At 45.3% G+C, this 72,089-nt stretch overlaps 3 protein-coding genes across 3 annotated transcripts; 2 read left to right on the forward strand and 1 right to left on the reverse strand.

Moving 5' to 3' along the window:
- Positions 1-13,002: 13,002 nt before the first annotated feature.
- Positions 13,003-34,848, reverse strand: LOC136548173 (subtilisin-like protease SBT4.3). Its single transcript, XM_066539789.1, has 10 exons — positions 34,487-34,848; positions 33,902-34,400; positions 33,742-33,809; positions 32,962-33,177; positions 32,758-32,869; positions 32,441-32,654; positions 31,851-32,354; positions 30,434-30,557; positions 13,271-13,860; positions 13,003-13,037 (listed from the first exon to the last, which is right to left on the reverse strand). Exons 1-10 carry the CDS (start codon positions 34,807-34,809, stop codon positions 13,003-13,005), a joined length of 2,685 nt encoding a protein of 894 aa, XP_066395886.1. The 5' UTR covers positions 34,810-34,848.
- A 22,954-nt stretch (positions 34,849-57,802) lies between these two features.
- LOC136548174 (uncharacterized) lies at positions 57,803-58,366 on the forward strand. Its single transcript, XM_066539790.1, has one exon. The coding sequence runs from the start codon at positions 57,803-57,805 to the stop codon at positions 58,364-58,366; it is 564 nt and encodes a 187-aa protein (XP_066395887.1).
- A 6,342-nt stretch (positions 58,367-64,708) lies between these two features.
- Positions 64,709-65,152, forward strand: LOC136548175 (uncharacterized). The gene has a single exon (XM_066539792.1). It carries the CDS (start codon positions 64,709-64,711, stop codon positions 65,150-65,152), a length of 444 nt encoding a protein of 147 aa, XP_066395889.1.
- The last annotated feature ends 6,937 nt before the right edge of the window (positions 65,153-72,089 follow it).

The raw sequence follows: 72,089 nt of genomic DNA on the forward strand, positions 1-72,089 counted from the left end.
ATCATGTCGATCGAGCTGTGGACCTCTAGGACTTGCCAATAGGGTAGGTCCCAAAATATGGACCTCTTCTTCCACATGGGTGCATGACCATTAGCGTCTTTCGGAACAGGTTGGCTTCCATGTCCTTTTCCAAAGATGACTTTCACATCATTGACCATATCGAGTACATCCTCACCAGTTCGGTTGTGAGGCTTGGTCAGGTGGTCTGCCTTCCCTTTAAAATACTTGCCTTTCTTTCTTACGGGGAGATTTGCAGGAAGAAATCGACGATGGCCAAGGTACATGACCTTTCGACATTTTTTAAAGAATACACCTCTAATATCACCGAAGCAGTGTGTGCATGCATTATATCTCTTGTTTGACTATCCTGAAAGATTACTTAGAGCAGGCCAATCATTGATTGTTATGAACAACAATGCTCGCAGATCAAAGTGTTCCTATTTGTACTCATCCCACACACGTACACCTTCTTTATTCCACAAAATGAGAAGTTCGCCAATAAGTGGTCTCAGGTACACATCGATGTCATTGCCAGGTTGCTTCGGGCCTTAGATGAGCACAGGCATCATAATGAACTTCCGCTTCATGCATAACCAAGGAGGAATGTTGTAGATACTTAGAGTAACAGGCCAAGTGCTATGACTACTGTTCTGCTCTCCAAAAGGATTGATACCATCTGTACTTAAAGCAAACCTTAAGTTTCTTGCATCATTTGCAAACTCTGGGAATTCTCTGTCGATTGCTCTCCACTGGGACCCATCAGCAGGGTGTCTCAACATATTGTCTACCTTACGGTCTTCTTTGTGCCATCACAACAATTTTGCATGTTCTTTGTTTCTGAATAGACGTTTCAAGCATGGTATTATAGGAGCATACCACATAACCTTGGCAGGGATTTTCTTCCATGGACGTTCGCCCTCAACATCACCAGGGTCATCTCGCCTGATCTTATACTGCGACGCATGGCATACCGGGCATGCATCCAATTTCTCGTTCTCTTTGCCACGGTACAGGATGCAGTCATTAGGACATGCATGTATCTTCTCTATTTCTAGCCCCATAGGACAGACAACTTGTTTTGCTTCGTAGGTAGTGACGGGCAATTCATTGTACTTCGGAAGCATCTTCTTTTGGATTTTTAGTAACTCTCCAAATCCCTTGTTAGGTACACCATTCTTTGCCTTCCATTGCAGCAATTCTAGTGTGGTTCCCAACTTTTTCTGCCCTGCATCACAAGTTGGGTACAATAATTTCTTGTGATCTTCTAGCATCCGCTCGAACTTGATCTTCTCCTTTTCACTTTCACATTCTCTTTGTGCGTCACGAATGACCTAAGAAAGATCATCAGCCGGCTCATCTTCTACGGCTACCTCTTCTTCAGCTTCTCCCATTGCAGTATCATTGAAGCACACACCATCAGGAATAATATCATTGTCGTCCCATTGTTCTTCTTCACCTTCTTCCATTACAACACCGGTTTCTCCATGCTTTGTTCAACAAATATAGTTTGGTATGAAATCCGACTTGAACAAGTGTGAATGAAGAGTCCTTGAGCAAGGATATTCCACCGTATTCTTACATATGGCACATGGGCAGCACATGAAACCGTCGCGTTTGTTTGCCTCGGCCGCACGTAACAAAGAATGCATGCCGTCAATGAACTCTTGGGAGCGGCGATCAGCATTATACATCCAATGATGGCTCATCTACATTACATGACATAAATACCATATTAAAACCTAGATCATAATTAATTATTTATACAACATGCGTGCCACCACAAAAGATACAAATTTATGAAAGCATCGCTACAATGCAGACAATCCCAACTACCACTAAAAGAACTAAAGCTAAAATACATTTCAGGAGCACAAGAATTTTACGACCAATCTCAACTAAAACAGATAGATCTCCCGATTGTGCAACATCTTTGGGCTTCTTCGGCTGGATCACTGCCTCATTAGCCACCGTATCTGCCTGTTGTGTAAGATATTTTTGCACGAGTTCAACATACTCTTCCTCCCAGTAGAAGCCTGAACATCGTCCACTGCCATCCCACTGAAATTAAAACAAAAAATTAGAACTTTAATCACAACCATCATGAAAATAGGTATAAACTAACCATAATCATTAAATACGATAAAATAACTCACATTGCGATCCGGACACTTGTAGAAGATACGATCCTTATTGGGACCCTCCTTCTTCACTCGGTACTCCATCACAATCTTCGTCTCATCACCACACTTGCCGCATGGAATGAGAGGGAGGCCCGGCCTAAGTCGCTTTGGAAACCCATGAGAGGCCGAGGACCCGGAAGCAGTTGCCATCTACTCTCTATACTCATTTTTTAATACACTATAAATTTCTCCTTTTATAAACAAATAAAATTAAGAAACTATAAAATTATCTAGATCTCTATACTCATTTTTAATACATTATAGCTCAAAAACATGTTTTAATAAATAACCATCCGTACTAGTTGACCTTGCTTACGTGACCATCTCGGTGAGCATTTCTCCACCGGACGGCACCGTACTTGGTCAAGGAAGAGCTCTGATTCTATGAGGAAGGGAACACGGTCTTCCACGACCGTTGTCGCTCTCCCTCGTAGAATCAAAGCTCCTCCTTGATATCCGTTACCGCTCGGCAGAGAACATGCTCACCGAGATGAACACGGTCCGCAAGTTCAACTAGTACGGATTTTCTATATTTTTCTAACTATTTTCTAAGTTTATATTTATATATACTACGTTTAGGTACGGTGATTGACAGACTACTACGACGATATTGGGACATGTGAATAAATAACCATCCGTACTAGTTGACCTTGCTTACGTGATCATCTCGGCGAGCATTTCTCCACCGGACGGCACCGTACTTGGTCAAGGAAGAGCTCCGATTCTACGAGGAAGGGAACACGGTCTTCCATGACCGTTGTCGCTCTCCCTCGTAGAATCAAAGCTCCTCCTTGATGTCCGTTACCGCTCGGCAGAGAATATGCTCGCCGAGATGAACACGGTCCACAAGTTTAACTAGTACGGATTTTCTATAATTTTCTAACTATTTTCTAAGTTTATATTTATATATATACTATGTTTGGGTACGGTGATTGACAGACTACTGCGATGATATCAGGACATGTGAATAAATAATCATCCGTACTAGTTGAACTTGCTTACGTGATCATCTCGGCGAGCATTTCTCCACCGGACGGCACCGTACTTGGCCACGGAAGAGCTCCGATTCTACGAGGAAGGGAACACGGTCTTCCACGACCGTTGCCGCTCTCCCTCGTAGAATCAAAGCTCCTCCTTGACGTCCGTTACCGCTCGGCAGAGAACATGCTCGCCGAGCTGAACACGGTCCGCAAGTTCAACTAGTACGGATTTGCTATAATTTTCTAACTATTTTCTAAGTTTATATTTATATATACTTTAACCTTCTTTCATGTAAATATGCAAGCTTGAAGTGATTTTGAGCTCAAATTGCTTACAAATGAAAAAACCACAATAAAGAACCATAAATATATATAGTGAACAAAATGGCATAAGACAATGGTGAAAAATAAGAGTATGAGATTGGTAACCTTTACAACTGAAGAATCGACGGAGGAATCGAAGAATGGATGGAGGAACAATGGAGGGAGGGAGAAAGCAAGAACACTAGTGCAGTGAGCTTCAGAATGTGCTGAGCTTGGGCTCGGGGAGGAAGAAGGAGACGGCCGATATATAAAGGGAGAACATTTAGTCCCGGTTGGTGGCTCCAACCGGGACTAAATGTAACTTTCCAACCCTGGGCGCAGCCACGGCCCGGGAGTAGACCTTTACTCCCGGTTGGAGCCACCAACCAGGAGTAAAAGTATAACTTTAGTCCCGGTTGGTGGCTCCAACCGGGACTAAAGGTCCCTGCCACCTCTGTCTGGCGCAGTAGCCGTTGGGCAGGGACCTTTAGTCCCGGTTGGAGCCACCAACCGGGACTAAAGGTATTTCTAGTTCCGGGGGCAAAAAATTCCGGGACTAGAGCCCATTTTGGCTGAGGATCAAAGGTCTATTCTCTACTAGTGATTGTTGAAAAAATTCTTCTCGAATGTCTCCACTCTGAATCATGCTCCAAACCACAATATAGCATATGTCTTAGGAACCCAATATGAAGAGCTGCATCCAATATTTGTACTGGTACTATGGTCCCAGATTGCATGTCTTCCAAAAAAATGATATTTTATTTGACAAATTTCCATTTGATCTGTCACCCTGCATGAAACACAATACATTTTGTAAGTACAAGCATCGAAGGTTTAAAGTATGTCATTGTTAGCACATTTTTATATTTGAAAAGTGACCTTATTGATGCTTAAAGCAGCAAAATGCACATGCATATTTTCTAAATACACATATCAGGACTACAGAATAAACATGTCTGATAGTGCAATCTCCTTCTGCTTAGGCTCATATTGAGCAAAATCTTGTTACTTGCTTCCTTGCTTTATTCACTTTTTATCTCCATCATTCCAGACATGCAAGAATTGATCATCTCAAACAGCTAGAAATTTGATATATATGCTCATTATAAAGAGATAACGTACTAGAACAAGTCAGTAAAAAATAAAAAATACAAACAATTGTGATGCACACATATACTATGATTTTGCACCTGAATATTTTCCTATGCCTTAGATGAAAAAACTTTTGCAGGGAAGATACTGCAGTCTGGGGCTCCTTAGTCATGCACTACTAATACCACTAAAATAATAAAGAATATTGACCTGTATATTGAAGATACATCAGCATAAAAAAATTTATAAGCACTGAGATGAAATCTGGTTCCATTTGAATAAGAAAAAAAGACATATGTGAGTAAGAATTTTATTACCTTTAAGGTATTCCAGTGATCATGTGCAATGAAAAATGGATTGCTCATACATGATATATGGAATATAGTCTATTACTGATAGATCTGTATTGGATAGGGTCTTGTCCTAAAATGCTTATCTGCAAGAAATTTGTCAGTAAGCACTAGGACAGTTATCAAAACAACCTTACTGTTGTCCCATTGTAGGATTACATGTGACCCTGCATCTTTATGATCTCCTAACACATCTTGGTAGCAAAAGAAAATAAACAATATAAGTAAATCCCTCAATACTCAATGCCTACCAAAACTGCAAAAGATAAAGTTGCAATTATAGAATTCTTAGTACATTATGCTTTGCCTTACAGAGTTTCATTGTATCTCAGGATTAGCCCCTGGAAATAAAATAGTCATGATGCAAACAGTAAAACATCTATATATGGAGCAGAAGGACAGTTCACTTTGAAGATAGTCCAGAAAAATATCATCCAAGAACACATACTCAGGAAATTGCGTGGTACAGGACAGATCCTTACAGAGTTTCTTCCAAAATAAATAAGCCTGGCGCTGCTGGCTAGCACCATCAATCAAATCATATATTCATCTAAAAGAGTGTTCTTGGCACCATCTATATTCCACCAGGAGAACGTTTGAGAACTTGCAATTTCAGATTTCTAAAATCCAAGACCTAAAATAATTTAGATCAAAACAACATACCTGGTCATACATCCAAGCACTACAGCAGACACGTGCTTTGCCGAGTGCAATTGCACTCGGCAAAGAAGGCTTTGCACTCGGCAAAGAAGGCTTTGCACTCGGCAAAGAGCTGTCGGCATATCCCTTCACGGCAAAGGCTTCTTTGCCGAGTACCGCATGTCGGACACTCGGCAAAGGATTTCCCGAGTGCCACGACGGCACTCGGCAAAAAAATGTGTTTTTTATTTTTTAAAAAAAATGCTTTGCCGAGTGCCTGCATCTGGCACTCGGCAAAGCTTGTTTTCTTGTTTTTTTGGATTTTCTTTGCCGAGTGCTGTAGGTAGGCACTCGGCCAAGCAGTTTTATTTTTTTTAATTTTCTTTGCCGAGTGCCTTGACCATGGCACTCGGCAAAACTGGGAAGCTTAGTGTCCCAGATTCCCAGTTTTGCCGAGTGTCATGGTCATGACACTCGGCAAAGTGAAAAAAATCAATTTTTTTTTGGTTTTTAGTCTTCCATCATTGCAAACAATATATATATATATATATATATATATATATATATATATATATATATATATATATATATATATATATATATATATATATATAACACAACTATATATCACAATCCACCACAAACACAAACATAGCATACATGTATCATAGTCTCGACTCCCAAGTCCAAAGTCCAAACATACAAGCATAGTTCACAAAGTTCACAAATGCATTATATCACAACGGCTGTCATTTGAAGCTCACGGCGACGGTCCGGGTTGGGATGGCCCAAAGTGCGATCCCGGCGACCCTCCGAGGTGGTTCAATGCCACCCCCGATTGATGCTGCACAAAATAGAAGAGATTGCACGTGAGCGACAAGAGAAGAGATAAATATGCAAGATAAATATCCATCACCGCCACCACATCACCGCCATCACCAACACTTCACCACCACCACCACCACACCACCACCACCACCACATCACCACCATGACCACCACACCACCACCACCACCATGAGCATCACAACACCGTGACCACCACCACCAACACCACACCACCACCACCACCATGACCACCACACCACCACCACCACCACCACTAGGTTTCTCTAGGTTTCACTAGATTTCTCTAAGTTTCAGCATAGAAAGTAAAACTTCGTACTTATACTCACCGGGGTAGAATCAGGACGTTGTGGAGGTGGATCTGGAGCAAGCAGCGTCTGTGGGATCGCCCAACCTTGTTGCTAGCCAATTTGCTGCATGAACTTGATCATCTCGGCCATCTGCCGCTGATCTTGCTCCCGCTGGGCCTCCAAAGCTTGTAGCCTCTGTCACTCGGCCTGCAGTTCCTGCACCTGGGCTTGCAGCATTTGACCCCAATATTTCAATAATGCATAGGTAAGGTATGTAAAAGTCAAAGAACGACGAATGAAATAGGAATGCTTACCTGGAGTGCTGACATCGCGGTCGGCCGTTGGCGTATGGGCACGCTTGAGCTCATGCTCGCTGCTCGGAGCTGGTGGAGAGGAGGAGTAGAGGCCATCTTGAGGACGCCATCACCAATCCAGAACCACCCATGCTTCTTGCCTTGCCCCACCCCTCATCACGAGCTGAGGATCAAGGTGCTCCTCGGTTCTCAGATCGTAGCCCAACCCATGGACTGACCTTGCTGCCTCCGTGTACGAAGAGAGGCGGGTGTGGACGCTAGAGTTGGTGTACGCCTCAAGCAGGGCATCTGGGTCGTACTCGATGTCGGCCGTCGCCTTGCCCATGTGAGCCAGAGCATATGCCTTGAGTTGACCAACTGGCTGGCCACCGTGTGCATCCGACTACGAGAAAGACAACAGCATGTGGTTAGAAAATGATGCAGAATTGAGCATGGCTAGATTAGAGCAATGGCGGAGACTTACATATGCCTTTGCATATTTGCTGAGGCTGCGGCTGCCCTGATGGTGAGGTACACGTGGCATCTACAAACGCCTGTCGTAGGCCTCATCGTGCTTCTTCTGCCAGTCCCCATCCAACCAGGTGTCCACAATATATTCCCAGCAATCAGGGTGGGTCGCGCACCAGCTTGGAATCACCTACAGGACATCAAGTAGACGACATATCAGAAGATCAAATTAGGCATACTTAATCTCAAAAGAAATGAATATTCATGTTTTCTATTTACCTGTATGTACTGCTCCCTTGTCAGCGTCATCCGTCGTGCCTCCTCTTTGTTGACACGCCTAAGTAGGAACTTGGCGTTGCAGTCTATGTGGGCCTGGAGGCAGGACTCGTAGTGCAAGTCCGTGACACGCCTTTTACAGGAAGCGTAAGCCACCTGATACGCACTTTCCTCCTATCCCTCCTGGATTCTGAAGAAGTCTTGCATAAAGACACGGGGTATCCATTATTTTATTTCAAGAATGTCCAATGAATGCGAGGAATTAAGGAATGTAGTGCAAGAAAGACTTACCCACAACTCCCTAATCACCTGATCTACCTTGTTTCTGCAGTGGATGCCATTATGATCTGAAGCATCCTGCACGAGGGCATAGTGGTCGAACGTCCAGGCCGGCTCCCAATCTTGATCTCCTTTCCTAACCAGGCCAGGGAAGTGTTCCTTGCATAGAAGTCTCAGGATGCCATTCACATTGCATGCCGGGGCCACCTGGTCCACAAGCACCTAGTTCCTGCACAAGTGGTCCACAATAGTTATTAGTTGTTATTATGATTTTTCAACATATCAAATGAAGAACATATGAAGTTACTTACCTATTGCCCTCGGGTGCAATCAGTGGGCGCCTCTCAATAGGTATCGGTCGCTTCGGGAGCTTTGTGGGACCTCACTGGTAGGGCTTCGACGTACCAGAGGAAGTGGAACCCCCTACCGTCGCCGCCTCCTTGTCCTCCATCGCTGGAATCGCCTCCTCGTCCTCCGTCTGTGGACCCCCGTCCCTGTCCACCGTGTGCTGAAGGTCGTCGTCGTGCACAGAGTCACGTGAGGAGCTACGCCCGTGGTCAGTCAACGGCTCCCGCCCGGGCCTGCCTCTCGACCTCCTTGGCCTCTCTGACGCCTCCACCTCCTTAGCTGCTGCCATGTCCCTTCGGTTGGCGTAAACCGAGGGGCAGCTCCTAGTGGGCTCCATCACCTGCAATTAAAAAGAGTAAACCAGTAAGTACAGATAAACGAGATGTACTTAGTAAGAGATGCAAAATAAAGAAAATGTAATTACAAAATAACATAGTATTACATGTATTTCTAATATTCTTCATGATCAGGATTATCTGGACGATAGGTATCATCATCACTATCAAGATTGTCCAAATCCTCAACAGCCTCATCCTCATCATTGTCATTGCCTAGTCGTAGTCCGTCAAGCATTTCCAAGTCCTTCGGATCAAGCACCTCATTTGTAGCGTCCTCGTCAACAACCCATTCCTCGTCTGCTTCCATTTCGATCTCTCTGGTTAAGTCTATCTCAAGCATCCCTGGTAGCCCCTCTTCTTGTTGATAGAACTCTCTGTCATGCGTGTTTGGGTTCAAGTTGTAATCATTAGGTTTTGGGCGAGGTAATCTACCGTGTGGTGATACCTTGTGCACAATATACCAACCCTGAAGACGTGGGTCGGTTTTGCAAGCATATGGACAATAATAAACTTGTGTGGCTTGTTGAGCCACAATATAGACATCTTCTCCTAGATAGAAGGAATCCTATCGAGTTTTGATTATCCCAAGTTGATGGGACTTTCTCGATTCTACAAGATCAAACCACTAGCATTTGAATATGACAGGATTAAGTGCTTTGGAACCACGGTAGTCGAGCTCGTATATTTCTTCAACTGTCCCATAATACTCCTCCTGATCAGTGCCGGGCGTAAATACTTCGGTATTTGTGGTCCTTGGATTGGGACAACTCTGCTCGTACCTTGTTGTGTGGAAACGATATCCATTCACGTCAAAAGCGTTAAATGACAAGACCTTATAGTCAAAGCCATTGGCCACCTGTCATATTTCAGCACGTATAGACACATCCCTTTGGCACTGTAAGTTCAAGTAGGAGAGAAATGAAATCAGGCAACTTGGAACGTCAAACTTAGTAAGAGCTAAGTTGGCCGGTACCTTTTTTTGGAACCATGTAATGAAATTAGGCGAACCATGTTGAAGAAGGGTCTCTCATTCATGGTCAGAAGGTGGCCTTGAATGATGCCAGGATTCATCAAAAAATTCCCTGCACCGACAAGGAACAATGTTGTTGGATGTACAAAAGTTACGGAGTATGTAACAAGTTTGTTGAGAACTTACCCCAGATACGTTTCCACTTCGTCAAGGTTGGTCAACACGTAGAGCATGATCTTGCGCCACTCTTCATAGCTCAAGGTCTTTGTGGTCGCTCCACTTGCTCTCCTGCGTGGCCCTTTGAAAAGGCTAAGGGTCGATTCATTTTCGTCCTCGTTGTACCGAGCGGGTGGATTATGCACGCTAGGAAGGTTCTCATTATAGTATGTTGTTGTGAAGTTTGACACCTCCTCATGAATGAATGCCTCAGCAATGGAAGCCTCAATCCTGCCTTTATTTCCACATTTCTTGTGAATAGTCTTTAGACATCTCTCGATTGGATAGCACCAACGGTTCTGTATGGGCCCCCCCATTCGTGCCTCGGACGGGAGGTGCAAAATCAAATGCTGCATCGACAAGAAAAAGCTAGGTGGAAAGATCTTCTCTAACTTATAGAGCAACAGAGGTGTCGCTTTTTCCAACTCTTCAACCACTTTCACAGATACCTCCTTGGCACAAAGCTGGCGGAAGAAAAGGCTCAACTCTGCCAGCACCTTCCAGACATTCTCAGGGACGTAGCCTCAAACCATCGATGAAAGAAGCCGCTCAATCCATATGTGGTAGTCATGACTCTTCATCCCTAAGACTCGGCCAGTCTCTGGGTTCGCTCCCCTCCTCAGATTCACTGCATACCCATCCGGGAACTTTAACGTCTGCATCCATTGTATCACTTCCGTCCTGTGCTTCTTTTCTAAGACGTAATCGGCCTTAGGCCTTTTCCATGGCTTGCCATCTCTTGGAGGCAGCATCTCCAGCTTTGGTCTATCTCATAGCGTTGCTAGGTCCACTCTGGGCTTAGGGTTGTCCTTTGTCTTGTCAGGAATGTCCATGAATGTTGCCCAAAGTGCTTCGGCGATATTCTTCTTAGTGTGCATTACATCTATATTATGTGGAAGGAGAAGGTCATCAAAATAGGGAAGTCTCTCCAAGCCTGACTTATGAGTCCACATATGTTCGACACCATATCCCACAAAGCAATCTTTCTTTGGATTATCTTTCTTTCGACTATCTTTCTATGGATTGACCATGAGAGCATCTATCTGAGCATGAACCTGGGCACCAGTCATCTTCTGAGGTTTAGGATCGGTCACCTTGACACCTTTTGTGAAGTTCTTGGTGTCTTGTTTGAATGCATGGTTAAGAGGGAGGAACTGTCGATGCTTGTCGAATGATGAAAACTTGCCACCCTTCTTCAACCAAATGAACTCCAGAGTTGTCTTGCATACCGGGCATGGGAACTTCCTGTGGACACACTAGGCGCTGAATATCCCATATGCCAGGAAGTCATGCATGGAGTACTGGTACCAAACATACATTTTGAAGTTTTTCTTTGTAGCTCGGTCGTAAGTCCATACCCCTTCATTCCAAGCACTGATCAATTCATCATAAACAGGCTCCATGTACACACCCATTTTGTTTCCCGGGTGTCCAGGAATTATCAACGTCAAGAATATGTTTTGCCGTTGAAGGAGGACCCCGAGGGGGGGGGGGAGATTAAGGGGGATAGTGAACACGGGCCAACAAGTGTATGGGGCCGACATCATTCCATAAGGATTGAACCCATCCATTGCCAGCGCAACACGTACATTATGGGCCTCAAGATCTTTGTCACGATGCTTGCGATTAAAGCTTTTCCATGCTTCACCATCAGCTGGATGTACCATCTTGTCAGGATTGTATCGAATGCCATTCTTGTGCCATGTCATCTGTTTCGTGGACTCCTCGGTCATGAATAGCCGTTGGAGCCTCGGTATGATCGGAAGGTGACATAGGACTTTCATGGGGATCTCAAGCTGCTCCTTCTGGCCATCACCTTTGTCTACCTCCACATACCTAGAGGATTTACACTTTGGACAATACTTTGCATCCTTGTGATCTTTCCTAAATAGGATGCACCCCTTCGGACAACAATGTATCTGCTCATACAGCATCTTAAGTGCACGAAGGAGTCTCTGTGACTCGTAGAAGCTACTCGGCAGAATATGACCCTCCGGAAGCAGCCCACCAATAACTGCCAACATACCATCGAAGCAGGCTCGACTCATGTTGTACTGGGACTTCAACCCCATTAGGCGTCCAATGGCATCCAGTTGAGAAACCATTGCCTTCTCGTGTAGGAGCTTCTGTGCTGAAGACAACATTTGGTAGAACGCCTTTCCGGTTGGCTCTAGCTCCTCCTCCTCATCCTCCTTCTCCTCCTCCTCCTCCTCCTTCTCCTCCTCCTCCTCCTCCTCCGTAGGTCTTTCAGCGAACGTTGCTTCATGAAAGTCACATAACCATCTTGCTACCCCGCCATCAGCATCAAATGCCTCCAAGCATGGTCTCACCACCTCCTCTCTAGTACGATGGGCTTCACCATGGAACACCCACCGGGTATAGTTTGGCGTAAATCCATACTTGCAAAGATGTCCCCCCCATGATCTTCCTTGTTTTTCTTTTCATGTTTCTACATTCGCTACAGGGACAGAATGTGTCTCTCGCTCCATTAGCTGCCTTGCCAAATGCTTGGTTCAAGAAACCCTCGGTCTTGTCCATCCATTCAAGGGTGATTTTAGCCTGACTTGGGCGGCCCGTGTACATCCACTCACGGTTATCCATCCTCTAGCATATACATGAGCGAGTAATATAACCACCAATTGCATCTGAACGGCGTGCCTACTGTCTAATGGGTGAGGATAGGTCCTAATCCCACCCGCGGATGCGTAGATGAGGTTAGTTTACATGCTCTACTCCGATCTGAGACATAATTTCGGTAGCACCTCCCCGCTGTTCTCCCAATACACGGCCTTGAAGGGAGAGTGTGTATCTGGAGAACAATAGGGAGGTGGTGCTGAAACTCTGTCTCGGATCGAAGCAGAACATGGAAACTAACCCATCTATGCATCCGCGGGCTGTCCAAAAAAGTGGACAATCTGAAACAGATACAGTCTTAGATATGCGAAGATCCGCATACCTCCAACCGTATCTGTTTCGAACGGGAGACGCCTAACTGGGTTACACCGATCTACGACAACGATAAGGAAGAGAGGTTATTTATACCTAGGGTGGCGGTGGAGTCAGGCTAGCGGGGCAGTGGCGAGACGACGCTTTGCAGGCAGGACTGCAGCGCCGACGAAGATGATCGGGGTCGCCTACGTACTCCGGGTCCCCTCCGACGGGTCCTGCTCTGCAAAAGAAGAATTATAATACTATAAGTTAAAAATTTCAGCAGAACCTCCCCTATACGGGGAGGTTTCCAAAACCTACAAGAAAAAAGACGGCATGATGGCCGACAACATATATACGACACGAAGGCCCACACATCCACGTACGGCACGAAGGCCCACACATCCACATACGGCATGAAAGCCATCAATGACATACAAGGCACGAAGCCCGACAACCGGGGGGGCTTTATACCTTGGGTGGCGGTGGAGTCGGGCGACGCGGTGTTGGGGTCACCTTCGTCTCTAGCGAGGGCGGGGACGATGGCGGGGACGAACGGCGAGGGGCGTGGCCGACGGCCGAGGCTCCTCCTCCTCCCTTCTCCTTCTTCCTTCTCCCTTCTCCTCTCCTCCACCTCCCTTCTCTCCTCTACTCCCCTGCTCCTCCTCTCCTCCACTCCGTAGGGTTCAGGGGCGGGGGGGGGGGGGGGGGCAGCCGGGGCAGGGCACCACCGGCGGGTCCGCGGCTGGCGGCGGAGCGGGGTCAGCTGCGGCAGACGTTGGGCGGCGGCGGGGCGACACACCACCGGCCGGGGAGGGCAGAACCGGGCGCGGGCCAATCGCGGCGGAGGTCCGGCGGCGCCGGTGGTCCGCGGCGGCGGAGCGGGGCCGGGGCAGGGCTGGCTGCGGCGGAGGTCGGGCGGTGGCAGGGCGGCGCACCACCGACTAGGGAGGGGAGAACCGGGCGCGGGCCGGCCGCGGCAGAGGTCCGGCGGTGGCGGGGCGGGGCCGGGGCGCGCGGCTGGAGGGAGAGCGTAGGAGAGTGGGAGCTGGCCGGCCAGCCCGCTAGGGTTAAGTGGGGCAGCCCTTTACCAAGTGCCGAGACGCGGACACTCGGCAAAGAAATTCAGGGGTTCTTTTAATCCAAAAAATGAAAAAAATCTGAATATTCATTGCCGAGTGCTGCAAGCCTGACACTCTCCACAATGTCTGGGTTTTAGGCATCGTACGTCACAACTTGCTCGAAAACTTCTAAATTTTTTACCACAACCTCTACATGCGATGACACGACATCTCGACAAGTTTCGTGATTTTCGGACTTCGTTTGCATTTTATATAATTAAAAAACACTTTTTTAACAAGTTGGTGGTCATGTTTCGTGAAACAGATGTTCGAAATTTCACGAATGTCCCTGCACATGGCCTCAAAATACACTCAAAAACATGAATACCATTTTTTGAATCGCTAAATTCCAATATTTCATGCACCTGCAGTTCAAATTTACTTTTTCGAGAAAAATTCAAGTAAACATAAAAATTTAAAAAATATACCAAAAAGTCATAGAAAAGTTCTAAATTGGAACATGTGCTTCAAGATACTGTATAAATGCCACAAAAAAAATTTGAAAACAAAAAAAATACTTTGCCGAGTGTCGGAATTGGCACTCGGCAAAGGAACCTCTTTGCCGAGTGCCAGGCTTGCAGCACTCAGCAAAGACAGCATGTTTGCCGAGTGCTAATGTCCAGCACTCGGCAAAGGATGACGGAGGGGCCACCGGCGTCGCCTGAGGTATTTTGGCGAGGGTTATTCTTTGCCGAGTGCCTGACACTCGGTAAAGAGAACGTTTGCCGAGTGTCCCTATTTGCCGAGTGTTTGGCACTCGGCAAAGACGACCTTTGCCGAGTGTGGCACTCGGCAAACTGCCTCTTTGCCGAGTGTCCGTGTTTCGACACTCGGTAAAGCGCCGAGCACTCGGCAAAGAGCACGTCTCCCGTAGTGAAGCAAATGAATTCCTACTAAAACTCTGATATCATAGCCAATATTTAATAACGACTAACATGGTTCTCACAGATCACGATGAACCAAAACACAAATGTGAAGGAGAAGGTACAGACCAGAGATAAACCTAAGGAGGTAGGTATGTTGCAGGACCATAATGCGGAATCGAGTGGGAGAGCAATCAATACCTCAGATCCGGTGGTGGCCACTGTAATTCCAATCGTCCTCGCAGATGGATCTAAATCAGTTCGGCAACAGGCGATCGTGCCTGGAGATCATGTTGCAACCTCGAAAGGGGGGGGGGGGGGGGGGGGGGGGGGGGGGTCAAGAGTCGAACTGCAAGATCGAGGAGCTCGTGAGGAAACCGACGGCAGGAGGCCGCCGACCTAGAATGCAGGCGGAGGAGCTAGGTCTTTGATGGCTGAAATAAAATAGCATGGGAGGTTACTTAGACGTGGACGTGGGGAGGTAAGTTGTGTATCTGGCTATCCGCAACACATGTATTTTACGTTGGAAGGCATACGTTGCTACATGGGGGTTGGTGTTGTAGTCTTGCGAAATATATAGTGCAAACCATCTACAAGAGTACTAGGTGGAAATATGGTAATCAATTCGGAAACGTCATTTGGTCATTAAAAAACAAATTTCATATATCCATAGTGCATACAAGTATATACTCACATGCAAAAGTTGAGATGCAATCTCAAACTTGAAAAACACGGAAATGATATTTTTTAGGTATCTTTTTATTAGCACATATGCATAAGAAATTTGGTATTCCCGTATGATTTTTTCAAAAACGAGTTTGCATCTTAAATCTTAACTTTTGCATGTGAGTTGATATTTGCATGCACTATGAATGTGCCAAATTTTAGAATTTTTTGAACAACCGAAATATTCAAACTGGTTCCTATCCTATGGTTCCACTTAGTAGGTGATTTGCACTATATATTTTTTCTCAGCCTTTAGAGAGGCAACATGTATGCACGGCGTCTATATAGCTAAGTGTGTGATATCATTTACGGTCAAGCTAAGTGTGTGATATCATTTACGGTTAAGTGCAGTGTGCAGATTGACTATATATCTTGGAAACAAGAAATGGAATGGAGATATGCATACTCACCTCGCTTCCACCGCAGCATGTTGGGTGTCTTTTCAAGTTTGACGGTGAGTTCGCGGGCACTAGAGTGGATCATTCGCTTTGGGTTAAAATTTCCACGTTTTGCTGAAACCACATACGTCACGCTCCTGTGCTTGTGTCATGTGTTGTAGAACTTGCGCATTGTTGGCACCCATATATATTTTGATTTCTCGTCTCTTCACGGGTATGCTCTTATTTTTGGTTAATATTATTTCGATGATAGGTCACATATCTTACATGGTTTTAGTAATTTGTCAATCTCAATATATATGTTTAGTCTCTTAGAAATGCTCAGAGAGGTTACTCTTGTGTGGTCGTGCATCTACAAGGTTGAGTGCGCGCTCGCATATATGATCGACAGTAGATGTATCGCTGTCTCGGAAACAAGAAATGGAATGGTCGAATTTGGCAAGTCGTCCCACTAACTGGATATACTATGAAAATATGTTAGTTTTTTTCCCAAAAAAAAACTTAATGTGTTAGTTTTTTTCTCAAATTTGACTAAATCTATACAAAGATTGTCAATATTATGATGGTAAATAGATATACTATAAAAATATGTTTCGTAACTGATCTAGATATTTATTAATAATATATAAATATTAGTATCACTAGTAGAGAACAGACCTTTGATCCTCGGCCAAAATGGGCTCTAGTCCCGGAATTTTTTGCCCCCGGGACTAGAAATACCTTTAGTCCCGGTTGGTGGCTCCAACCGGGACTAAAGGTCCCTGCCCAACGGCTACTGCGCCAGACAGAGGTGGCAGGGACCTTTAGTCCCGGTTGGAGCCACCAACCGGGACTAAAGGTATACTTTTACTCCCGGTTTGTGGCTCCAACCGGGAGTAAAGGTCTACTCCCGGGTCGTGGCTGCGCCCGGGGTTGGAAAGTTACCTTTAGTCCCGATTGGATCTATCAACCGGGACTAAATGTTCTCCCTTTATAAATCGGCCGTCTCCTCCTTCCTCCCCGAGCCCGAGCTCAGCACATTTTGAAGCTCACTGCAGTAGTGTTCTTGCTTCCTCCCTCCCTCCATTGTTCCTCCATCCATTCTTCGATTCCTCCGTCGATTCTTCAGTTGTAAAGGTTACCAATCTCATACTCTCATTTTTTACCATTTTCTTATGCCATTTTATTCACTATATATATTTATGGTTCTTTATTGTGGTTTTTTTTCATTTGTAAGCAATTTGAGCTCAAAATCACTTTAAGCTTGCATATTTACATGAAAGAAGGTTAAAGTATATATAAATATAAAGTTAGAAAATAGTTAGAAAATTATAGCAAATCCTTACTAGTTGAACTTGCGGACCGTGTTCAGGTCGGCGAGGATGTTCTCTGCCGAGCGGTAACGGACGTCAAGGAGGAGCTTTGATTCTACGAGGGAGAGCGATAACGGTCGTGGAAGACCGTGTTCCCTTCCTCGTAGAATCGGAGCTCTTCCTTGACCAAGTACGGTGCCGTCCGGTGGAGAAATCCTCGCCGAGCTGATCACGTAAGCAAGGTCAACTAGTATGGATGGTTATTTATTCACACGTCCCGATATCGTCGTAGTAGTCTGTTATGTGTGTACATTCCCATTCTTCTGTTAATTTGCGGAAATATCATATGAATTACTTACCTGCCGCAGTAAAAGACGAGAACACAATGACCATTAAAAATATCATTGTTTAGAGATCTAGATAATTTTATAGTTTGTTAATTTTATTTGTTTATAAAAGAAGAAATTTATAGTGTATTAAAAAATGAGTATAGAGAGTAGATGGCAACTGCTTCCGGGTCCTCGGCCTCTCATGGGTTTCCAAAGCGACTTAGGCCGGGCCTTCCTCTCATTCCATGCGGCAAGTGTCGTGATGAGATGAAGATTGTGATGGAGTACCGAGTGAAGAAGGAGGGTCCCAACAAGGATCGTATCTTCTACAAGTGTCCGGATCGCAATGTGAGTTATTTTATCGTATTTAATGATTATGGTTAGTTTATACCTATTTTCATGATGGTTGTGATTAAAGTTCTAGTTTTTTGTTTTAATTTCAGTGGGATGGCAGTGGACGATGTTCAGGCTTCTACTGGGAGGAAGAGTATGTTGAACTCGTGCAAAAATATCTTGCACAACAGGCAGATACGGCGGCTAATGAGGCAGTGATCCAGCCGAAGAAGCCCAAAGATGTTGCACAATCGGGGGATCTATCTGTTTTAGTTGAGATTGGTCGCGAAATCCTTGTGCTCCTAAAATGCATTTTAGCTTTAGTTCTTTTAGTGGTAGTTGGGATTGTCTACATTGTAGCGATGCTTTCATAAATTTGTATCTTTTGTGGTGGCACGCATGTTGTATAAATAATTAATTATGATCTAGGTTTTAATATGATATTTATGTCATGTAATGCAGATGAGCCGTCATTGGATGTATAATGCTGATCGCCGCTCACAGGAGTTCATTGACGGCGTGCATTCTTTATTACGTGCGGCCGAGACAAACAAACGCGACGGTTTCATGTGCTGCCCATGTGCCATATGTAAGAATACGGTGGAATATCCTTGCTCAAGGACTCTTCATTCACACTTGTTCAAGTCGGGTTTCATGCCAAACTATATTTGTTGGACAAAGCACGGAGAAACCGGTGTTGTAATGGAAGAAGATGAAGAAGAACAATGGGACGACAATGATATTATTCCTGATGGTGCGTGCTTCAATGATACTGCAATGGGAGAAGCTGAAGAAGAGGTAGCCGCAGAAGATGAGCCGGCTGATGATCTTTGTCAGGTCATTCGTGATGCACAAAGAGAATGTGAAAGTGAAAAGGAGAAGATCAAGTTCGAGCGGATGCTAGAAGATCACAAGAAATTGTTGTACCCAACTTGTGATGCAGGGCAGAAAAAGTTGGGAACCACACTAGAATTGCTGCAATGGAAGGCAAAGAATGGTGTATCTGACAAGGGATTTGGAGAGTTACTAAAAATCCAAAAGAAGATGCTTCCGAAGTACAATGAATTGCCCGCCACTACCTACGAAGCAAAACAAGTTGTCTGTCCTATGGGGCTAGAAATAGAGAAGATACATGCATGTCCTAATGACTGCATCCTATACCGTGGCAAAGAGTACGAGAAATTGGATGCATGCCCGGTATGCCATGCGTCGCGGTATAAGATCAGGCGAGATGACCCTGGTGATGTTGAGGGCGAACGTCCACGTAAGAAAATCCCTGCCAAGGTTATGTGGTATGCTCCTATAATACCACGCTTGAAACGTCTGTTCAGAAACAAAGAACATGCAAAATTGTTACGATGGCACAAAGAAGACCGTAAGGTAGACAATATGTTGAGACACCCTGCTGATGGGTCCCAGTGGAGAGCAATCGATAGAGAATTCCCGGAGTTTGCAAATGACGCAAGAAACTTAAGGTTTGCTTTAAGTACAGATGGTATCAATCCTTTTGGAGAGCAGAACAGTAGTCATAGCACTTGGCCTGTTACTCTAAGTATCTACAACATTCCTCCTTGGTTATGCATGAAGCGGAAGTTCATTATGATGCCTGTGCTCATCCAAGGCCCGAAGCAACCTGGCAATGACATCGATGTGTACCTGAGACCACTTATTGATGAACTTCTCATTTTGTGGAATAAAGAAGGTGTACGTGTGTGGGATGAGTACAAACAGGAACACTTTGATCTGCGAGCATTGTTGTTCGTAACAATCAATGATTGGCCTGCTCTAAGTAATCTTTCAGGACAGTCAAACAAGGGATATAATGCATGCACACACTGCTTCGGTGATATTAGAGGTGTATTCTTGAAAAAATGTCGAAAGGTCGTGTACCTTGGCCATCGTCGATTTCTTCCTGCAAATCACCCCGTAAGAAAGAAAGGTAAGCATTTTAAAGGGAAAGCAGACCACCTGACCAAGCCTCGCAACCGAACCGGTGAGGATGTACTCGATATGGTCAATGATGTGAAAGTCGTCTTTGGAAAAGGACATGGAAGCCAACCTATTCCGAAAGACGCTAACGGTCACGCACCCATGTGGAAGAAAAAGTCCATATTTTGGGACCTACCCTATTGGCAAGTCCTGGAGGTCCGTAGCTCGATCGACGTGATGCACCTGACGAAGAATCTTTGTGTGAACCTGCTAGGCTTTATGGGTGTGTATGGAAAGCCTAAGGACACATTTGAAGCACGACAGGACCTGCGTTGTTTGAGAGAAAGAGACAACCTGCATCCAGAGAAGACAGATGATGGACGCCATTACTTACGTCCTGCTAGCTACACTCTAAGCAAAGAGGAGAAGGAAATCATGTTTGAATGCTTAAACAACATCAAGGTACCATCTGGATTCTCCTCGAATATAAAGGGTATTATAAATGTGACAGAGAAGAAATTCTGTAACTTAAAGTCCCATGACTGTCACGTTCTCATGACGCAATTACTTCCAGTTGCATTAAGAGGAATTCTACCTCCAAATGTACGTCTAGCCACCGTAAAGCTATGTGCATTCCTCAATGCAATTTCTCAGAAGGCAATTGATCCAACTGATCTAGCTAAACTACAGAATGATGTGGTTCAATGTCTCGTCAGCTTTGAGTTAGTGTTCCCTCCTTCCTTCTTTGATATTATGACACACCTCCTAGTTCACCTAGTCAAGGAGATTTTCACTCTCGGTCCTGTGTTCCTACACAACATGTTCCCCTTAGAGAGATTCATGGGAGTCCTAAAGAAATATGTTCACAACCGTGCTCGCCCAGAAGGAAGCATCGCCAAGGGCTTTGGAACAGAAGAGGTCATTGAGTTCTGTGTTGACTTTATTCCCGACCTTGACTCGATTGGTGTTCCTGAATCGAGACATGAGGGGAGACTAAGCGGAAAGGGGACACTAGGGAGGAAAACATATATTGGTACGGATGATGATTATTTCAATAAAGCGCACTACACAGTTCTACAGAACTCCTCTTTGGTAGATCCGTATATTGAGACACACAAGGATCTCTTACGATCCGAGTTTCCAGGGAAGACTGAAGCTTGGATTACGCATAAGCACATGGAAACTTTCGGCGGTTGGTTGCGAAAAAAATGTCAAGGTGATGAGAGCATCCATGAGCAACTGTATTTATTGGCTATGCAACCATCATGGCATATCGTCACATACAAAGGGTACGAGATAAATGGGAACATATTCTACACAGTAGCCCAAGATAAAAGGAGTACCAACCAAAACAGTGGTGTCCGCATAGATGCCACAGACCCGAATGGGAATAAGCAGACATATTATGGACGCATAGATGAAATATGGGAACTAGAATATGCACCTACTTTGAAGATCCCATTGTTCAAGTGCCAATGGGTCAAGGTGACCGGAGGCGGAGTAACAGTAGACAACAAGTATGGAATGACAACAGTAGACCTTAGTAATATTGGGTACAAAGACGAACCATTCGTCCTTGCCAAGGATGTGAATCAGGTGTTCTATGTCAATGATATGTCTACCAAACCAAAAAGAGGGAAAAACGATAATGACTCAACCAAAGAGCCAAAGCGCCACATAGTTCTTTCAGGGAAAAGAGTCATCGTGGGAATTGAGGACAAGTCGGACATGTCAGAAGAATATGAAAAGGATGACCGAATTCCGCCCTTCAAAGTGAACAAAGACCCTAGCATCTTGGTAAATGATGAGGACACTCCATGGTTACGAAGCGATCATAACCAAGGGACATACGTAAAGAAGAAGTTCACTGCTGTGCCCACTTGATGATATAGTGATTTAATATAGTGTGTGTTTGAGATATTATGTAATAATTGTGAATTCAGATGTTTATTATGTCATATTTCAAATTAAATCAATGTTTGATTTGGTGGGATTTCTCTCTCAAAAAGGTAAATTAGGATACTGAGTGATGAAAAATTAAAATATTAACGTTAAAATGATGTGAAAACAAATTTCCTGTCCAAAACCAATAATTTTAATAATTTTAATTAAACACTACATTTTTGCATTAACGAAATAATAAATATTAGTTACATTATGTTTTATAATTCTAACAAAAAATAAAAAAAGTTAGGTTATCGATTTTTCCTATGTGCAATAAACAAAAATAAAATTCATATTTTTAACAAAATAATTTTATGCCTTTTATTTAATTTACTATGTATTTAATAAAAACTATTGCATTTCTATTGTATTTAACAAGACTATTGCTTAAAACAGGCGGGAAACGAAACTGCAGGCCACCTTTACTCCCGGGTGGGAAGCCCACCCGGGAGTAAAGGTGGGCTGCAGTTTCGTGGCCCGCCAAAAAAAGCCTTTACTCCCGGTGCGTGTTACCAACCGGGAGTAAAGGTATACCTTTACTCCCGGTTGGTAACACGCCTCGGGAGTAAAGGCACCTTTACTCCCGGTTGGTAATACGCACCGGGAGTAAAGGGTTTTTACTCCCGGTTGGTGGCTGGCACCGGGAGTAATTCTCCTCTGCTATATAACCTCCAGCGCCTGGCAGATCGATCTGCTCGTCTTCTTCCTCGTCGAACACCGCCGCCCTCTTCTTCGACCTCGCGCCGCGTCCGTTCGCCTTCCGTGACACCGGCGCCGCCGTCTTCTTCCTCGTGCGGCCTCCACCGCGCGCGCCCGTGCCCCTCCTCCGCGCTTGCCCGTGGCCCTCCACCGCGCCCTCCTCCGCGCCCGAGGCCCTCCACCGCGCGTTGCCCCACCGCGCCGGCCCGAGGCCCTCCAGTACGTACACTGCCGAGCTTCGAGGTGATATATTCGTCGATCTCTTTGTACATTCGTCCGAGCCCTCCACTGCCGAGTAATAGATCACGTCGAAAACTACAACTTTGGTGTAAGCCATGTCAACGGTCGAGGTCGATTGAAAATTCCAAATTTTGAATCACAAAATCTATAGAAACTAAAAATGAATATTTGGAACTCTAAATGATTTTAAATAAAAACATATCTTAAGGCAAGTTTTGAATATTTGGAACTCTAAATGACAAGTATAATTAAGGATCACCAATGAAATTACTTTAGAAATTAATTAGATCGATGTAAATCCATGGCTTGTATAATAAACACGCTATATATTATTTGGAAACAACGCTACGAACCATCCGCTAATGATCCAGCCCATCAACCGCCATATATTCATCACTATATGATATGCCATTATTTCAAGATGCAGTTTCAATAGAAGAATTTTTTCTATCTTCATAGATCAATGTTTGTTAACGAAATTTTATCCAAATATATTCATGTAGGGTCTTTTTTTTTGAAGGATTTGTTGTAGGATATATAATGGTCAAATAGGAACTCAATTTTGATACCCAGTTTATAAACTAAGCGTTTTTTAGTTTATCAAAAATATCACATGTTTCTTCATTTGTGAACTTTGAATATACAGATATAATATATTAATGTTGCTAAAGTAATATGAGCATTACATATTTTTTTCCGGGAAGACTATCTTCAAACTTTATATCATAGCATCAGAGATCGCCTGTAGAAGAAGAAAATAAATTCTTATCATTTCGGAAATAGTAATGGTTATATGAGCAATAAGACACATATACTTACATTTCATAATGGCTTATACTTATATTATTAACATAGAATTTTCTCATATGATGAATGACTACATGGTTGATCACATGGTACATAGGATCACAACATCACGCACCGACACCGCCCCGGCCCGCCTCACGTCGTCGTCGTCGTCAGCACGCCGGCCCGCCTCACGTCATCGTCGTCAGCACACCGGCCACCGCGCCGACACGTATATATACGTCATTTGTATTCATATGCATTTCGTCCATGCGTTTCTATGTATACGGCGGAGCACCGCCGCCCTCGTTCACCCATGTGTACAGACATATATACGGCGGAGTGGAGCACCGCCACTCTTGTCACACCGCCCTTTCTCGTGCCCTAATTCGCCCTAGTACCGACGTAGTTCGTCCTAGTGTGGCGAATTGCGTCCGTGATCGAGGGGCAAGATTTAATAATGCATATTGTTTGTAGATTTTACGCATGTAATAAGCAAAGATTTGACGTACTATATATTGGTTTTGTTTTTTGAAGCTAGATGGCCGACCCGAGAAATATGGATGAGGAGGAGTTGATGATGAATTTGATCAACACTGGCACTCAAGTTGCCGGCGATGATGGTGCTAAAAATAACGTGCAAGAGGATGTAGATGACGGGAGTCAGTACTTAGCTCTTGAACAAAATGAGCAACAACATATTGGCCAAGTATATATTTTTTATTATTAGCTATATATATATATTATCATATGTCTTATGTGTGCTCATGACATTAAAAATAATGTTTATGTTTTGTAGCCCTCTGGATCGACATCAACAACTACAACGAAGAGTAAAAATGTTCGAGGTCCCAAAAAGCCATTGGAGGGTCGCTTCATCATCTCGGAGTTCAATGTGGATACAGGAGAACCGGGGGGGCCGAATAAAATGAAATTTGTGCACCACTGTGGTTACCTTGTACGGGACCGGCTCCCGATTAGTACCCGTGAATGGAAGAAGAAGACCAATGCTCCTCATATCAGTTTTGTCTCCGATCGTGACAAGGCGTTAATTTGGAATGATGTCTTGGTACATTTCACGCTCCAAACAGATGATTATGATGATATAATAGATGGTGATGAATTGAAGGAGCGAGTTAGGGATTGGGCAATGAAGAAGATGGCCACCCAGTTTCAGACTTGGAAGAAACACCTATACACGACGTATGTCAAGAAGAACATAGCACCAGATTTTACTGTCCCAGGCCCGATCTCAAAGCAGAGGCCCTATTGGGATGAGTTTGTACAGTACAAGACTTCAGAAGAGGGTGTGAGTCGGGTGATAAAGAACCAACGTAATGCCCAACAGAAGACATACCACCATACCTTGGGATCAGGTGGCTACCCGACTGCCATTAAGAAGTGGAACAAAATGGAAGCAGACCTTCTTGCCAAGGGTATCAGACCAGAATCACTCGAGTGGGGAGAACGTGCAAAGAATTGGTTTTTCGCTCATGGGGGAACACTAGACCAGGAGACAGGGAAGTGCGTTTATGGCGCAAGACTGCAAGAAGCAGCAGAAAGATTGTTTTATGCTCAGAGAGCTGCTGCTAGTGGTGCGTTCAGGCCCAACAGAGAGAAGGATGAGCTGACATACGCCATCGGGACTATTGAACATGGTGGCCGAACTAGAGGCAAAGGAAGTGTCTCGTGGGAGCATGGATTCCCTCAGGACAGACCTTCCTACAGAAGTCGCCAGAGAAAGAAGGAAGAAGAGGCACACCGGCTCCAGAGGTTGGAGGAAGCGGTGCGTGAAGCACAGGAGCGGGAAAAAAAACCTTGAAGCGAGAATGCAGGAGGAAATCAAAAGGCAAGTGCAAATAGCAGTGAGTGCAAGCAAGCAGGCATCAGAGCCAGGAATCAACATTAGCCAATCTGTTCAGTTGAAAAGCAGCTGCGCTTCCACGGAGATACCAAATCAAGGGGACACAGGACTGCGCTTCCCTGTGGATGACGTCACTGAACCTTGTACAACGTGTGAGCTACACATTCCGAAGGAGAATTCCACAATCAAGGTGGCTATCGGTCTTGTTAATCCTATCGACCGAACCAAGACACCAAGGATTCATGGGAATATAATCCAAGAAGGATATGCCACCATCTCGGTAGATAAAGCTGAAAAAGGTTTTAGTGATTTGCCTCTTGACATTCCTGGAGGTGATGGCGAGAAGACTCTAGGAGAAGCGGAGAAGACATTCATTCTATGGCGCAAGCGCTACATCATCATTCCAGGGATGTCGGCTCCACCTCCTTCTGAACTACCTCACCATAGGTACGTGCGGATGAAAACACTACATCATTAATTTGTATTGGCTTAAATAATTAACAATCTGCTCATAATAATATGTCATTCCTTTTTTTGTAGCAGATCCTCCCCCAACCTAAATCCAATTGTTCAATCGCCAGATCATCATAGTGCTCTGTACGATGACATTGTGTTGGAAGACGAGGCTGCATCCACACCCTCTCCAAGGAGGTCTCCAACGCCACAGCCGCCACCTCCAAGGAGGTCTCCAACGCCGCTGCCAACACCTCCAAGGAGGTCTCCAACGCCGCTGCCAACACCTCCAAGGAGGTCTCCAACGCCTCCCCCGCCCCCGCCTACCAAGAAGCCTAGCAAGAGGCCAGCCCCTCAAACGAAGAATCAGTCCCCGCCTGCAAAGAAAGCCACCGTGAAACCAAGGGCTATTCCCAAAATAATATCTGAAGAGAAGGAAGAAGGAACTGATGCATATAAAAAAGACATGTCTAGATTCTATGACAAACTTAAAATGAATCAAGAAGCAAGGAGAAACCCAGAGAAACCGTACTTCTTCGTAGCTCCGGATATTTTAAGAAAAAAGGTGACTTCTTACCAGCATCAACAGCGGGAATCTCGTAAGCCGTCCAAATCAACGTTATCAGACTATGACCGCACTCTCACCAAGTCAATTGAGGCGGCACAGAAAAAGAAGCGGGCAGGGAAAGGAGTTGCCCAACTCGGACAACAAGCGCACCAATCAATCCCCCCGCTAGTTGTTGGTAATGAATATGGTTCGAATTTAGGATTAATGCATCAGGCAAACATACCTCCGGATGTCGATTTGGATCACCTTGGTGAATTTCTTGATGAGACTGGTCTCGACCTTTACCAGATGTTTGGTGATGGAAACATTGAGAGTGCGGCGGAGGTTGATATTTGGAAGAAAAAATTTGTACTAGGCCAGATTCTATACAACCCTCAAGCCTTATCTGATCTGGGGACGCAAATGTACCTGCTAAACAAGTGGTACATGCAGGCGTCTACCAGTGGAGACATCTGCGTTGGTGTCAGAATTAGAGACGAACATTGGTTCCGTGGCGATGATGTTATGTATGTTGACTTTGCAGAATTTCATCAACTATGCCACCTTACCTCTCTGGACAAAGTTATCATTAGCTGCTATTGCCTGTAAGTAATAATTCTTTCGATCTATTATTAAACTCATCATATGTGTGTATATGCATATAAATTATCCTAACAAGTACTATATATATGCAGATTTACAATGACAGAGCTCAGAAAGGAAGGCTGCAATGAAATTGGTTTTGTTGATCCCCATATAGTATTCAAAGACCCAATTACTCCAATGACTAATTGGAAGTCTGAGTCAGAGAGTAACCTCATGAACTTCTTAGTGAACCAACGCCACAAGAAGGATATACTCTTTCCCTATAACTTCAAGTGAGTGTTAATCATGTCGATCATAGCCTTAATGGCTCATATGTTGATTCTAGTTAATTAATGAGTGTTATGCGTTATATCCTATAAACACATGCAGCAATCACTGAATATTGATGGACATCGATCTGGTGAAAAGTCACTTGATAATCTATGACTCGATGAGAAAACCACAACAAGACTACCAAGATATGATAGATATTATCCAGAGGTAATTTCGGGATCTCTAGCAACTATATATACACACAAACATGATGATTAACTATATCTGATGACGTGGCAAATTTTTTATTGGGCAGTGTTTGGAAAACCTTTATTGAGAAGCAACACATGGAAAAATGCAAAGCGCCACTGAATGTAATCCCATTGAAAGTAAGTCCCCTGAATCGCATCATCTTTATTAATTAAACATATAGCTTTCACCGGATCACCAGATTGGATGACAAATCTTTTTCTCGTAAAGTGGTGTCTGAGGCAGGAACAGGGGAACAACTACTGTGGTTACTATGTTTGTAAGTTTATCAAGATGCTCTCCCAAAGAACTCCTACAGAGAGACTCAAAGTACGTTAAAAATACACTATATATTCATTTAATTATTATTATTGATTGTGTTACTATGTCTTTATATATATATATGTACATATATTAATTTATTTTCCTTTAATTCAAACCTGTAGACTCGATGGTTGGAGGAAAAGGTCATACGGCAAGACCAAATCAAAGCAATTCAAGAGTCTATAGCCGGATTTTTTAATGAGCAGGTCATCGATTCCAAGGGCGAGTTCTACTTCGACCCAACACTGCCATTGAAGCCAAGCTAGAGGATGAGAAGAAACTTGTTATGTCACAACAACTATAATGCAATCTTTTGTAATATATGCACATGAAATAATATAATGTAAAATACACATATGCATGCATGCATGTAAATATATATATGATGCATGCATATATATATATATATATATATATATATATATATATATATATATATATATATATATATATATATATATATATATATATATATTTCTATGCTTGAATTGTGTGATTTAATACGTTCATTGTGCTTGAACCGAAACATACTATACGCGCGTATAAATATATAATTAGCAGCGTACAATACGACTTCGAAAACCTATTTTGAAAAGAAAACAAAAAAATGAAAAGAAAAGAAAAAAGAAAAAAACCTTTAGTCCCGGTTCGTATTACCAACCGGGACTAAAGGTGCCGGCCATCGTGGCATGTCAGGAGGCACCTTTAGTCCCGGTTGGTGTTACCCACCGGGACTAAAGGTCCTCCTTTAGTCCCGGTTCCTGACCCGGGACTAAAGGACCCCCCCTTTAGTCCCGGATGCTTGCTCCCGGGTGGGGAACCGGGACTAGAGGGGGTTCCCCACCGGGAGTAAAGCTCGGTTCTCTACCAGTGTATCTTTTAGTATAAAATCTAAATTTGTCTTAGAACAAAACTAAAACTTCAAGTTTTTTTACAGGGCTAGTAGTTTGCTAGTTTTCTATTTCCTTGAAAACTATTAATTATACGAGAAGGATCGTTACAACTTTGGCGTATATTTCAATTAGAGCTTGCAGTATACTCGTTATCCGGAAAAAAGTTGTGAAACAAGATAGTCTTGGGAGGTTGCAAATTTAGCTACCAGGCATGCAAGCGAGCCACTCTGCAGACGTCTACACGCCGCCGCCTGGAGTGTAGACAATAATTTGCAGGCTATGCGGGCGTCCGCTACCTGGAGTGTGCTGGCCGCAAACGCCCACTAGTCCTAGTGGCCAAAACCTGCAAAGCCTAGCAGGACCCGCAAGGACTTTTTTTTTTCCTGAATGAGAGAGACACTAATGCGCTGACTCTACTCACATTTAAATATCACCGAATCATATAAAAAGCAAATTAATGCTAAAATATAATCACACTGCAGGAATAAGTACAAAATGACTGTATTATTACATCTGGAAGCCATAATACAGAGAAATTTTAATTGCAATGAATCTTTAATTGAAATAATATGTGACATTCACACCGGAACATCTCCCGTTGCTTTTCCAATCACAACCGTCAAAAGATTGCCAGCAGAACTGAAAGCTCCAGGCCTTCTGGACAACATGATTAAAAAATACGACACAATTCGTACTGAACATAAATTAAATAACTCTACTTGCTCAATTGTATGCAAAAGGATTTTTGGAACATCATGTTTGAAAGATTGCACAACTAGCAAGGAACGGTTCTGTTCCATAAATAAGGAATGGTTGTGTTGCATAAAGAGGCTTGTGGAATGAAATGAACATGAAAGTTGCATATTCTTCGGGGCATCCATTCTCTCCGCAAGATGAACACAACTGAACATTATAGAGACAACATATATATTAGTCAATCATATGTGCTGCAGGTTTGATGATCTTCCCCGGGATCTTTAGGACAAGTAGAGCTAACTGCTGCATGCTTGATGATGATGTGCCAATCTAATGCATGGTGCTACCATCTTTTTACATGGAAAACTCAGTACACTGTAGGTTATCTAAGTGCAGTGCAAAAATATCAAATATATAGCCCAGCCACAAAGCAATGGAACAAGTAGAGCTGTGAATCGGGCCCAGTCAATCATATGTGCTACAGGTTTGATGATCTTCCCCGGGATCTTTAGGACAAGTAGAGCTAACTGCTGCATGCTTGATGATGATGTGCCAATCTAATGCATGGTGCTACCATCTTTTTACAAGGAAAAACACAGTACACTGTAGGTTGTCTAAGTGCAGTGCAAAAATATCAAATATATAGCCCAGCCACAAAGCAATGGAACAATCACCATTTGTTGTTCTGTATAGACATGAATCGGGCCAATTCGGAATCTCGATGTCTGTCCCTAACCTGGGCTTCAGTCATGGCAAAGTGAATGCTCTGTGATGCAGCTATTGGTACACCAGCACCTGCAGTGTGCTCAGAAGCGTATGAAACAGCAAGCAGACATGCGGCGATCTGAGTGCCAGTTTGAGGTTGGTGATTCAGTATATCTAAAACTGCAACCTTATGTTCAACCGTCAGTGGCTTCTCGCTCTTCAAACAAGGTGTCATTCGGCTTCTTCAGGTCTTTCACCATTACTTAGAAGATCGGCTCTGTTGCTTATCGCTTGTTGCTGCCACCATATTCCTCTATACATCCGGTGTTCCATGTCTCACAATTGAAGAAGGTTGTCTCTCCTTCGCACTCGGTGAGTCCATCTTTACCTGACATAACTGATGAGTTGCAGGTCCCAATTGTAGTTCTGAACAGACGTCTTCACCGTCTTCCTAATAAGATTGTACCCCAGCTGTTGATCCACCGGTCCAACTCTCCCCCAACTCTTGCCACCTGGGAAGATGAAATCACCGTCAAGCAACAGTTTCCTCGTGCACCAGCTTGGGGTCAACTGGTTCTCAAGGACGGAGGGATGTTACCAGATATGCTTCTACTCCACCAACTCTGTCCGTGACGGCCCAAGCCTAGGCGTCTGAAGGAACGCGTGCCTCGCTTGAAGCGACCCAACCCAAAATATGTAGGCCCAAAATGGAAGTAGAGAGAGAGGCCCAATGCGGCTATGTAACGATCTTCTTAAGCTACTCCTGTAACGTAAACAACCTGTCTTGGATGCTAAGAAACAAACCCGAACCGACTAAGCGTTAGGCGCAGGTGGCGAGATTTGTTGTCGTGTATCCAATTCCTACCACCATAGCTATCAAATTCCTAGTTCCAATATCTAGATCGGTAACTCATATCCTTTGGCCTACTCAATGCGACACCTGGGGCACCCATCTGGATTCTGATGAACCTTAGAGTGTGCAAAGACTACCACACCATCAGCAAGCTCATATCGAAGCTATACGATGCTGAAATCGTTGTGAGGGATCGGATTCGGTTTCACCACTTCAAGGATGGATAATGTTCTTGCAAAGACTAATGGTGATCCTTGAGCCATGATCTCCTGTGATGCTATCTGGAGAGATCCTGCTGATGTTGTATTAGAGTGTGCTCACGTGTTGTGGGCGTCTGCGTTGTACTGTGTAATTTTAAAAAAAAAGAAGAGCCTCTGCTGGCATCCAAGAGGGAGGTGAGTGCCATTTTAAGTGCTGATGGTTACAGTGACACTCATCTTAAAGGCGGGAGAAAAGTGAGTCGTGGTTGTTTAGCAAGTTGTGAATTAGATGGTTTTGTTCACCATGTGACTGATTATGGAAGCTCATTTGAGCGTTTTTCTTTGATCTAACATAGTAACTCGAAGTCAATGTATTCCAGTGGAGCAATTCTTCACATGCACTGCAATTTGAAATCTTCTCAATCCAATATTTGTCGTATTAATGGCACATCTGGGATTGACGATTTTTTCCAACGACAAATATAACGAGTAGTCCCTAACAATGAGCATCTTAAAGAGCCTTTCTAAATCTCACTTTCTAAATCCACGTTTGGAGAGTCATTTGCATAAAAATAGCTATCTATATTTTTTACTCTCCAATAGTTTTTCTATATCTCATGCACAGTCTTCTATTTTTGGCTAGCAAAAAATCCGAAATACAAGGTGGCTATATTTTGATAACTAGTCTCTTGGAGATGCTCACTCAACATCCACTGTATGCACAATAATCGGACTTCTAACCTGGCGCACACCGTCAGACCACATGACAGCAGCCGACACGAACTCGTTCGCATCCGGCAGGGCGCCGGAGACCGTCACGGTGAACGACAACCTTTGAAGCAGGCTGCTGAACGCCAGCCTCCTCGGCGCGACGGCGACCCTGACGTATGGCCCCAAGCCGGCGATCTTGGCGGTGTACAGGGAGCGCGGCGCCCCGACGTTGGTGACGGTGCGCGGGAAGCGGACGGTGAAGTTCTTACCCGGCTTGGCGTGGTGCGCCATCGTCGGGTAGTTGAGGTCGGCGGCGGTAGCCTTTTTGCCGCCATTTGACGCGGCCGGGCAGGCCGTGGCGTTGGATCCAGTGACGGCCCGGAGCTGCGTGGAGTTGTACCCCTCCGCGCACAGCATGCGCACGTAGTCGTCCTCGCGCGCGTCGTAGACGAGGCCGGGGTCGCGCGCCCGCGACGGGTTGAGCTGCCCCGCGCCGTAGACGAGCTCGCCGCCGCCCGGGTTGCGCGACGGGTCCATCGGCGTAGCTTCGTTCACGTGAGGCGTTGCGACCGGTTAGTTCTCTTGGAAGGATCACTATGCATTGTTGAGTCGATCGTTGCAAGTTAGTTACCTGTGGTGATGAGAGCTGACATGATCATCGCCGGCGACCAGTCGGTGTGGAAGGACTTGACGTACGCTGCGACGCCGGTGGCGTGGGGGCACGCCATGGACGTGCCTGAGATGATGCTGTACGGCGCGAACCGGTCGTCCTTGAGGTTGCCGGACACCGGCGACAGCGGCGTCCATGCTGCTAGGATGTCGATCCCCGGCGCAGACAGGTCAGGCTGCAGGTTTTAGTGGTAAATAAGACAGCACGTGTGGCCTACACATCAGTATTACTCTTTCTTTGACTGTGAATTACTGCTTCTACTAGTCGATATTAACAACCTTGAGAATCCCTGGACTGATCAAGTTTGGCCCTCTAGATGAGAAGGAGGCGACGGTGGGCGCCTTGGAGTCGAATGCCGTTTCGGTGCTGCGTATCGTGCCCACAGGGTTGCTGCAGAACATGACACAGCAAAGCATTGATCAGCATAGCAAATGCCACATAATCTTGTTCTTGTTGTCTGAGGGAATCGAGCTCAGTCGCACCGTGTCTTGTTGACGTAGGCCATGATTTCGGTGAATTGGTCCTTACTAATCGTCAGGGCAGGGAGGGGCAGCAGGAAGGCGATGTCGGGTGAGCCGCTGACGATGACTGCACCGGCGGCGCCAGCGAGGAGAGGGCCCGTGCCGTCACTTCCACTCGCGCAGAGAAGGATCTTCCCCGTGTATGATTGTCCGGCCAGTGACTCCGGTTCACAGGAGCTGCAATGCAGAGTTCATGGTAAAATATGAATTAGCGAACCATTGTCCATTAACAGAAGAGTAATGCTAAACAACACTCGAGTGGTTCCGCCCCTCTCAATACTCATTTTTTTCCCCTCTCATTCTTCTCCATCTCCAGCCTCTTCCCCTCTTTTTCTCCAACTCCCGCGAGCTTAGAAGGGGCTTGTGAGAGGCAGGCCAGGCAGGCAGTGGGGATAGTGTGAGGTCGGCGGTTATGGTTCCGGCAGCGTAGGAGGCGGCCGGATCAGATCAGGGTGGTGCGCCCATGGCCATGACGGCAGCAAGGGGGGGGGGGGGGGGGGGGGGGGGGGGGGGGGGGGAGGAGGCTGCCGTTGGCATAATAGGGTCTTGTCAGAACTCCGTGGCTGCAGCGGCGGAGCTCCGGTGAGACCCTACCGTGCCGCGGCGGAGCCTCGGGAGAAGGAAGACCACATGAAGAACAAAATTCGAGTGTTCTCGAGCCACAAAAACACCTTAGTGTTCTAAGACGGACCCAGAAGAAAGACTGCTTCGTACAAGTAGTTTTTGGGATTAGTTACATACCCGTTGATGTTCGTCGGGAGGACGAGCGGGGCTTCCTTTAGTTCCGGGAAGATGTTAACGGAGGCTCCCTGTGCCAAAAGAACATGAACATCATAAAGAATTTCTTGTCACGCAACGACTTCCCAAGGATCAGATCAGTGCATGGTCTACATAAGCTCACCACAATGGTGCTGCCCTTCCCGAGGACCAGTTTGCCGACGAGCCGGCGATCGGTGCTGCTCGCGGCAACGGACAGGATCCACGGCGCGACATTGTAGACGCGGCCTCCGTCGAGCGCGGAGTTGCCGGCCGACGCGGAGGTGAGCACCCCGCGCCTCATGGCGTGGAACGCCCCGATGGCCGCCGCGTCCTCGAAGTAGGGCACCGGGAGCTTGCCCCCTATGGAGAAGGAGATGAGGTCGACGCCGTCGGCGACGGCGTCGTCGAACGCGGCCAGGATGTCCTCGCTGCCGCATGAGTCGTCCCAGCACACCTTGTAGACCGCGAGCCTGGCGCCCGGCACCGCGCCGCGCGCCGAGCCGGCGGCCAGGCCGCCGAGGTCGACGTTCTCCACCACACGCCCGGCCACCGTCGACGCCGTGTGGGTGCCGTGGCCGGCGGTGTCCACGGGCAACAGGCCCGTGTAGCCTTGCCTGTACGCGCGGGCGCCAATGATCTTGCTGTCAACGTGTCAAGTGTCATTGTGTCAAGCAACCAGCAGTGGAACAATAAGAGCACGGCGCGGTGAAGATAAACGCGAACGTACTTGTTGCAGGTGAAATTGTGGCAGGCGCCCTTCCACCGGCTCGGCGGCGGGCCGAAGCCCTCGTCGGAGAAGGACGGGGAGTTCGGCCACACGCCGGTGTCGATCATGCCGACGATGACCTCCGCCTCCGTGGGCAGGCTCCGGCGCGCCGTCTCGGGGAAGCCGAGGAAGTCCCATGATCTCGTGGTCTGGAGTTGGTACGTCCGGCTTGGGAAGACGGACACGACACCATCCGTAGTGGACAGCTTCTGCTTCTCCTCCTTGGTCAGCCTGGCCGCGAATCCACTGATGCTCCTCGTGTAGCTGTAGATGATCCTGTCCATTGCATCGCTGCAGCATGGCGTGTACAAAGTCAGTTGTTATTTTTTTTTTCTGCACTAGTGCCTTGTTGTCTGGACTCTGGAGCCGTTTGATTTTGATTTATATATAAAGAAATTTATTTCAGAGAACATGAAATGTTTCTATGTTTACATCTTTTAGAAAATTAAAGAGTAATGTCGGATTTACCCTCTGAAGTTGTCGCTATTTTAAAAACACTCTCGAACCTGAAAACAAGACGATTTACCGACTTCACTTTTAGAACCGGATAAAATAATCCACTGGTTTCTTAGATGATTTTGCTGACGTGGCGGTGGGTCTACATTTCAGAAGGTATCTCCCTTTATGTTATTTAAAAAAATCATAACATTCTTATATAAGTTGGATAAATGCAAACTTTATGCGATTTACAATTTTATACTTGAAATATTTGAGGGACTCAAATATTCATTTTAAGTTGTCAAATTTTGAACAATATTTTTTTTGTTTTTTTTCAAACGGCCTAGATATTAACATAGTTTTTGCAAATGTTGTAGATATCGTTGCTATCTACAACTTTTTTGTTAACTTTTTTATTTGTCTTAGATAATTTAGAGGCTCCAATATTTATTTTTAAGTTATCTAATTTTAAAATTTATTTTTAAAAAAAAGATTTACAAACGATCTTGGATGTGTACATGATCTATAACAAAATTATAGTTCTTAACGTGATATACATCTTTGTTGTTGCAACTTTTTTAATCTAAGATCGTCTAGAGTCTTAAATATTTATTTTTTATGTTCTTAGATTTTAAAATTTAATACTTTTTAAAATGTTCAAACGACCTTGGATGTTGACATGATACATAACAAAGTTATAGTTATAAATGCAATCTACAATTTTGTAGTTAATAATACATTTTTACATGATATCTTTTTGAGGCTCAAATATTTATTTTAATTTCTCACATTTTATTTTTTTTTCTAATTTTTGAAACGGCCTCGGACATTGGAATAGATCTCAATGTGTTTTATACTATCTGGTTGAAAACCTTTTTATTTGAGATCATTTATTTATCCGAATATTTGTTTTCGAATGATCTCTGATGGAGACATGCTTTATACCAATTTTGTAGTGCCTGAAGGGGTCTAGAACTTTCTAGTTATTTTTTTTTAATTTGAGAACATTTAGGACTCTAAATATATTCAATAAAACATGGCATCGTTAAATGTATGTGGGGTCCACATGCCACTTCACTCGAAACCACCATCTTTTTTGAAACGACTCAGAACCACCATCAAAACTACTCTGAACTATTTTAGCGAGGGGGGAGTATATCTGGTTTTGAAAGTTAAAGGTGGTAAGTTGTCTAGTAGGAGTATTTGAGCTGAGGATGTTTTTTAAATTTTAGTTCAAGGGCAAAAACCAGGTTTTAAAAAACATGGCTTCTCAGACAGGGAGCTTATCACTGAAAATGAATCGCCTGACCTGCCATCATCGAGGACCTGGTTGAGCAGCCCGTGATGAGCAGCTTTTGCTGCAGAGAAACCACCAGCCAACTCTGTCGACGGCTCATGCTGGTGCCCCATGTACACGATGTACACCTGCACACGTACATACATGTACACCTCAGCTCGCTCTATGCACAGTCACGTACTGTACGCACGAGTTCTCAGGAAGTCAGGGACTGACCTGCTGCGACGACAGTTCATCGCCATCGCTGCCGAGCTCTGAAGTATGCAAGCTGCCGAGGAAGAAGAAGAAGCAGACGGCAACAGCGGAAAGGGCGAGCGCCTTGAACACGGTGCCCATATTCCAGGTTTGCCAGCGCATGCACTTGGATCCTGGATTGGATGTGCACGCGCGCTGGCCAATTTGTATGGCAGATGCGTAGAACCAGTCGTGCGGTTCCTTGGATATTTAATAAATCCACTTATACAACTGGATATAATGGATCGAGATCTGCATATTCACCTCGATTCCACCGCACAATGTTTGGTGTCTTGTCACATTGTCTGCGTCTGACGGTGAGTTCGGGGACACTAGAGTGGATCGTTCGCTTTGGTTTAGAATTTCCACCTAAAATGGCAAGGCCAAACAAATCTAGCTGTCACCATTTTTCTTATGACGAAACTATAGTTGGCTATGCAGCCCGAGCCCATCGGCCCGGCCCAAGGCCCGTTTTTTTGGCCCGGCCCGGAGGAGCAGGCCGTGCCTGGGCCTTACTCTAGGCACGTGGGCCGGCCCGGCCGGGCCTGTAAAATGGCCAAAGGCCCGGTGAGGAAAATGGCCAAAGGCCCAACAACAGCCCAGCTGGCCACCCTCCTCTCTTAACCCAACCGCCTACCCTCTCCCTCCCCCGCCGCAGCACTCTGCTCTCTCTCGCCCAGTCGCTCGCCTCGCCTCCTCCCCGCTCTCGCTCGCTCCCTCTCTTCTTCGCGACTCGCCGGCGGGGTGCGCCGCCGTGGGCTCCACTCCTCCTGCCGCCACCTCCCACCTCCACTCCAACCGGCCGCCGCACTCTGTACCGCTCACGGTTGTGGGCGCGAGTCGGCGTCGTGACTCGCTCGCCATGTCGCCTCCCCGCCCCACTCTCTGTCCTGCATGACTCACCTCCCTACCGGCCACCGCACTCTCCCGACTCGCCTCCGCGGCCCCCAGCGGCGAGCCACCGACGGTGGCTACCGCCTCCTCACCGCCCTGCACTGTCGCCAATGGTGGCCACCTCCTCCTCACCGCCACGCGCTGCTCCTCCTCCCCATGCCTCCTCTGCGCGGATCCGGCCTCCTCATCGCTCATCCTCCGCGGATCCAGCCAAGTCGAGGTGCGGAGAGGTCGGGGATGGAGAGGTCGTGTCGTCCACGGCCTTCGCAACGAGCCAATGACGGCAGCCTGGCCTCCCCCCCTCTCTCTATCGGTGTAGTGGGCCTTGGGCCGGCCCAACACGCTGGATTAGCCGTGCTTCTCATGCCGGTCCGGCATGAAAAACGGCCCAGCAGGCCGTGCCTGGGCCGTCGGCCAGGCACGAAGCCCATGGCGGCACAGCCCGCAGGGCACGTCGTGCCTTGTCGGCCCGACTCCCATCGGGCTGTGCCGGCCCGTTGCTGTGCCGCGCCGGGCCAGGCCGGCCCGTTGGACATCTATAGACGAAACTATTAGTCTCACCATTTTTCTTCTAGGTTAGCTGATGTGGTCGGTGTTCTAAGCAATGTGTAGCCAAGCTATACAATAATATTTTTTTATTAGTCTCATCCAATCTTCTCTATATGTTTTTCTTTATTTCTCATGGGCCTTCACTTTTCTATATTTTCTCCCCTCCTGTCACCTCGTGCTATCACATTGTGTATTGGGTCATCACACCGTACAAATGCATGCCCATACTACCATGCATCAGCAAAAGCTGTAGTTTCTCCTTCCCAAAAAGAATGTAAATCTCGAAAAATCTTAAATTTGACTAAGTTTGGAAAGAATATTATCAATATTTAGATGTTCAATTAAATTTATTTATAAAAATATATCACATGATTAATTTCATGATACTTATTGCGCATCATAAACATCAATAATTTTTTATAAGCATTCACCTCGACTCATACAACTCCATATCTATACTATAAAAGAGCGAAGAAATTGAAAAATAGTTCACTGGTAGAGAACCGAGCTTTACTCCCGGTGGGGAACCCCCTCTAGTCCCGGTTCCCCACCCGGGAGCAAGCATCCGGGACTAAAGGGGGGTCCTTTAGTCCCGGGTCAGGAATCGGGACTAAAGGAGGACCTTTAGTCCCGGTGGGTAACACCAACCGGGACTAAAGGTGCCTCCTGACATGCCACGATGGCCGGCACCTTTAGTCCCGGTTGGTAATACGAACCGGGACTAAAGGTTTTTTTCTTTTTTCTTTTCTTTTCATTTTTTTTGTTTTCTTTTCAAAATAGGTTTTCGAAGTCGTATTGTACGCTGCTAATTATACATTTATACGCGCATATAGTATGTTTCGGTTCAAGCACAATGAACGTATTAAATCACACAATTCAAGCATAGAAATATATATATATATATATATATATATATATATATATATATATATATATATATATATATATATATATATATGCATGCATCATATATATATTTACATGCATGCATGCATATGTGTATTTTACATTATATTATTTCATGTGCATATATTACAAAAGATTGCATTATAGTTGTTGTGACATAACAAGTTTCTTCTCATCCTCTAGCTTGGCTTCAATGGCAGTGTTGGGTCGAAGTAGAACTCGCCCTTGGAATCGATGACCTGTGACCTGCTCATTAAAAAATCCGGCTATAGACTCTTGAATTGCTTTGATTTGGTCTTGCCGTATGACCTTTTCCTCCAACCATCGAGTCTACAGGTTTGAATTAAAGGAAAATAAATTAATATATGTACATATATATATATATAAAGACATAGTAACACAATCAATAATAATAATTAAATGAATATATAGTGTATTTTTAACGTACTTTGAGTCTCTCTGTAGGAGTTCTTTGGGAGAGCACCTTGATAAACTTGCAAACATAGTAACCACAGTAGTTGTTCCCCTGTTCCTGCCTCAGACACCACTTTACGAGAAAAAGATTTGTCATCCAATCTGGTGATTCGGTGAAAGCTATATGTTTAATTAATAAAGATGATGCGATTCAGGGGACTTACTTTCAATGGGATTACATTCAGTGGCGCTTTGCATTTTTCCATGTGTTGCTTCTCAATAAAGGTTTTCCAAACACTGCCCAATAAAAAATTTGCCACGTCATCAGATATAGTTAATCATCATGTTTGTGTGTATATATAGTTGCTAGAGATCCCGAAATTACCTCTGGATAATATCTATCAAATCTTGGTAGTCTTGTTGTGGTTTTCTCATCGAGTCATAGATTATCAAGTGACTTTTCACCAGATCGATGTCCATCAATATCCAGTGATTGCTGCATGTGTTTATAGGATATAACGCATAACACTCATTAATTAACTAGAATCAACATATGAGCCATTAAGGCTATGATCGACATGATTAACACTCACTTGAAGTTATAGGGAAAGAGTATATCCTTCTTGTGGCGTTGGTTCACTAAGAAGTTCATGAGGTTACTCTCTGACTCAGACTTCCAATTAGTCATTGGAGTAATTGGGTCTTTGAATACTATATGGGGATCAACAAAACCAATTTCATTGCAGCCTTCCTTTCTGAGCTCTGTCATTGTAAATCTGCATATATATAGTACTTGTTAGGATAATTTATATGCATATACACACATATGATGAGTTTAATAATAGATCGAAAGAATTATTACTTACAGGCAATAGCAGCTAATGATAACTTTGTCCAGAGAGGTAAGGTGGCATAGTTGATGAAATTCTGCAAAGTCAACATACATAACATCATCGCCACAGAACCAATGTTCGTCTCTAATTCTGACACCAACGCAGAAGTCTCCACTGGTAGACGCCTGCATGTACCACTTGTTTAGCAGGTACATTTACGTCCCCAGATCAGATAAGGCTTGAGGGTTGTATAGACTCTGGCCTAGTACAAATTTTTTCTTCCAAATATCAACCTCCGCCGCACTCTCAATGTTTCCATCACCAAACATCTGGTAAAGGTCGAGACCAGTCTCATCAAGAAATTCACCAAGGTGATCCAAATCGACATCCGGAGGTATGTTTGCCTGATGCATTAATCCTAAATTCGAACCATATTCATTACCAACAACTAGCGGGGGGATTGATTGGTGCGCTTGTTGTCCGAGTTGGGCAACTCCTTTCCCTGCCCGCTTCTTTTTCTGTGCCGCCTCAATTGACTTGGTGAGAGTGCGGTCATAGTCTGATAACGTTGATTTGGACGGCTTACGAGATTCCCGCTGTTGATGCTGGTAAGAAGTCACCTTTTTTCTTAAAATATCCGGAGCTACGAAGAAGTACGGTTTCTCTGGGTTTCTCCTTGCTTCTTGATTCATTTTAAGTTTGTCATAGAATCTAGACATGTCTTTTTTATATGCATCAGTTCCTTCTTCCTTCTCTTCAGATATTATTTTGGGAATAGCCCTTGGTTTCACGGTGGCTTTCTTTGCAGGCGGGGACTGGTTCTTCGTTTGAGGGGCTGGCCTCTTGCTAGGCTTCTTGGTAGGCGGGGGCGGGGGAGGCGTTGGAGACCTCCTTGGAGGTGTTGGCAGCGGCGTTGGAGACCTCCTTGGAGGTGTTGGCAGCGGCGTTGGAGACCTCCTTGGAGGTGGCGGCTGCGGCGTTGGAGACCTCCTTGGAGAGGGTGTGGATGCAGCCTCGTCTTCCAACACAATGTCATCGTACAGAGCACTATGATGATCTGGCGATTGAACAATTGGATTTAGGTTGGGGGAGGATCTGCTACAAAAAAAGGAATGACATATTATTATGAGCAGATTGTTAATTATTTAAGCCAATACAAATTAATGATGTAGTGTTTTCATCCGCACGTACCTATGGTGAGGTAGTTCAGAAGGAGGTGGAGCCGACATCCCTGGAATGATGATGTAGCGCTTGCGCCATAGAATGAATGTCTTCTCCGCTTCTCCTAGAGTCTTCTCGCCATCACCTCCAGGAATGTCAAGAGGCAAATCACTAAAACCTTTTTCAGCTTTATCTACCGAGATGGTGGCATATCCTTCTTGGATTATATTCCCATGAATCCTTGGTGTCTTGGTTCGGTCGATAGGATTAACAAGACCGATAGCCACCTTGATTGTGGAATTCTCCTTCGGAATGTGTAGCTCACACGTTGTACAAGGTTCAGTGACGTCATCCACAGGGAAGCGCAGTCCTGTGTCCCCTTGATTTGGTATCTCCGTGGAAGCGCAGCTGCTTTTCAACTGAACAGATTGGCTAATGTTGATTCCTGGCTCTGATGCCTGCTTGCTTGCACTCACTGCTATTTGCACTTGCCTTTTGATTTCCTCCTGCATTCTCGCTTCAAGGTTTTTTTCCCGCTCCTGTGCTTCACGCACCGCTTCCTCCAACCTCTGGAGCCGGTGTGCCTCTTCTTCCTTCTTTCTCTGGCGACTTCTGTAGGAAGGTCTGTCCTGAGGGAATCCATGCTCCCACGAGACACTTCCTTTGCCTCTAGTTCGGCCACCATGTTCAATAGTCCCGATGGCGTATGTCAGCTCATCCTTCTCTCTGTTGGGCCTGAACGCACCACTAGCAGTAGCTCTCTAAGCATAAAACAATCTTTCTGCTGCTTCTTGCAGTCTTGCGCCATAAACGCACTTCCCTGTCTCCTGGTCTAGTGTTCCCCCATGAGCGAAAAACCAATTCTTTGCACGTTCTCCCCACTCGAGTGATTCTGGTCTGATACCCTTGGCAAGAAGGTCTGCTTCCATTTTGTTCCACTTCTTAATGGCAGTCGGGTAGCCACCTGATCCCAAGGTATGGTGGTATGTCTTCTGTTGGGCATTACGTTGGTTCTTTATCACCCGACTCACACCCTCTTCTGAAGTCTTGTACTGTACAAACTCATCCCAATAGGGCCTCTGCTTTGAGATCGGGCCTGGGACAGTAAAATCTGGTGCTATGTTCTTCTTGACATACGTCGTGTATAGGTGTTTCTTCCAAGTCTGAAACTGGGTGGCCATCTTCTTCATTGCCCAATCCCTAACTCGCTCCTTCAATTCATCACCATCTATTATATCATCATAATCATCTGTTTGGAGCGTGAAATGTACCAAGACATCATTCCAAATTAACGCCTTGTCACGATCGGAGACAAAACTGATATGAGGAGCATTGGTCTTCTTCTTCCATTCACGGGTACTAATCGGGAGCCGGTCCCGTACAAGGTAACCACAGTGGTGCACAAATTTCATTTTATTCGGCCCCCCCGGTTCTCCTGTATCCACATTGAACTCCGAGATGATGAAGCGACCCTCCAATGGCTTTTTGGGACCTCGAACATTTTTACTCTTCATTGTAGTTGTTGATGTCGATCCAGAGGGCTACAAAACATAAACATTATTTTTAATGTCATGAGCACACATAAGACATATGATAATATATATATATAGCTAATAATAAAAAATATATACTTGGCCAATATGTTGTTGCTCATTTTGTTCAAGAGCTAAGTACTGACTCCCGTCATCTACATCCTCTTGCACGTTATTTTTAGCACCATCATCGCCGGCAACTTGAGTGCCAGTGTTGATCAAATTCATCATCAACTCCTCCTCATCCATATTTCTCGGGTCGGCCATCTAGCTTCAAAAAACAAAACCAATATATAGTACGTCAAATCTTTGCTTATTACATGCGTAAAATCTACAAACAATATGCATTATTAAATCTTGCCCCTCGATCACGGACGCAATTCGCCACACTAGGACGAACTACGTCGGTACTAGGGCGAATTAGGGCACGAGAAAGGGCGGTGTGACAAGAGTGGCGGTGCTCCACTCCGCCGTATATATGTCTGTACACATGGGTGAACGAGGGCGGCGGTGCTCCGCCGTATACATAGAAACGCATGGACGAAATGCATATGAATACAAATGACGTATATATACGTGTCGGCGCGGTGGCCGGTGTGCTGACGACGATGACGTGAGGCGGGCCGGCGTGCTGACGACGACGACGACGTGAGGCGGGCCGGGGCGGTGTCGGTGCGTGATGTTGTGATCCTATGTACCATGTGATCAACCATGTAGTCATTCATCATATGAGAAAATTCTATGTTAATAATATAAGTATAAGTCATTATGAAATGTAAGTATATGTGTCTTATTGCTCATATAACCATTACTATTTCCAAAATGATAAGAATTTATTTTCTTCTTCTACAGGCGATCTCTGATGCTATGATATAAAGTTTGAAGATAGTCTTCCCGGAAAAAAATATGTAATGCTCATATTACTTTAGCAACATTAATATATTATATATGTATATTCAAAGTTCACAAATGAAGAAACATGTGATATTTTTGATAAACTAAAAAACGCTTAGTTTATAAACTGGGTATCAAAATTGAGTTCCTATTTGACCATTATATATCCTACAACAAATCCTTCAAAAAAAAAAGACCCTACATGAATATATTTGGATAAAATTTCGTTAACAAACATTGATCTATGAAGATAGAAAAAATTCTTCTATTGAAACTGCATCTTGAAATAATGGCATATCATATAGTGATGAATATATGGCGGTTGATGGGCTGGATCATTAGCGGATGGTTTGTAGCGTTGTTTCCAAATAATATATAGCGTGTTTATTATACAAGCCATGGATTTATATCGATCTAATTAATTTCTAAAGTAATTTCATTGGTGATCCTTAATTATACATGTCATTTAGAGTTCCAAATATTCAAAACTTGCCTTAAGATATGTTTTTATTTAAAATCATTTAGAGTTCCAAATATTCATTTTTAGTTTCTAGATTTTGTGATTCAAAATTTGGAATTTTCAATCGACCTCGACCGTTGACACATGGCTTACACCAAAGTTGTAGTTTTCGACGTGATCTATAACTCGGCAGTGGAGGGCTCGGACGAATGTACAAAGAGATCGACGAATATATCACCTCGAAGCTCGGCAGTGTACGTACTGGAGGGCCTCGGGCCGGCGCGGTGGGGCAACGCGCGGTGGAGGGCCTCGGGCGCGGAGGAGGGCGCGGTGGAGGGCCACGGGCAAGCGCGGAGGAGGGGCACGGGCGCGCGCGGTGGAGGCCGCACGAGGAAGAAGACGGCGGCGCCGGTGTCACGGAAGGCGAACGGACGCGGCGCGAGGTCGAAGAAGAGGGCGGCGGTGTTCGACGAGGAAGAAGACGAGCAGATCGATCTGCCAGGCGCTGGAGGTTATATAGCAGAGGAGAATTACTCCCGGTGCCAGCCACCAACCGGGAGTAAAAACCCTTTACTCCCGGTGCGTATTACCAACCGGGAGTAAAGGTGCCTTTACTCCCGGTGCGTGTTACCAACCGGGAGTAAAGGTATACCTTTACTCCCGGTTGGTAACACGCACCGGGAGTAAAGGCTTTTTTTGGCGGGCCACGAAACTGCAGCCCACCTTTACTCCCGGGTGGGCTTCCCACCCGGGAGTAAAGGTGGCCTGCAGTTTCGTTTCCCGCCTGTTTTAAGCAATAGTCTTGTTAAATACAATAGAAATGCAATAGTTTTTATTAAATACATAGTAAATTAAATAAAAGGCATAAAATTATTTTGTTAAAAATATGAATTTTATTTTTGTTTATTGCACATAGGAAAAATCGATAACCTAACTTTTTTTATTTTTTGTTAGAATTATAAAACATAATGTAACTAATATTTATTATTTCGTTAATGCAAAAATGTAGTGTTTAATTAAAATTATTAAAATTATTGGTTTTGGACAGGAAATTTGTTTTCACATCATTTTAATGTTAATATTTTAATTTTTCATCACTCAGTATCCTAATTTACCTTTTTGAGAGAGAAATCCCACCAAATCAAACATTGATTTAATTTGAAACATGACATAATAAACATCTGAATTCACAATTATTACATAATATCTCAAACACACACTATATTAAATCACTATATCATCAAGTGGGCACAGCAGTGAACTTCTTCTTTACGTATGTCCCTTGGTTATGATCGCTTCGTAACCATGGAGTGTCCTCATCATTTACCAAGATGCTAGGGTCTTTGTTCACTTTGAAGGGCGGAATTCGGTCATCCTTTTCATATTCTTCTGACATGTCCGACTTGTCCTCAATTCCCACGATGACTCTTTTCCCTGAAAGAACTATGTGGCGCTTTGGCTCTTTGGTTGAGTCATTATCGTTTTTCCCTCTTTTTGGTTTGGTAGACATATCATTGACATAGAACACCTGATTCACATCCTTGGCAAGGACGAATGGTTCGTCTTTGTACCCAATATTACTAAGGTCTACTGTTGTCATTCCATACTCGTTGTCTACTGTTACTCCGCCTCCGGTCACCTTGACCCATTGGCACTTGAACAATGGGATCTTCAAAGTAGGTGCATATTCTAGTTCCCATATTTCATCTATGCGTCCATAATATGTCTGCTTATTCCCATTCGGGTCTGTGGCATCTATGCGGACACCACTATTTTGGTTGGTACTCCTTTTATCTTGGGCTACTGTGTAGAATATGTTCCCATTTATCTCGTACCCTTTGTATGTGACGATATGCCATGATGGTTGCATAGCCAATAAATACAGTTGCTCATGGATGCTCTCATCACCTTGACATTTTTTTCGCAACCAACCGCCGAAAGTTTCCATGTGCTTATGCGTAATCCAAGCTTCAGTCTTCCCTGGAAACTCGGATCGTAAGAGATCCTTGTGTGTCTCAATATACGGATCTACCAAAGAGGAGTTCTGTAGAACTGTGTAGTGCGCTTTATTGAAATAATCATCATCCGTACCAATATATGTTTTCCTCCCTAGTGTCCCCTTTCCGCTTAGTCTCCCCTCATGTCTCGATTCAGGAACACCAATCGAGTCAAGGTCGGGAATAAAGTCAACACAGAACTCAATGACCTCTTCTGTTCCATAGCCCTTGGCGATGCTTCCTTCTGGGCGAGCACGGTTGTGAACATATTTCTTTAGGACTCCCATGAATCTCTCTAAGGGGAACATGTTGTGTAGGAACACAGGACCGAGAGTGAAAATCTCCTTGACTAGGTGAACTAGGAGGTGTGTCATAATATCAAAGAAGGAAGGAGGGAACACTAACTCAAAGCTGACGAGACATTGAACCACATCATTCTGTAGTTTAGCTAGATCAGTTGGATCAATTGCCTTCTGAGAAATTGCATTGAGGAATGCACATAGCTTTACGGTGGCTAGACGTACATTTGGAGGTAGAATTCCTCTTAATGCAACTGGAAGTAATTGCGTCATGAGAACGTGACAGTCATGGGACTTTAAGTTACAGAATTTCTTCTCTGTCACATTTATAATACCCTTTATATTCGAGGAGAATCCAGATGGTACCTTGATGTTGTTTAAGCATTCAAACATGATTTCCTTCTCCTCTTTGCTTAGAGTGTAGCTAGCAGGACGTAAGTAATGGCGTCCATCATCTATCTTCTCTGGATGCAGGTTGTCTCTTTCTCTCAAACAACGCAGGTCCTGTCGTGCTTCAAATGTGTCCTTAGGCTTTCCATACACACCCATAAAGCCTAGCAGGTTCACACAAAGATTCTTCGTCAGGTGCATCACGTCGATCGAGCTATGGACCTCCAGGACTTGCCAATAGGGTAGGTCCCAAAATATGGACTTTTTTCTTCCACATGGGTGCGTGACCGTTAGCGTCTTTCGGAATAGGTTGGCTTCCATGTCCTTTTCCAAAGACGACTTTCACATCATTGACCATATCGAGTACATCCTCACCGGTTCGGTTGCGAGGCTTGGTCAGGTGGTCTGCTTTCCCTTTAAAATGCTTACCTTTCTTTCTTACGGGGTGATTTGTAGGAAGAAATCGACGATGGCCAAGGTACACGACCTTTCGACATTTTTTCAAGAATACACCTCTAATATCACCGAAGCAGTGTGTGCATGCATTATATCCCTTGTTTGACTGTCCTGAAAGATTACTTAGAGCAGGCCAATCATTGATTGTTACGAACAACAATGCTCGCAGATCAAAGTGTTCCTGTTTGTACTCATCCCACACACGTACACCTTCTTTATTCCACAAAATGAGAAGTTCATCAATAAGTGGTCTCAGGTACACATCGATGTCATTGCCAGGTTGCTTCGGGCCTTGGATGAGCACATGCATCATAATGAACTTCCGCTTCATGCATAACCAAGGAGGAATGTTGTAGATACTTAGAGTAACAGGCCAAGTGCTATGACTACTGTTCTGCTCTCCAAAAGGATTGATACCATCTGTACTTAAAGCAAACCTTAAGTTTCTTGCGTCATTTGCAAACTCCAGGAATTCTCTATCGATTGCTCTCCACTGGGACCCATCAGCAGGGTGTCTTAACATATTGTCTACCTTACGGTCTTCTTTGTGCCATCGTAACAATTTTGCATGTTCTTTGTTTCTGAACAGACGTTTCAAGCGTGGTATTATAGGAGCATACCACATAACCTTGGCAGGGATTTTCTTACGTGGACGTTCGCCCTCAACATCACCAGGGTCATCTCGCCTGATCTTATACCGCGACGCATGGCATACCGGGCATGCATCCAATTTCTCGTACTCTTTGCCACGGTATAGGATGCAGTCATTAGGACATGCATGTATCTTCTCTATTTCTAGCCCCATAGGTCAGACAACTTGTTTTGCTTCGTAGGTAGTGGCGGGCAATTCATTGTACTTCGGAAGCATCTTCTTTTGGATTTTTAGTAACTCTCCAAATCCCTTGTCAGATACACCATTCTTTGCCTTCCATTGCAGCAATTCTAGTGTGGTTCCCAACTTTTTCTGCCCTGCATCACAAGTTGGGTACAACAATTTCTTGTGATCTTCTAGCATCCGCTCGAACTTGATCTTCTCCTTTTCACTTTCACATTCTCTTTGTGCATCACGAATGACCTGACAAAGATCATCAGCCGGCTCATCTTCTGCGGCTACCTCTTCTTCAGCTTCTCCCATTGCAGTATCATTGAAGCACGCACCATCAGGAATAATATCATTGTCGTCCCATTGTTCTTCTTCATCTTCTTCCATTACAACACCGGTTTCTCCGTGCTTTGTCCAACAAATATAGTTTGGCATGAAACGCGACGTGAACAAGTGTGAATGAAGAGTCCTGAGCAAGGATATTCCACCGTATTCTTACATATGGCACATGGGCAGCACATGAAACCGTCGCGTTTGTTTGTCTCGGCCGCACGTAATAAAGAATGCACGCCGTCAATGAACTCTTGTGAGCGGCGATCAGCATTATACATCCAATGACGGCTCATCTGCATTACATGACATAAATATCATATTAAAACCTAGATCATAATTAATTATTTATACAACATGCGTGCCACCACAAAAGATACAAATTTATGAAAGCATCGCTACAATGTAGACAATCCCAACTACCACTAAAAGAACTAAAGCTAAAATATATTTCAGGAGCACAAGGATTTCGCGACCAATCTCAACTAAAACAGACAGATCCCCCGATTGTGCAACATCTTTGGGCTTCTTCGGCTGGATCACTGCCTCATTAGCCGCCGTATCTGCCTGTTGTGCAAGATATTTTTGCACGAGTTCAACATACTCTTCCTCCCAGTAGAAGCCTGAACATCGTCCACTGCCATCCCACTGAAATTAAAACAAAAAACTAGAACTTTAATCACAACCATCATGAAAATAGGTATAAACTAACCATAATCATTAAATACGATAAAATAACTCACATTGCGATCCGGACACTTGTAGAAGATACGATCCTTGTTGGGACCCTCCTTCTTCACTCGGTACTCCATCACAATCTTCATCTCATCACGACACTTGCCGCATGGAATGAGAGGAAGGCCCGGCCTAAGTCGCTTTGGAAACCCATGAGAGGCCGAGGACCCGGAAGCAGTTGCCATCTACTCTCTATACTCATTTTTTAATACACTATAAATTTCTTCTTTTATAAACAAATAAAATTAACAAACTATAAAATTATCTAGATCTCTAAACAATGAAATTTTTAATGGTCATTGTGTTCTCGTCTTTTACTGCGGCAGGTAAGTAATTCATATGATATTTCCGCAAATTAACAGAAGAATGGGAATGTACACACATAACAGACTACTACGACGATATCGGGACGTGTGAATAAATAACCATCCGTACTAGTTGACCTTGCTTACGTGATCATCTCGGCGAGCATTTCTCCACCGGACAGCACCGTACTTGGTCAAGGAAGAGCTCCGATTCTATGAGGAAGGGAACACGGTCTCCCACGACCGTTGTCGCTCTCCCTCATAGAATCAAAGCTCCTCCTTGATGTCCGTTACCGCTCGACAGAGAATATGCTTGCCGAGCTGAACACAGTCCGCAAGTTCAACTAGTACGGATTTTCTATAATTTTCTAACTATTTTCTAAGTTTTTATTTATATATACTACGTTTAGGTACGGTGATTGACAGACTACTACGACAATATCGGGACATGTGAATAAATAACCATCCGTACTAGTTGACCTTGCTTACGTGATTAGCTCGGCGAGGATTTCTCCACCGGACGGCACCGTACTTGGTCAAGGAAGAGCTCCGATTCTACGAGGAAGGGAACACGGTCTTCCACGACCGTTATCGCTCTCCCTCGTAGAATCAAAGCTCCTCCTTGACGTCCGTTACCGCTCGGCAGAGAACATCCTCGCCGACCTGAACACGGTCCGCAAGTTCAACTAGTAAGGATTTGCTATAATTTTCTAACTATTTTCTAACTTTAAATTTATATATACTTTAACCTTCTTTCATGTAAATATGCAAGCTTAAAGTGATTTTGAGCTCAAATTGCTTACAAATGAAAAAAAACCACAATAAAGAACCATAAATATATATAGTGAATAAAATGGCATAAGAAAATGGTAAAAAATGAGAGTATGAGATTGGTAACCTTTACAACTGAAGAATCGACGGAGGAATCGAAGAATGGATGGAGGAACAATGGAGGGAGGGAGGAAGCAAGAACACTACTGCAGTGAGCTTCAAAATGTGCTGAGCTCAGGCTCGGGGAGGAAGGAGGAGACGGCTGATTTATAAAGGGAGAACATTTAGTCCCGGTTGATAGATCCAACCGGGACTAAAGATAACTTTCCAACCCCGGGCGCAGCCACGGCCCGGGAGTAGACCTTTACTCCCGGTTGGAGCCACCAACCGGGAGTAAAAGTATACCTTTAGTCCCGGTTGGTGGCTCCAACCGGGACTAAAGGTCCCTGCCACCTCTGTCTGGCGCAGTAGCCGTTGGGCAGGGGCCTTTAGTCCCGGTTGGAGCCACCAACCGGGAGTAAAGGTATTTCTAGTCCCGGGGGCAAAAAATTCCGGGACTAGAGCCCATTTTGGCCGAGGATCAAAGGTCTGTTCTCTACTAGTGGTTGTTACCCAAAAAAATCATACCCACCTTCTATTACAACCGTTGGATGGTAAGTTCTCTTTAAATCCAATGGCGTATATTAACTTGATGGTGGGCCGCGCCATCTGTAATCTCACATCTTATAGGTGAAATCTTACGTGTTCCTACCGTTGAATTCTTACGTCCCTTCTCTCACAGTGGTTTTTTTTTTCACGCGTCTGTCAGCATACCCGCCCTCCCACACCCATCGGCAACCACTTCTCCTTTCCTTTTTCTTCCGCCGCCGCTTGCTTCGGCGATGCTGATTTATTTGTTTCTCTTTCCCAGCGCCGCCAATCCTCCTCCCCTCTCCTCTCCATCGCACGCTGGGGGACGCTGGACGCCTGCAGTCACTCGGTGGCAGAAGACCGGCGGATGCGCTCCTCAACACTACGTGCGGTGTTGCACCAGCCAGCGTGAGTTCCATCTATTTCTTTCTTCTCTCTTTTCGGCTCCAATGCTCCCCATTTCATTCATCTATTGGTTTCGTCTCCCTTCAGATCCAGATCGTCACCAGCTCAAGCTTGAAGATAGCGCTGGTGAGGCAATGCATGTGAGGTAGGTACATAATCCTGATTGACTGCCCCGTGTTCCTCCATCTTTTGCTTTCTAACATCTTCTACTGTTGTGGTTCGTGTTACGGATGTTTACGGATACAAGTTGATATCCTTTACTGTATTTTATAAGTTCGCTCTCCGCGGTGGCGGAGGAGGCCAAGACGGCGGCGTAGCAACACCCCCGCAGCAAAGAAAGTTGCGGAGGGACGGGCGCCGGCCTGAGTAGACTTATTTTAAATCTTTTTGCATGTTTTTCTTTTGCTTAGCCTTGCAGGGCAGGAACGCCTTTTTTTGTTAGAAACTTTGATAGCATTAGTTGCATGTATGTTGACCGGCTTTCTGTTTGCAGGAAACGAAATGTCTCTTTTCTGGACTTGAGAATCTGAGAGGATATTGTGCAGTTTAATTCCACACATTGATACCAGGGTTCCTGAGTCGAGATCTACAGAGGAAACTGTCCTTAGTGGATAGCGGTAACCGTCAGTGACTTGTACAAAATTTAATTTTTCCCATCAGATCTTTTCTGTGTGCCAAACCACTATTAATTTTCCGGGGTTCTAATGGCTATATAGTCTAATCTGTGTCCTACTATATGATACCTTAGGTAAGTAGGAGACCATTAAATAGTAGGCACACATGGTAGAATGTTTCAGATTAAACAAAAAAAAATATTGGAACACATATGCTTTTAATGAGAAAACAAGTAATGCATTAAATTTCATAATTAATATATCATTGATCATGCTGAGATTGATGTTGTCTTTATACAGGGCAACAAAATAAAAGAGGTGTAATTAAAATAAATTATCGATGTTGCTATCTTTAGGATCTTTCATCTTAAATAAATTCTGACATTACAAGAGAGCTTTTCATATGCAGATACTGTCCCCAAATTGTAAGTCTGCGAATAAGAGGATACAAAGGTAAGCAGCGTCAAAAATTTTAGGGTCCATTTGTAGTTTAGAAAGACTATATTTTCTCAAACATTATTATCCAACACATGGTGACAGCATTGATGGCATTCACTTCGGAAATGAACAAATCAAAGAAGCAGATCATATTGGGATGAAAATGTATGCCTGGAATGATTTCTTAAAAGTGGGTTTGAACCATCCTTTCATCAATATTCCAGTGCAAATGCATGGGCGAGATTGCTATACATATACTAACATCTTTTATTTTCTTCCTATTTTCATTTTTAGATTGTCACCGACACCTGAGAATAAGCATTGCAGTGCTCTAACTGGTATTGATTTGCCGCGCTCCTATTTTTGATAGATCTCTGACTGATTGATGCTCATATTATTTTGAGTCGAGTTTAGGTTCATAACTTCATATACAAATTGTGACTCAGGCAATTCAACTCTGAATTTTCATATAGAAATATGGTGCAGTAGAGTAGCACCTCCAACCTCAGTTTCATCATTCTGTCTAATGTCTCATATTCCCCGTTATCATTGCATTGTACTCTTTATATAAAATAGCCTAACAGCACAAAGAAATATTGAAAATCACCGGTCTTGTAAGAAGGAAGGGCATGGCCGCATCATCACAGCACACTGAATGTCAACTCATTGGTAGATTCAATTTGTTTATGTTTGTTTTGAGGTGGGTGGTATGTATAGCAGATAGCACGAACCCACTCCCCACTGGTGTCATCATTAGAAGTGTATATAGAGTATGATGATAAGTGTATATAGTCAATTATTTATTATAAATTTGTTGATTTTATTTTTATATGTAGGTACTGTTATCATTGTGCATGGTTGAATACCCACCTGGTGCCGGCTCATATGGATTGTTCTAATTAATGATGTTGCTGATCTTGGAGCTGGTGCAAGTGGCAAGGGAAGATCACGCTATGTTACAAAACCATTATTATGGTGGAACATCTGAGTATATCATGAAATTTCTTAGCCTACTCATCTAAGGCCTTGTATAATTGATAATTCAATCAATTGAAATTTTGAAGCGTACCATAAGGGAAATGACCGTTGTTGTGAAAGAAAGTTATCCTTTTAGTTGTGGCTTGGATTTTGATATGAATTCAAACATGGTGTTGGTGCTTACCAACCAACTCTTGTTGTAAATACACTGTTTATTTCCATTTGGTATATAAATTGAGCAGCAAACTCCTGGGCAAATACACATTCTTATTTCTATTTGGATTCTTGTTATCTATTATATGAATCCTCTTGAATGTGTATTATTATTTTATCAAAATTTTCACAGTAATTCCTCCATTAAGAATGAACCTTTTTATGAACACGTGCGTGCCGTATATGTAGGAATTCAATTATTAAACACTTTTTTTTGTACTCATCCATCTTGATATTTTTATAGACACGTGCGTGTCGCACATGCATATCTACATGTCGAGGACCAATACTAGGGTACCCGAAGAGGAGGAGCTAATGACCATCAACGTTGATTCGTCCACGCGATCAAGAGCACGACTACACCGCTTGCCGGGTCCCGCCTCGTCCGGCCACCGAGGCGGTGGGCCCTACCTCGTCTGACCCCCGAGGCTTGGCTCCGCCTTGGTGGGCACTGCAGCCGTGGAACCCGTCTCGCCCGACCCTTGAGGGTTGGTTCTGCCTCGGCTGACTCCCGAGGGATGGCTCCATCTCGCTCGACACCTGAGGGCTGGCTCCGCCTCACCCGACGTCCAAGGGCTGGCTCCACCTCGCCTGACGTCTGAGGGCTAGGTCTGCCTCACCCAACCCTCGAGGGCTGGCTCCGCCTTGCCCAACGTCTGAGGGCTGGCTCCGCATCACCCGACGTCTGAGGGCTGGGTCCGCCTCGCCCGACGTCTTAGGGCCCGCTCTGCCTCGCCCGATGTCTGAGGGCCGGCTTTGCCTCGCCCGATGTCTAAGGGCTGGCTCCGTCTCGCCCGACGTCTAGGCTGGCTCTGCCTCGCCCGACGTGTGAGGGCTGGGTCTGCCTCGCCCGACGTCTGAGGGCTAGCTCCACCTCGCCCGATGTCTGAGGGCTGGCTCCACTCCGCTCGACGTCTAAGGGCTGGCTCTGCCTCGCTCGACGTCTGCACGTGACTCCTTTATAATGATGTGCGCAGATAAGGCCACTCAAGTCAACCGCAAATACCAAGGTCCATACCCTGCACGACCTTCCAGGCATGTTAGAGCCCAAACAGTATTATAGGCGTCAATATTTACCTTACAATGTTGTGGGCGTCGTCATTTGCCCTCGGGCACGAATCCTTATGGAAGCTCACGACAACCACTACGGTCTAGAAGGAAACTCGCATCATCCACAGTAACGAACGTGTAGTCACTGTGCTGCCTGCTCCCTATATGGCCGTTGATCAACACCTTGGTCCGCCGCCCCGCCCACCGGGGTGGGATGGGACGTGACAACTCGCTGACAATGCCAGGACCTGGCATCGTCAGTGGACAGACACCCAGCGCAGCCCTGTCAGGGTCAGCGGACATGCGCCCGGCGTGGAGCTATCCCTGTCACCGTCTACCATGTCAGCAGGGCATGCATAGACAAAAAGGAAGACCCGACATCCTTGAAGGACTTCCTTTGCCTCTGGTTTTCCTCTTTTCTCCCATCTATAATCCCTGCTCTCTCTTGGCCTATAAAAGGGAAAGCAGGGCACCCAACTGAGGGGATTGATTCATCACATCACGCATCATACTGCATCACAACAGATCCACTAGCATCGAACCTCAAACACACAGCGGAGCAGTGACTTAGCTCTCGGCACCCATTTGTCCCTCTCTCACCCGTTTGTAACCCCTACTACGAACTTTTCAGTGCTAATAACATGAGCAATCGCTATGAACTAGACGTAGGGACATTCTGCCTGAACCAATATAAACCTTGTGTCTTTTTAGCACACCATCTAGGCCAGACGCACAATAACACAAATTTACTCATTGGTGTTTACTTGAAACACCGATTGTTGGCGCGCCAGGTAGGGGACTTTATGCGTCTCGACAATAACATCAGGCCATGGATGGCTAGTCATGGCATCAGCTGGGTCCCGGGTGCACACGTGCGCTTCAGGGACCTAGACTTCAAAGTCACGGCGAAGGGAGAGCTGGCGTGGGTGCCTGTTGTTGTTCAACCCTTCCGCTCCACCGGCCTTGACGCGATCACCAAGATGCTCGAGGAGCTACGACTACATGCGCCAGAGGCCCACACCCCTAGGAGCGACTAGCTCCTCGACTTCGACTATGGAAGGTTGGAGCGTCAGCTCGGCGTCCTCCTAGGACCCCAACCGTCCCAGGAGAACCTACGCCACCTCACCTTCTCGTCTGCCAACATCATGGCATTGCTTACCGGGAGAGAGCCGTTCTCCTCGGAAGACCTCATCTGGAGTGCCCCGATAGTGCCCTCATTCAGTCTCTGCAACGCCGCTGAGACTGTTGGCCACCTTGTGGCACAACGCATGATCTCATCCCCCACGAACAATGAGTTCATGGGGGTGATCGAACATGTCGTGGAGTCTTTCTACAACCTCCTCGTAGAGGAGCCAGAGTCACCCTTCGGCTCTGACTCCAGTAGGGGAAGCCATCACCCTCTTGTGAATGCTTCATGATAGGTACCCTCGAGGGACACATCGAAGGCATCCACGAGGAGGAGGCTACCCCAGCGAACGACCTCGACGATGAGGCCGAGGGAGAGATAGCGGCCCCACCTCGCATGCGGGTGGGGCAGCTGAAAGCCCGACACCGAGAGATCAAGGAAGTGCGACTCTAGCTCGAGTAGGAATGCACAAAGCTCGATCGGGAGATCGAGCGCCATGGAGATGGTGGGCGCACATGCGCCATGGCCCACGACGTAAACTGGAGGATCATCACTGACGAAGAAGCCCTCCCTCGCTTTGCCCGGGCGAGCCAGAACATCATCGCTACGGTGGCCATTGTCGCGACGCCTGAGGATCATCGGGCCCACCACGAGATTCGCACGCTGCTCGAGCATGTGGTGGTGCAGCAGGCTAAGAGCTCGTTGTCTCGGTGATGCGAGCTCGACACCAGCCAGTGCATGCCCTCGGAGTGCCTCGGCATGGACACATCGGTCCACCCAGAGCTACGAGGAAGTAGGCAGCACACCATGGTCCTGATGCATCAGTGTCTCGGCCGCAACCGTGATGCACGCAACACCCTCGATGCCCGTAGATGTGCCTACGATGACCCAAGAGAGGGAGCTAGCCACGACTATCACCGTCATAGTGGTGGACGCTACAACAACGGCAAGGACCAAAGCCCGAGCCCTGACCATCTGGGGCCTTAGGCCTTTGGCTGATACATCCTCAACTCTGCCTTCCCACCAAGGTACCGACCACCAACCAATATCCCAAAGTACTATGGGGAAACAAACCCCAGACTATGGCTCGAGGACTATCAGCTTGCCTGCCAAGCCAGTGGTGCAGATAATAACGACTTCATTATCCACAACCTTCCATTGTTCTTGGCCAATTCAGCAAGAACATGGTTGGAATACCTCCCGTCCAACAGAATCCAAAGTTGGGCGGACCTAAAAGAGATCTTCGTGGAAACTTCCAAGGCACATACAAGTGCCCTAGGAACCCGTGGGACCTCAAGAACTATCGACAGATGGCTAGAGAAACCCTCTGTGGGTACATCCAGCGCTTCTCCTGGCAATGCAATGAGCTACCTAACGTCGCTAACACCGACGTTATAGGAGCTTTGCTATCTTGGACCACCTGCGAGTCCCTGGTTCACAAGCTGGGACACAAGGGCCCACGAACCACCAAGGAACTCCTCGACATCGCCACTAGCCATGCCTCAGGCGAAGAAGTGGTTGGAGTGATTTTTGACCGCCTCAATGGCAAGGCGAGGCAGGACGAGGACACCGGCAAAGGCGCCTCCAATCGTCCTGCAAAAAAGAAGAACAAGCAATAGCGTGAGGGCTCACTCGTGGCCGCCGCTGACCGTAGGGGTGGTCGGAAGCCCATGGAGGGCACTCTGAACCACTTCAAAAAACTACTCGAGGGGCCATGCCCAAACCATGCCTTCCCCATCAAGCATCTATACAAGGATTGCGGCCTCATGAAGTGGTTCTTGTCTAGAGGCTCGAACAAAGTGGAGCAAAGGAAGGACCCTGACCCTACCATGGATGATGCCAAGGGGAAGGATGGCGGTTTCCCAACGCCGGATGGCTGCCTCATGATCTTCATAGGATTAGTGGCCTATGACCCCAAGCACTGCTAGAAGGTCATGCACCACGAGGTCTATACGACCGAACCGGCCACACCTACCTTCCTCTGGTGGTCAGAGTCCGCTATAACCTTCGATCGGACCAACCACTCGGAGAGCGTCCCATAGCCAGGGAGATAAGCGCTCGTGGTCGACCCAATCGTCGGCACGAAGCAGCTCACCAAGGTATTGATGGATGGAGGCAGTGGCCTCAACATCATGTATGTCGAGACACATGATGGTATGGGCGTCGACCATGTGCACATCCAACCAACTAGAGCGCCTTTCCATGGCATTGTGCCTGGAAAGCAGGCCATGCCACTTGGGCAGATCGATCTGCCCATCACCTTCGGGGGTCCGTCCAACTACAGGACGAAGACCCTCACATTCGAAGTGGTGGGTTTCCACGGAACTTACCATGCCATCCTAGGACGATCATTCTACATGAAGTTCATGGCCATTCCCAACTACACCTACCTCAAGCTTAAGATGTTGGGCCTTGGCGGGGTCATCACCATCGGCACCTCCTTCCAGCATGCCTACGAGTGCGAGATTGACTACTACGATCACAGTGCGGCAATCATCGCCACTGGAGAGCTCGCGGCCATCAGGAAAGAGGTCACCGAAGAAGCACCAGACCCCAAGAAGTCGACCGGGTCTTTTGAGCCAGCGGAGGGCTCCAAAGAGGTCCTCATAGATCCTAGCAGCCCTGAGGGCAAGGTGGTGCACATTGGCACCACACTTTCCTCTAAATAAGAAAGCGCGCTCATCGACTTCCTCTGTGCCAACAAAGACATTTTTGCGTGGAAACCCTCGGACATGCCAGGCACTCCGAAGGAAGTCGCCGAGCATGCCTTGAAGATCCACCTGGGCTCCAAGCTGATGAAACAGCACATGCGTTGCTTCGACGAGGGGAAACACAGGACCATCAGTGAGGAGATCGCAAAGCTTTTGGTAGTCGGATTCATCAAGGAAGTGTACCACCCAGAGTGGTTGGCCAATCCCATTCTTGTATGAAAGAAAAGTGGGAAATGGAGGATGTGTGTTGACTACATGGGCCTCAACAAGGTGTGCCCAAAGGATCCATTTCCTTTGCCGCGCATAGACCAAATAGTCAACTCTACCTCAGGGTGCCAAACCCTATACTTTCTTGATGCGTACTCCAGGTACCATCAAATAACGATGAAAGAGTTTGACAGCTCACGACATCTTTCATCACTCCCTTTGGATTGTTCTGCTACGTCACAATGCCATTCGGTCTGAAGAACTCTGGGCTACATACCAACGTTGTATGCTCAAGTATTTCAAGGACCTCATCGGACGGACTGTTGAGGCCTACATTGATGACATCGTGGTCAAGTCCAAACGGGCTAACCACCTTGTAGCCGATCTTGAGCAGACCTTTGCAAAACTCTGAGCAAACGACATCAAACTCAATCCCAAGAAGTGCGTTTTTGGGGTCCCAAGGGGCATGCTACTTGGTTTCATCGTCTTCGAGCATGGCATCGAAGCCAACCCAGAGAAGATCTCAATCATTACAAGGATGGGCCCGATTTAGAATATGAAGGAGGTACAACGAGTTACAGGGTGCCTCGCCGCACTCAGCCGCTTCATCTCGTGCCTCTACAAATGAGGTCTCCCCTTTATCAACTTCTAAAGAAGGCTGACCACTTCAAATGGATGTCTAAGGCCTAGGAGGCACTTGACACGCTCAAGCAGCTTCTGATGAAGGCTTCGATCTTGGTTCCTCCTACCTATGGAGAACCCCTTCTGCTCTACGTCATGGCCACCACGCAGGTGGTCAGCACCACCCAAGTAGTGGAGCGAGAGGAAGAGGGGCACGCCCTCAAAGTACAGCACCCTATGTACTTCATTAGCGAGGTCCTATCCGACTCTAAGACCCGATATCCCCAAATCTAGAAACTCCTATACACCATCCTCATCACCAAGAGGATGCAGCACCACTACTTCAAGTCACATCTGGTGACAGTTGTGACGTCCTTCTCCCTCGGTGAGGTCGTCCAAAACCAGGATGCCACGGGAAGAATCGCGAAGTGGGCACTTGAGTTGATGGGTCAGGGCATTGCGTATGTCACAGAACCGACCAATTTATAAGAGTACAAGTACAATGGCAGCACGCAAGCGGTCGCACTGTCATACTTGAACCCATATAAACCTGGTAGTCCGTCGAGTACCATGACGGGTCTCGATAAATGATTTATAACAACCAAGATCGTACATGATTCAACATACATGTCACATATTACATAAAGTTCACAGATACATTTCCATCATTAGAGTATGAAACAAAGTTATTACAAACTGAGTTTGATAGATAAAAGCGGAAGCAAATTAAGTTTAAAAGTAAAGTTTCCAATGTAGTTTAATACAGTGCTAAAATATGATCACAGTCCACAAAAGCAAGTAGAGGGATTAATAAAGAAGCCGGCCCAAGGCTTACTCCTCATCCACAGCGGGATAGAAGCAACTCTTGCAATAACCATGATATACAGTGCCATATGCAACAATGGGAAATAAAACCCTGAGTACAAGAAGGTACTCAGCTAGACTTACCCGTCATAAACCAGAAATAAAATGACTCCAAGGATCATGCAAGGCTGTATAAGTGGAGATAGCTTGACAACATTTTGCATAAAAGCGATTAATTTAATTATATAATTATGATTCTGTTATCAAGTTAATTATAACTATCCATCTCTAAATTAGCCACTAACCTATGCCAAACATGTGGTATCTCATTTTAAAAGCATACAATAGTAACCATAGCAGGTATTGTAATTCCATACTCATTCGAACCATCATGTTCCATAACACAGTTACTACGATGTTGGGACTAGCCAAGTTTCTCACTATCCGGGAGAGACGGCGATTCGAATCGATTTCAACCAGCTGAGAATTTATTCCTAACATAAACCTTGGCAGACCAGATCATTAGTCGCCTTAGGTCACTTTTGGTACAACTCAGGTACATGTTTCGTGGGTTCGTACCACGCCGCACAATCGGGGACACCAAATGCCAGGACGTTCTGGACTACCCTGCCCTTGGGCTCAGTTTGGTTCCCTGCAAGGAGCGCACAATAGAACGAGACCTGGCCTGAGTTGAGCTACTCGGCTTCACGGTCGGAACGAGTTATCCGGCCAGCTAAATGATAGGCATGCGTTCAATCTTGTTAGAAGCGCCAACAACGGTACGATCCTTAATTGGCACAGACAGAATCACATGAGTCAACCTATGCATAGACTTCGCCCGGCATTGATTTTTCTTTTACCCCATGGTTCTGTTCCACGATAGCAAATATAGCCAACTGTGCTCCGGTATCCACCTATATCTCGCAGGTGACAGGAAATCACCCGACTTCTACCGGTCTAAGCATGGCTAAGCATATATTCGATCCTAGACCTACATAGGGTTACAGTGTATATATCTGGACAAGGAATTTATATGCATCAAGTGGTTCCATTCAACTCTTATAACCTAATGCAACAATCATAAGAACTTAAGTAATCATTTGTAAATTACTGGGAGACTTAGAATGCTCCGGGGCTTGCCTTTCAAAAAGGAAGTGGGGCGGTGATCAGGACACTTCGGAAGCTCTTCTGGGTTCTGCTCCTTGCCTTCAGGAGCTGCGGCTTGAGGATTCTCCTGCTGGTCCCCTTCCTCTACTTCGTCGAACTCTAGCAACGTTATTTCTTCCTCCAATCCTAGATGCATGAATATGGCATAAGGTATTGCGAATGTATGCATGACAAGTATAATCTGATGATACATGATGAATGCATTCTTGTAAGTATTCTTAACATCATGGTGCTAAACTAATAACAAGTGTATCGTGTTTTACTGAGTATGTGCATATCTCTTCTTAATTACTCAATCAAACACTTCAGTAGTTCATGTACCACACTACAAAACAGCAGCTACTTATTTTACTCATAACTGAAGTTCTATTTATCCAAAGGTGGTGATCTTGGACTTTCTAGAAAACTTATAAAATTTTCTACAACTCTTATTTAATCACCAAAAGCTAATTAATAATTTATATTAACCAAAACAGAGAAGCCATCCAGTGCTGTCCAGAAATTCCAGAGGATAAGCAATTCGGAACTACTAACTTTAAACAGCTATAACTCCCAAACCCTTTGGTCTATGGTCCCGAAATTTTAACACAAGATGTATGAAGAACTTATCTACAACTTTGTTATTAACCATTTTTATAGCAAACATCATTTTCACTATGGAACACACTAAACTACAGAATATGTCCGGAAACACTTCCAATTCGCATTATAAAGCAACAATACTTTTACTTCATGTAAGCATTCAAAGTTTGACAACACAAATTCTACCAACAGTTTAAGCATACCAAATACACTCAAGAAAACCTAATGGTGAAGCCCAAACTATTTATTTAAATGCCCTTATTATTTTATTTTGATACTTAGGTTAAATAATAAACATATACTAAATGTGCATCATAAATTCTAAAAAATTATAGTGCCTTACTAATACTACCAAAAGACTACTGTAAAAGTTTCATGTCATGGTACCAAGTAGAACATTCTATACAAAAATGATAAGGTAGAAAGGCTTATAATAGCAAAAATAGAAAACCCTAGTGAAAAGTGTCAAGAAACAGATTTTATATTTTTCCTAACATCCATATGGTACTAGGATAACCTCCAACAAATTTCATGAATATTAGGTTCATAATTAATTTATAAAAATTCATACAAAGATTACATATTTATAAAAGAAAAATCTATAACTACAAATCTATACATTCACTGATCCTAAATTTTTTAGCAGAGCTCATACATGTCAATAATAGCTTACCACAAAAGTTCATAATTTTTGGAGCACAGGAACTCTAGATATAAAATAAACAAGTTTGCATGCATTCAAAAACATATTTCAAGTTTCAATTTAAATCTTCCAAAAACTTTACTGAAAATGCTAATATCATATTTTTCCTAAATACTACACTTCACCAAGATCTTAACCAAATTTGAACTACAAATTTTGGATCTCCCAAACTCTAGATATAAAATTTACAAAATAGCATGAAATCTAGAATTAAATGAGCTATCCTACTCTCTACTGTCGCTGACCGGTTGGACCCACGAATCAGTGACCCCACTTGTCAGTGAAACAAAACAGAGCTGCGGCGCTGTACAATGCTTGCGCGGCTAGAGCTCATCGATGACGAGCTTCACCGGCGATGGCACCACTACTACTATGACCCTCGTGACCTAGCGCACCGATTGAGCTACTTGGTTGGGCCTCTCACCGGCGCTAACTACGACGGCGGCGGCCATGGTAGCTTGGCGGAGCTGGACAACGGCGCAACACCGGCGGTGACCATGGAGACCCAAATCACAACTAGGATGAGCATCTACGAACTCAGGTGAACCAAGCGCACAAGATTGCACGGCCAATGGTGGATGGGGATGGCGTGGCCACGACGACAGACTCAGCGGCGGAACTCCGACGAGCTCGTGCGCGGTGCTGAGGCTTACCGAGCACAGTCAGCGAGCACGGGCAGACATGGTGAGGCTTGGGGAGGGTAGTGGCGTAGCTACGTTGGTGAATGGGTGAGGTGGAGAGAGCTGATGCCAGGAATGGCGATGGCAGACGCTCAGCGCTGTGGCTGCTGCTGCGGGTGAGCGCTACAGCGATGGTGGAGCAAAAAAATGGAAATGGCGAGTGTAGCTCAGTGCTGGGGGCGTTAAGGCCGGCTCTGGCCTGGCTTGGTCGCACGGGGTAGGGCGCTGGTGACACGTGGTGTGCCTCGGCTCCACGCAGCACACGGGCTCTGAAGCCGGTCGGCCACCGCAGAACGGTGATTCAGTTCGTCAGTGTCCAAAGCAGAGCCTGACAGCATGTTTTGACAGCGCAATTCCTCACGATACAAAGTGATTCACCGAATGACTCAAACAAAAATTGTAGCCATAAGTACCATCTCCAATTCTTGTTTAGAACTCAAGCCCTAATTCTCAACCAATCTCGATTTATGTCTTCTCAAAGTCGAGCTTGTCCGACTGTCAGAGCATAAGACTTAGAATATTTCGCATAAGACTTAGAATATTTCGCTAAGTGTTGAAAACAGTTATTTGATGATTTTTGTAGCCTAATTCAAGCATGTTAGGAGCTAAACCAGTCAATGACCCAAAAACAAAAGTTGTCCCTCTTGCCAAACACTACAACTTTGCTTTAGTGACCACCTCCATGCAAGGTCTCTAGCACATAGTTCAAACTTGGTCAAACATGTTACATTCAATTGATGACTTGTACTTGAACTCTGACCTAATGACCTATTTACCCCTAACCATGAATATCAAAGTTGTTCATAATGATACTATAAACATGTTTAAGCTATTGGCAAGGTCACACAATCATTTCATGTATTAGTCACACATAGGGCTATCCAGGTCAACACATGTAACTTTACTTAAGTGCTTGATCATGAAAGGTGACATTCATGAACAATGTTCCATTTGCTAACCTAAGTGTTGCTAACATGTTTTTGTGACTCATATCAGCCATCTACATGTATTCACTCATGATCATATGCATATATACAAAGAAACATAAAATAACAAGCAATGTTGCACATGTTTCAGTCTCATGTTTCAAGTGTAAATGCTTATACGTGAATGCTTGAGGTTCATGCTCATGCTATGCAAGTCAAATTGTGCAAGGCTAACACCTAGGGTGTTACAGCGTATGCCTCCCGGACGGCCATCAAATCCTAAGTATTGGCTGATTTCGTGGTAGAGTGGACCGAGGTCCAAATGCCACTAGCGATCGTCGACCAAGAGTACTGGACAATGTACTTCGACGGATCGCTGATGAAGAAGGGTGCTGGCGTAGGACTAGTCTTTGTGTCACCCCTCAGGGTACGCATGAGGTACATGGTTCGCCTCCATTTTTTGTCCTCCAACAATGTGGCCGAATATGAAGAGCTCATCAATGGCCTACGCATGGCCATCGAGTTGGGCATCCGACGCCTCGATGTTCGGGGGGACTCCCAGCTAGTCATTGACCAAGTCATGAAGGAATGAAGCTGCCATGACGCCAAGATGGCTGCATACTACCGAGAAGCTCACCAGCTAGAGGACAAGTTCAATGGCCTTGAGCTCAACCACATCCTGAGGCATCTCAACGAGGCGGCCGACGCGATGGCAAAGGTGACATCCGACCGAGAGCCAGTGCTAATGGGTGTCTTTGCTAGCGACCAACACAAGCCCTTGGTTCAATACGAGGGGTTAGAACAAGCTGGTGATGGTCCACCCATTGTAGGCTCGGGGGCTGACCAATCGTCGGCTCCATCCGGCCCCAAAGTCATGGAGCTTGAAGAGGACCCAGCGATAGAGCCTAACCCTCTAGTCGACTGGAGGATGCCCTACCACGACTACCTCCTCTATGATATGCTACCAATGGATAAGACGGTGGCCCCATGGCACACGTCGCGCCAAGTCCTTTGTTCTTGTGAGGAGCAAACTCTACAAGCAAAGTCACACTGAAATCCTACAGCGCTGGATCCCTATCGAATGAGAGAAACATTTGCTTGAGTGATATCCATGGTGGGGTCTACGGTCACCATGCCGCACCCAGAACCCTAGTCGGGAATGCGTTCCGATAGGGCTTCTACTGGCCTACCACGGTAGCCGACGCCAAGCAAATCGTACGCACCTACGAAGGGTGCTAGTACTACGCTCGGTAGACTCACCTACCGGCCCAAGCGCTCCAGACGATCCCCATCACCTGGCCGTTCATGGTCTAGGGACTCGATCTGGTTGGATCTCTTAAAAAAGCACACTTGCTTGTCACCATAGACAAGTTCACAAAGTGGATAGAGGCTTGGCCAATCTTCACGATCAAATCCGAGCAGGCCATGCTGTTCTTCCTCGACATCGTCCATCACTTTGGAGTCCCGAACTCCATCATCATGGATAATGGCACCTAGTTCACTGGGAAGAAGTTCCTCTGATTTTGTGATGAATATCACATCCGCTTCGACTGGTCCTCCGTAGCGCACCCCTGAATGAATGGGTAGGTAGAACATGCAAACGGCATGGTCCTATAGGGTCTCAAGCCTAGGATCTTCAACCGGTTGAACAAGTTTGGCGCAAGATGGGTCATTGAGCTTCCCACAGTGCTTTGGAGTCTGAGAACGACCCCTAGCCGGGACACCAGCTACACGCCATTCTTCATGGTCTACGGTTCCAAAGCCGTCCTCCCAACCAACCTCGACTACGGAGCACCATGGGTCAGGGCATAGGATGAACAAGGAGCAGAGGCATCCCTCTAGGACACTATGGACTAGCTGGACGAAGCACGCGATGTTGCCCTCCTCCACTCGGCCAAGTACCAGCAGGCGTTATGATGATACCATAGTCGTCGAGTGTGGGGTCGGGCCTTCAACGCCAGAGACCTAGTTCTCTGCCTCGTCTAGAGCAACAAAGATTGCCACAAGCTCTCTCCTCTGTGGGAGAGACCATAAGTCATCGTGGAGGTGCTCTGGCTTGGCACCTACAAGCTAAAGACCATGGACGGTGAGGTCTTTACCAATGCCTAGAACATCGAGTAGCTATGTTGCTTTTACCCTTAATAAACACACACTTTCTCTTATCAGTTTTGTTATCAAACTCCCTGATCTTTTGGGACATCCGACCCCAGCAATGGTAAAGGGTCAGGCCTCGCTCTGGGGCTGATATGAGCACATTTATCCAGCAAACATTCTTTGTGCCTGCCCCCCTTTTACATTAAGACCTAAGAGCTAGGTTTATGGGAGCAAGCTCTAAGTGTAACTTGTCAGACTATGGGAGACCTATGCCCCAGCAGCTATGGTGTCATTGCTCACTAGTGTGATCAGAACTGGCTCACTCACACTTTGAGCTTTTACGATCTTAACGACGGAAAGGGTTGGAGTGCGCTAACCTTTTTATACAGAAAGGCGAGAAGAGCTAAAAAGCTATTTGCTATAACAAAATTTGAAAACCTATCCATTTGTTACAAGTTTCTTTGCCTGGCTTATCTGCCTAACTAAATTCTTGCGTGGGATGTTCTCATCCTTTATCTCCATAGGAAAATCTTGTCTCAGCAGGTAGCACAAGTCGACTCAATGGCTTAGCCACCGCCAAGAAATGGGTAGGGAGCAGACATGGATCCCGTTCACATCCGGTGGAGGCTTCCCGGACCCATCACTCTTACCATTGAGGTAAGATCGGTGCCTAGCTCGATCAAATAGCTCAAAGCTAGTACCGAGAGACAAGCACCTTTACTTTATGCATTAATTTCACTACGAAGCCTCTGACCCCAGCAACGGCAAGGGGTCGAACAACGCTCGATAGCTGGTGAGAGTGTCTACCTGGTAGACATTCTCTATGACTGACCCCTCCTTACATTAAAAATTGGAGGCAGGGTGTGCAGACACAAACTCTGAGTAAACCTTGTCGGACTGCTAGGACCCTACGCCCCAACAGCTATGGTGTTTTTGATCACCAGCGTGATTAGAGTCTTTGTCTCCGCACCCCAAGCTCTAGCCTCCACCTTCTCGAGAAGGATTTGGAGGGGCCTACCTACAGAATCTCCATCGAGGAGAGGCCGGTTGGTCACCCATGTCGATCGAATAGCTTAAGCCGCTGCCGAGAGACAGATAGGGAGTAGTGGGATACACCATGCAGGTTACGCCGGCTCTGTTACGAACGTCGGAACCAGACCCCACATGGACAAATTCGATAAGAGCTCTCCAAACCTGTCTTTGGAGCCGTCGAGGTAACTTTACCGGTCCCCGCTTTTTCTTTTCCATTATATGATCAACCATTCATTTATTCTCATTCATTCATTCATCCTGTACACCCAAGCATTGCATATGCAATTGTTGCATCACAACGCTTCATGTCGTGTCATGAAGCGGTATCTCCATTGAGGAGAGGCCAGCAGGTTAGGGCCAGGGATGATTCTCCATCGGTCCTCTCCACCACCATCGCAACGTCCGAGGACCCCTCAGCCATGTCCCCCTCCGCCCATCCCACGTCGGGCGCTGTCACTTGGGCTGCCGATGGCGCGAATCGCGCCGATTCCTCGAGCACCACCATGGCTGCATCCGACTGCGCCTCGCCTATCACAGTTGCTGCCACCCCTGCCTATGGCGATGGGGCCTCGACCGGTGGCATCACGTCCACCGCGGTCGATGCCACAAGCTCGGTCGGCAGCTCCATCTGCCACATCGCCGGCAGCGGAATCACCTCCATCGCAGGCTCCTCGATGACCTCCGAGGGTGTCCCTTGAGCCCCAGCGCCCGCTTGTCCCATCGAGGGCATGGGTGCCACCGTGAGCAGTGCCTCACCGACTGACGACACAGTCGCACCGGTGCCGCTCCCGCCCGAAATGGGTGCGACGTCAGCCGATGGCTTCCACCTCACTTGAAGGGCGATGCTCTTTTTTGGTGCCAGCGCCAAAAGATTGCGCCACCTCAAGACGCTACGAGAAAGAAAGGTGTGAGTGATGGTGAAAACAATGAAAAATAGAGAAAAATAGAGAAAACAGGGGAATTGGTGACTTACATCGGTGCTGTTGGGCGGTGGATACGTTTGGGGGTGAACCCCCAGACCCTTGCTTCGCCTCGTTGGGGCGGAGCCGTTTTGAGCTCGCCCCTGGTCTCGGCCAGAGGGGCTCGCTTCCCTTTGATCCGGGGAATGACGACGGAGCCACCCTCCTTCGTTGGCACCTCAGGCGCAGTGGTAGATCCGCCCGCCCCGGCTGGCTCTTGTGGTGCGGTGGTGGAGCCACCCTCCTCTGCTGGCAGCTCGAGCGTAGTGGCAGATCCACCCACCCCTGTTGGCTCTTGGGGTAGGCCAATGGTCTGGCCCATCTTCGTCGGCCTCACAGATGCGCCTTCCCCTCCATAAAACGGGAAGGGTCCTGACCCCTGCAAGGATGAGCGGATACCTATCAGCATATCCTCGCTCTCCAGGTCATCACGCTCAGTGTCGTCGACTACCTCATCATCATCTTCCTCATCATCGCCGTCATCACTGTTAGTGTCCCCCCTCACTGTCAGAACCCGGAGCCATCATACTTCTTCCTACCTCCAGATCCGCTAAGAAAGAAGTTGGAAGAAAAAAAATAGGATTCTCTTAAGAGCGCCGCAAAACAACCGATATCGAACTATGACCGCTCTCTCACCAAGTCATATGAGGCGGCACAAAAAAAGAAGAGAGTAGGGAAAGGTGTTGCACAACTCGGACAACAAATGCAACAATCAATCCCCCCCTTGTCGTTCCTAACGAATATGGTTCAAACTTAAACTTAGTGGCGGAGGTAGACGGCTATGAGTTGTTTCTTCGGTTTTATGAGGAAACTGGTTTGAACCTTGCCGAAGTGCTCGCTGAAGGACCATCTGCTCCGAAAGTGGATCCTTACAAGAAATTTGTACCGGGCCAGAGTCTATACAACCCAGAAAAATTAGGTGAACTGGGTACGCAAATGTACCTGCTAAACGGGTGGTATAGTTCGACGCCTGATGCGGGACAAATCTATCTTTCTGTCGGAATTAGAAACCACCATTATTTCCGTGGCAATGACATAATCTATGTCGAGCTTGTAGAATTACACCAACTATGCCACCTGGACTCTCTCGATAAAAGTCTCATTAGCTGCTATTGTCTGTAAGTGTGATTATTTTCTACTATATTCATAATTTCTTTATTATATATTCACAATATATATTCATAATTTTCATGTATGCAGATATGAGATGACAGAACTTAGAAAGAAAAAGGATAATGATGTTGGGTTCGTTGATCCGTATGTCGTATACAAACACCCTAACCCCCCGAAGGATTATAAGCCTCCACCTGAGAGAAATCTCATGAATTTCTTAGTGAACCAACGCGACAAGAAGGAGATACTCTTCCCCTACAACTTCAAGTGAGTGTTATTATAAGTAATTAATATCGATCATATATATGGGACATCAATATTTCCTTACTAGCTAGTTACCCCTCTCTCTCTCTCTCACACACACACACACACACACACACACACACACATATATATATATATATATATATATATATATATATATATATATATATATATATATATATATATATATATATATATATATATATATATGATATTGATGGTCATCGATATGGCCAATAGTAGATTGAAAATCTTAGACTCGTTGAGAAAACCGCAAATGGAGTATCAAGACATGATAGATATTATACAAAGGTAATTAATTTAGTTTCTCTATAACAACATATATATATAATGGCGCCACTGGGTGTAGGGTTTGAAAAAGGTTCATTGAAGAACAAAAAATGAAACATTACAAAACGCCACTGGGTGTAATCGCACACAAAGTAAGTACTATAACTACATATTTATATTCAATTAACACCATATGATGATTTCAATTCACCCTAATTGATTTTTTTGTCGTAAAAGTGGGTTCTAAGGCAGGAGCAGGGTAACAACTACTGCGGATACTATGTTTGCAAGTTCATCATGGCGTACTCAAAGAGAACTCCTGAAGAGCAACTCAAAGTACGTATATAAATATTTTTTCCTTTATATTATTTCGATCGTATATTTACAATTTCTTTATTGCTCTCATTTGTATAAGTAATTACATGAGCAATACACATACATATATATATATATATATATATATATATATATTAATACTTTTTCCTTTAACTTTTATTGAAGACTGAATGGTTGAGGAAAAGAGTCATACGACTTGACCAACTTAAAACAATTCGAGAGACTATAGTAGGATTTCTAAATGACCAGGTCATCAACCCCAACGGCGAGTTCTACAATGACCCGAATGAAACGTGGATGCCAAATCTGGAGGAGTGAATTGCTAAGGACATAAACAATTTATATATCAAACCTTTGTAATATATATATATATATATATATGTGTGTGTGTGTGTGTGTATGCACATATTATATGTACATAAAATAACGTGTGTATATATATGATCATCATATATATTTGCATGTACGCGTATATTCGTTTGTTATTTATGTACAAAGTTTGAACGAAAACTTACGCGTGCGAAGTACACATATATATTACTATTCGAAAATGTATTTTAATATCAAAACTAATCATTAAATGAAAAAAGAAACCAGAAATAGAAACCAGAAAAAGAAAAAAAAAAGAGGAAAAGAGTCATACGAAATTTATAGAGAAACAGTAGAGTATAACACACTGAGTTAATGCCTGCTGAGACGACCGTTCATCGCCATCGCTGCCGAGCTCTGAAGCATGCAAGCTGCCGAGGAAGAAGAAGAAGCAGACGGCAACAGCGGAAAGGGCGAGCGCCTTGAACACGGTGCCCATATTCCAAGTTTGCCAGCGCATGCACTTCGATCCTGGATTGGATGTGCACGCGCGTCTGGCCTTTTTTTGTATGGCAGATGCGTAGAACCAGTCGTGCGGTCCTTTGGATATTTAATAAATCCACTTACACAACGGGATATAATGGATCGGGATCTGCATATTCACCTCGATTCCACCACACAATGTTTGGTGTCTTGTCACATTGTCTGCATCCACTAGTATAGAAACGGGCTTTACTCTCGGTTGGAAAACTCCTTCAGTCCCGGTTTTTCAACCGGGAGCATGAATCCGGGACTAAAGGGCCCCTCCTTCAGTCCCGGTTTCTCGCCCGGGACTAAAGGAGCACGTTTAGTCCCGGTTGGTAAGACCAACTGGGACCAAAGAGGCCTCCCGGCCTGGCCACGTGGGGTGACCCTTTAGTCCCGGTTGGTATTACCAACCATACCAGCCGGGACTAAATGTTTTCTTTTTTTTGTTTCTATTTTCAATTGATGATTCGTTTTGGTTTTCGAATAGGTTTTCGAATACGCATTCTACGCTGCTAGTAATATACGTATTCTACACGTTTATAATGTTCGAACATTTTGTACAAACTAAAGTTTGAAACTAACGTATATATTACATGCATATACATATATTATCCGTTATTTTTTGTACATAATATATATATATATATATATATATATTACAAATAAAGCTTGCATTGTATATTCTATCATATTCTTAGGATAACAAATTCACTTCATCTGGTTTGGCTTTCATGTTTCGTTGACGTCATTGTAGAACTCGCCGGCGGGGTTGAGGACCTGGTCTTTAAGAAATCCTGCTATGGTCTCTTGAATTGCTTTCAGTTGGTCACGTCGTACGACTTTTTCCTTCAACCATAGAGTCTTCGATCAAAGTTAAAGGAAAAGTATTAATATATATATGTATTGGTCACGTGATTACTTATATATATGAGCAACAAAAGAAATTGTGAATATATGAATATATTTATATAACGTACTTTGGGATATCTTCAGGAGTTCTTTTTGCGTACGCCATGATGAACTCGCAAACATAGTATCTGCAGTAGGTGTTCCCCTGTTCTTGCC

The sequence above is a fragment of the Miscanthus floridulus genome, chromosome 4, assembly GCF_019320115.1.
Source record: "Miscanthus floridulus cultivar M001 chromosome 4, ASM1932011v1, whole genome shotgun sequence".
NCBI classification, from domain to species: Eukaryota; Viridiplantae; Streptophyta; class Magnoliopsida; order Poales; family Poaceae; genus Miscanthus; species Miscanthus floridulus.

Excerpts from the sequence above, each read along its gene's own strand:
- LOC136548173 (XM_066539789.1), bottom strand. The coding sequence starts at position 34,809 with ATGGACAGGATCATCTACAGCTACACGAGGAGCATCAGTGGATTCGCG. Across the intron at positions 32,870-32,961 it reads GCCTACGTCAACAAGACACG|CAACCCTGTGGGCACGATAC; the intron begins GTGCGACTGAGC and ends CATGTTCTGCAG. Across the intron at positions 30,558-31,850 it reads TGCTGTCATGTGGTCTGACG|GTGGCAAGAGTTGGGGGAGA; the intron begins GTGTGCGCCAGG and ends TCATCTTCCCAG.
- LOC136548174 (XM_066539790.1), top strand. The coding sequence starts at position 57,803 with ATGGATGGAGGCAGTGGCCTCAACATCATGTATGTCGAGACACATGAT.
- LOC136548175 (XM_066539792.1), top strand. The coding sequence starts at position 64,709 with ATGGCTGCATACTACCGAGAAGCTCACCAGCTAGAGGACAAGTTCAAT.